We start from the raw sequence: 63,482 nt of genomic DNA, 5'->3' as shown, positions 1-63,482 counted from the left end.
CAGTGAAAGTTGTGGAAAAAAAACACCTGTTTGAAACTTTCCACAGGTAAGCAGGTTAATTAGTAACATTAAAATATAATGTTTGGATAAAGAAACAGCATCCTCAAAAAGCTCAGTTTTTCACGAGCGAGGATGGTCACTTAGTGGAAAACTGCAGGGCAAACAGTCCAACATTTTAAGGATAATGTTTCTCAAAGTACAAATGAAAAGGATTTCAGGATTTCATCTTCGACAAGCCATAATATCAACAAAAGATCCAAAGGGTCTCGAGGAATCTGCATATAAGGGCTAGGGTTGAAAACTGTATGGTCATGACCTTTGACCCCATTGTGGAGTCAGGAGTCAGGTCTCTATATGTGCTGAGTCAGGTTGTAGAGCACATGAGCTGGACTTGCCTTTTGAATTGCAAGTCAGTCTGGCTGATAGTGTGAGGGCCGTAGCTTTTCCAAAATTGAAATTTTAGACTGCATTACAGCACCACAATAAGGTTGGGGGAAATAAATCATAAATTCACATAAAAACAACTGGGTTTCAGCCCACAGGTGTAAACTTGGAATCATTTACCCAATAAAAGACATGGAGTGGGTGGAGCCGCTATGATACAAAGAGGTTGTGTCCATCCTATTGTATCCCATGTAGTTCACTCTGTATATTTTATACTGGTCAGATATCCTGACAAACAGAAAAGATTTCATTCAGTGACATGCTCATGTTGTGTGTGTGTGTGTGTGTGTGTGTGTGTGTGTGTGTGTGTGTGTGTGTGTGTGTGTGTGTGTGTGTGTTTGTTTTCAGGATGAAGCCACAGAGCTGGTAATCTTCGTCTTGCATTCTTTAAAGAACCAGAGGGAGAGCCACATGATGGGTGAAAGTTGTGATGAACAGGAGGAGGAGGACATCTCCAGGGTAAGTTGCTGACTCAGTGGTCATTTCTTGACCACTTAGTCAACATGACACCTAGAAAACACCTCTCCCCCCTGCTTGGCCCCCTCTCACCTTTTATCACGCAGCCCATTTTACAATGAAGCCTCGAAACTTACAGCTTTATGCCTCTCTTATCCACTGTATCACCAAAGCACACATGATTATCACAGTGACCTCACACCCCCACCCTGAATGGCTCACAACTCTTTACTGTACCCCATCATATATTTGTTTGTATTTGAGTGTAGTCTTTTGGCTCAAACCTTACATTGTGTGTCTCTGGCATGTGCATCAAGTAACTTTAATGGCTGACAATAACATCATGTATATCATATACATGGGGATCAGTTCTCCTGCAAAAAGAACAAAAATATGAAATAACTTAAAGTATAAAATCAGTAGAACAGTAACAGTATTTCAGGCAGTGACATGTTCGCTTATTGTCCTACTTGGTGTCCCTTCCGGCCTAATGTCCGCTGCGTGTGTATTAGGCCACGTGTGTGTGCATTGTGATTTTCCACTTACAACGCTGTTGTGGGCTAAGTCACAGCAACAAACATGGGAAAAAATTCCAGTATATTTTTTAAACCTGATAATAATAATTAAAGCCCTGCAAAGCGATGTCGGTTGCCTCGCAAATATAACTGCTGCAAAAAGAACACTGGGCAGAAAATTCTAATATAGTGCTACAATGAAAAGTCACTTTAGCAGGTGTGTGTGTGTGTGTGTGTGTGTGTGGTTGTGTGTGTGTGTGTGTGTGTGTGTGTGTGTGTGTGTGTGTGTTGTGTGTGTGTACCGTCCGTGTCCTTAGATCATATTGCGTGTGTGTTGCATTGTGATTTTCCACTTACAACGTGTTGTGGGCTAAGTCACAGCAACAAACATGGGAAAAAATTCAATATTTGCTCCTACCTGATAATCTAAACACTCCCTAAATGTGTCTTTTGTTGCTGCTTAAATATAACTGCAAAGAGGGTCTAGAAAATTGCTAAATACAATAAAGTCAGCTGGTTGGTAGTCCTTCAGGAGCCTTAGATCATCTTGTTCATTTGCAGAAAGATGAGGCCATTGTTTTTTAATAACAGTATTATTTCAATGTTGCTTACTCTCTCTCTGACTGACTGCACTCATCTCCACTATTCTGCAGCGCTCTCTGTCACAATGTCCTTCTGTCTCTAGTATCAATGAAGTAAGTCACTCTCTCTCTCTCTCTCTCTCTCTCTCTCTCTCTCTCTCCTCTCTCTCTCTCTCTCTCTCTCTCTCTCTGTGTGCGTGTGTGTGTGTGTGTGTGTGTGTGTGTGTGTGTGTGTGTGATAGAGTCAAACAATGAGTGAAAAATGGAGTAAGACCTCTATCTAGTGGACAGCTACAGAAGGCAACTCTTACGAAAAACCCCCAGCATCATTTCCTGCATTATATGGTTTGTGAACTGAGTTTTTCTATCAGCACATATTGGAAAAAATATGAGCCGAGGCTGATTTGCTCCATTTTTTTCTGTGAAAGGCTTGTGTCAGGTGATAATATGGGTGTGTTGAAAAATCAGTCGGACTCTAGCAGGAATTGCAAAAATTGGCCAAAAAATTTAAATAAAATTAAAATTGGTGGACTTTCTGTTGTGTTTAGGTCATGGCTCCAAGAGGCTTTTTTGTAAGTCTTGGGCTTTTACATAAGTTTCTTAAGTTTTGTAGCTCTAGGTTAAACGGTGCGCGGGGGCTGCTTTGCTGAAAATTAGTAGGTGGCTCTCCAGAGCACATTTTGGCACATCACAGCAAAAAAAAAAACATCAAATAACACATCATAGGATTATTGATGTGTATGCCATGTTTTGTGAGTTTTTAAGCATCTTTAGCCCCTCAAACATAACTTCCTGTTTTATGACAAAGAACACCACAGAATGGCAACAGCGTTTGATGAAATCAAAAACGGCATGCAATTTAACATCAGCAACTTTAGGAAATACTGGTGTCCAGGTTTGAAGTCAATCAGATGAAATCTGTAGGACAAGATGGTTTTCAACGGAGGCTAGAATTTAAAAAAAAAAAGAAAATTAAAATTAAAATGGCAGACTTCCTGTTGGGTTTCGGGCATGGCTCCAAGAGGCTTTTTTGTAGGTCTTGGTTTTGTACACATATTTCCCAAGTTTCATTGCTCTAGGTTTAACGGTCCGTGGGGGCTGCTTCGTTGAAATTTTTGTTGGGAGCGCTGGAGAGTCATTTTGTTACATCAATTTGAAAAAATCATATCAGATATCACATTTTAGGATTTCTGATGGATCTAAAAAAAATTGGTTCATTTTCGTGCATGCCTTGCCCCTCATAAAGTGCTTTCTATTTTATGTTGAATAGTGGGTTACCATGGCAACAGCATGTGATGTAATCACAAAAGTATTTTTTCACTGTATCATGAAAGTCTTTGTAGTAATATGCCTGAATATGAGGTCGCTGGGGTTAACCTGCTCGCGGAGGAACATCAGAAACAAGTGTAAAAAAAGTAACTTCCTATGACCACTAGGTGGCGCTATGACTGTGATTCAGAATTTCACTGCAGGTGTCTTCAGGCTTGGACTCTCATCAAATGTGTGAAATTTTGTTAAGATCTGACCATCTGGGGTCAAGTTATGACAGTTTTTGATGTCATGTCGCAACATTGAAATTCGCCGTGGTGTCATGGAAACGCCATTCAACGAAAACGCACAATATTCATGTTGCATCATCACCAATAACTTAATGATTTTGACACAATTTCGAGATCATTTCAAAAATAATTCCGTGCACACGTATCCGTTTTCAGAAAACTTTGCGTTTACACGAACCCGTGTATGTGTGCTGCCAGGACATTCCAAAACTGTAGGTGGCAGTGTAACGAGAAGCTGAAGCCCACGTTAGCCAATCAGAATCCCGAAAATAGCAACAACAGCAACGAGTCACTTCCTCTTTCTTGTTTACAGAAAAATGGCGCCGGGATCATCATTCGTGTGCAGGGAGGAGAAGTTGTTGCAAAATTGCTGTCCTCCGAACACTCATCCGTCTCTGCTCCTCCATGTAATAAATCAGCTGTAGTTTTTAATGTAAGCATGAGAAGAGGTCTTGCACCAACATAAATACGGCTGCTACTCTGAGGGGATCCATGGTTACCATAGCAACATGTAAACATAGGTCGCACTTTTGACGCGAGTGCAAGTTTTGTCGCATACTGTGACGCCTACTGCCTGCATTTTCTCCGTTTTGCTCCGTTTACACGCAACCGGCGTTTTCCAAGATCTCCACCCTGGCCGGAGTTTTTAAAAAGCATCATTTTCAGAGGCGAATTCTGTTTGTATGTAAACGAAGGGTGCAAACGCAGGAATATTTTTCTACATTTCTAAAAATAACCGTGTACGTGTAAACGGGGCATTAGTGTAAAACTTTGTCTTTCCTGCACCAGTAGGTGGCGCTCTCACTATCACTTAAAATTGTCATATAGATGTGTTCAGGGCGGGACTTTCATCAAACATGTAAAGTTTCATGCAGATTTGATCATGTACAACTGAGATAAAAACTACTTCCTGTTTGGCCACAACACATGAAAATTTCTCCGCCCCATAACTTCCACACCGTTAAACGAAATCAAAAACGGGTCACAAACTAAACTTGCCCCCACCAGAAGATAGGATTTATACATTTTGAATTCAAGCCAATGAAAACTGCAGGACTAGTTAGATCTGGAAAACATCAGAAAATTGCCGACAAATTATTTTTCAATTTAAAATGGCCGACTTCTTGTTGGGATTAGAGTATGGCTCCAACTGACTTTTTTGTTTGTCTTGTGATGCTGCATAAACCTACCAATTTTCATAACTCTAGGTCAAACACAGCCTAGGGGCTGTGCTGTTGAAATTTTATAGGTGGTGCTACTGAGTCATTTTTTCACACCCAACAAGGAAACCACTAAAATATGAAATTTGTCACCAGTCCTGATAACTTTGCAAATTTTTATGAGTTTTGGAATATGATAAAGGCTTCAAAATGCAATTCATTTGCTGTAATAATAATAAATTTAAAAAGGATAATAATAATCCTTATAATTACAATAGGGTCCTCGCACCATTCGGTGCTCGGGCCCTAATAAATCTACCTTCTAAGTTATTACCCTGTTTAAATGTATTTCTACAATGTTTTTAAACCACAGTTACCTAGGGACTAAAGGAAAACAGTAAAGCCTGCAGTGAAGGACTGACTGTAGAATACAGCCGATTGTTTGACAACTGAGCTGCGTTTCATTATCACGGATCAAACAACTGATCACCTGACCAGTTAGAGACAAACAGAGCGGAGCTTCTCCTCAAAGCACCAAAGTATCTGAATGAACCAACAGACTAATATTCAGAGGTGGAAAGTGACTTCTTTAGATTTCTACAGACTACATTGTGTTAGTTTCAGGTTCAGTCAGATGGAAGTATTTAGAGCATATGGCTCCGTGTCTCATTCAGCAGCTCACACTGAGCGCTCATTATTATTACCAGGGACAGACATAGTGATTTGGGGGCCTGGGGACACAGGCACATTTTCTTATTTTCAACCTTTCTCTTAATTTAATATGAAATATCCCTAAAATATGTCCTCAGTGTACTTGTGATAAGTCCCTGAAGGTGATCCTGCCTTAAAAAATCGGAATATGATATTTTTTCCTTATTGGCCACCCCTAATTGGACTGATGGAAACTGTGATGTAAAGGTTAACACTAGCTAAAGAGTCAGCAGCCGACATTTAAATTCACGGGGAGAGAGCTGACAACATTCGTGGTACATTAACTAGGAGGAGTTAAAACTCACTTACTGGTGTCCGTCCCCTGTGGGACATCAGGCTGCAGTGAGATCTCTCCATCAGCTCTTGTCCTTGTCCACATCCTGCATCTCTTCCCATGACAGCTGCATCTTGTCAAGTGGACACACAAGCCAGCAGGGCCATAAATAGCTTTTTGGGGCTCTATGCAAAACCCCCTGTTTCAATCACACATGAATACCCACCAAATGTACATCCACTCCACATGCATCTGAGACCAAATGCTATCTTTTACACATAAAACATTTAATTTAACTTACCTTCATTGTGTACATTAAAATCATTATTAATATGATAAATAAAGGGATGTGAAAGTAAAATGACTTGTAGTCAATCTTTAATTTATAGCTATTGTGAAAGAGAGCGAGAGCAGGGGAGAGAGGGAGAAGGAAGGAGATCATGAAGCCCAGTGTCACATTGTAATTCTCTGGTTTGTCACTCAGCTGTATAAACTCACTGAGAAAAACACAGTGTCAGTTGACTGCTGAAGATGTAACACCGGCCTGCTGCTGTGCATTCATAAGTATGAAATGTCATAAACACATCCAGGCACTGTCTCACCATCCCACGATAGACTAATGTAGAATAGCACTGCACTGTTGATTCACCCATTAAAGTGATAGTTTGGGATTTGAAGTGGGGCTGAAGGAGACACTTCTGTACAGTCAGTGTATTACATACAGCAACTGACGGTTGGTTTGTAGACACAGACAGAACTACCATTCTAAAGCAGCATTGCCATGCTCTACAGAACCATGGGCAACTAAACATATGTTAGCCACTGTAAGAAAGGCCTACCTAAAAATATTAGTATCATGCTAAGTGAACACTGTATTAACCCTCCATGGCATGACTTTTTTGGGGAAAATAATATTTCACCCTATTTTTTGGAGCTTGTGTTTGCATCAGAGGATTACATAACATCACTGTCAAATAAAGCACAGAGACACCGTAGATGACTGCTGTGCCCAAACCATCAGATCAAATTACACTAAATATGGGAAAATAAATGAAACAACTCACAACCAGTAAATTGTGAAGTGCTGCCACCTTCTGATGGAGAAAGATCCTGAGGTTGTGTTGTAACAAAGTCCATCAGCAGCAGCTCTCTGTGTTTACAGTCCACAGTAAGCTCTGCTTCCAGAATTCCAGGTTGTTGATTATGGTCTGTGGAGTGTTGGCCCAGACCTTTCTAATGGCTGCAAATCTGCAGGATAACAGTGGTCTGTGGTTGTAAGGTTAGTTGGATGTGCTGTGTAGCGGTTATTAATAACTACATCAGAATTTGGATTTTGCACTTGTTGAAGTAAAAGGGGCATCATTCTCCATTTAGGAGAAAATTAAATTTTCAATTATAACAGTTTTGAAACATGTCATCACTTTATTCAAACTCACAATCTGTACCGTTTATCCTGTATACATTGGTCTTGTTTCTCTCATGAAATAATATCCACAGACAACGACTTGGCGATAAATGAAATATTTTATTTAGGCTAATAAAATGATGAGTAAATAGAGGAAGTAGTATGACAGTAAGGACCGTGAACAAATGAAAGGGAACCTAAATGATGTGTGTTCAGGTTATGTAAATGAATAGCGGGTAGAAAATATGTGACAGTCTAAAGCGTGGATACACACTGAATGGTGAATTAGAATTTAGAAATCTGGCATTAAAGCTTCGCTATACGACATCAACTCTGATCAATAGAAGATGTTATTCTGCCTACTTTTGCCGACTTGATTAGACTTCTCCGGGGAGGTCCAGGTCATTGCTTCACTCCAGTGGAGAGCTGCTGCACGTCTTCCAGACAAGGTGACCCGCTGAAAGGTGGCGGTGGCCAGGCAGGTGGAGACCGTGTGCGGCGGTCTTTAACTGGCCTCTGTGTTTTTAAGGGCAGGCAACGGATGCTGATAGTTTGTGCAGCAGTTGTTGCTTCTAGATCTGTGACAGACTTGACGGCGAATCGCGGAGTGTCCTTCTCAATTAAAACTTGCAGAAATAATCAAAAGTAGTCCTGTTGGTCTGACAAAGTCACTTTAAATTATTATTGTAAAATTTCCGAAAAGAAAAAGGTGCGAGCGAGGATACACGAGAAGTGCCACAGTGAAAGGGAAAGTATAAAGAAGCCCTGAGCTGAGAGCTCAGAAAGTTTTAATCTATGAATTTTGGGGTGCGAATGGAAGGCGGGGTAGTAAACCTTCGTGCCGAGCGACCGCACAGCTGGTGTTTAGTTTTAGAGGACTGAACGTGATTTAGGAGACATTTATTTCTCGTAGCTACATTGTGATGAATTACTCAATTTGACCCGTTACATATAAAGTCATGTATCGTATCTCAACTATGGTCCTATTGCAGTAATTACAAGCACATGCTAGGAGACCTAAAGGCAACTATGAATGTAACACACAGCTTTGAAGATCCTTGGTTTGACCTTATTAAGTAATCACACATAACATAGCGTTATCCAATGGACTATAAAGAATTTAGTAATTACTTAGATATGGGATTACCGTTTAACAAAATACAATAAATGCAAAACACCATAAAGCTATAAAGTTGATTACTAAATTACGCATAAGTAAGGCCACTAGGTGGCAGTATGGCTCCATCACAAAAAGGGAATAAAATATAATTTTTACCTAACTCCCTCAAATTAAATCATAAAGAAATGGGAGTTGGTTCTACTTACTCGTTAAAACACAGAGATGAACTTTGACATACTAGGAGAAAGATTAGGGAACTAGGTTTACCTTAATTCACAATTTTGTCCAAGTGGTCATGTTAAATGCTGGTCCTAACAAAAGAATGTAGAATGAGTTTTCAACATGTCTTGCCTCTGTCATCTCAGCAGGGGGGAAGAGGACAACATGTGTTTGTCAGTGTATGTGTGGACTGAGACAACAAAGAGAGAGAGAGAGAGAGGATTAAATTTCAGAATGAGGATCATCATTTAATCTTGTGGGCCCTTCTCAAATTCTTGGTAGGAATGTGTCTCCATTCCTCTACACCAAACTTCAGTCCATGTGTCAAAGACAGGAGACAAACGATTGTTCTTGTAGGTCCGAATGACCTCAGTGTGTCAAAGGCTGACACTTTTTGTGACTTAAAAGCAGAACCTGTTTGCAGATGTTAACTGGGGAGTTTCAACAAAGTAAAATTTAGAACCCTCTGTTAACTCCTCTGGGTTCATAAAACAGTTTCTCTTGTCATGTCCCCCATTTGTACAGGGAAAGTTGAGGAGTTCCCCAGAGGGAAAATGTAAAGACCACACCAAGGCAGTCCACTACAACTGCCAAATTGACAGACGACAGTGGAGAGACAGCTGACGGTAGTGAAATGAGCATTCAGCTCAGAAGCAGCAACTCTGGTGGACAGTCCTGCAGTCAGCATGTTTATGACATGCTCCATGTGTGGCATGTGGTCAAACTGCACATTTAGACTGTCCTTTTATTGTTACCATCGCAGAGCACACCTGTGTAGTAATAATGCCGTTTAATCGGCCACACCTGTCAGGTGCACAGATCATCTTCTCACTAATGTGTATTTTAACAAATTTGCAACCAAAATTTGAGAGAAATAAGTCTTATGTGTGGATAAAGCAAGTCATAGATCGTTAACTTTAACCTGTGAGGGAGTAAAAATGTGCTAATATGTATGTGTTGAGAATGTCTCCTGCTGTTTGTCTGTGCAGGGTCTGCAGTTCCCTCTGTCCCACCTCCAGGCCCTGCAGCAGCTGCAGCAGGCAGAGCAGCTGGCTGTAGAGGAGCTCCAGCTGCCCTCACAGGAGGACAAACTCAGCCTGGTCCTGGCTCTGTGGAGTGAGAGCCTACTGGCTGTTCTATAGCACACCGCTGTTTCAAATGTCACTGAAGTGAGGTATTAAATCACAACAGTTCATATTTCTGAATACCATTACAGTTGTCTTTGTCTTTTTGTGTGTTGTTTTTTTTCTGGCTCCTGAATAAAGCTGCCACACCTCCCGCACAGCAGATGGAGCTCGTCCCCTTAGCAATTTTATGTTAATTAAAATACATGTTCCATAATGCTGCGCTATGGAGAGCGACACATTCAGTTGACCTGCCTCTATGATGACATCATAGCCACTAAGCATTGTGGGATTCTTCTGTTATAGGAAGGCGTACAAGCAACGCGGACAAAGATTTTCCAACTTCTGATTGTACTTTATCTCATCAATCCCTGGATTTTATTTGTGTTCATGTGCATCCATGTGAAAGTAAGTGCAGTGATTATTTTCCCTTTGTCTTTTGTTGGGTGAAGTGTGCCTTTATTTCTGTTTACAGAACCACGGGTTACCAAATGTAGTTCCTTATTGTGAATAAATGCTCTGTGCCTTGTAGTGCATTCAACATAAGGAAATAAAGTGCAGTGAAGTCCTGTCAAATGCGTTCTGACCAATGTGCAGGGGCAAATGTCCATCCTAACAATCAGCTATTACAGTCAAGTATCCTGCTGTCAGTTCAGTTCCACAGAGCTGAGATGCTGAAAGCAAGTCCAGAGTAGAAGAGGGAGAGGGGTTCAGGTTTTTCAGATTTCCATCTGCGAAGAGTCAACACTCAACAACACCTCTGCACTCAGTGTCTGAAAAGGGAGGACATATGGGACAAACAAACCAAGGGATTGTGTTTGAAGAATAGGTTTCCTCTGAAAGGGTTGCTGATTAAGGAATATTAAGTATAGGCCTCACCCTGGGGTGTCGGTCAGAACACACCAGACAGGAGACAGGATGAAGTTTGACCGTTTAGTGACTGAATGCTACACAATACAGCACAGCAGTACAGTAGACCCAGTAGGTGTACAAGATAAGGTGTGTGGTCTGAAACACAGTAAATGAGAATATACAAAGGATTAACAATACCCACAATAACAGGTTAATAATAACAGCAGTAAACAACTAGGCTTACAACTAGTGCGTACATCAATTAACCTGAATAGTAGTGACACTGAAAAATCACTACATGGTAAACACCGACACAAATAATGGTAAAACTAGAAAATTAGTCAACTTTACACAAAGGCAGCTACAGCATTATTAGGCAAGCTAAAACACATATTCATGCCACACTACATCAAACGGACCTGCTGACTGTGGCATAATTAGGCAGTAACGTGTGTGTATCATGAGAAACAACTGCAATCAACACACAATATATTATAACAGAAAGAGCTGCTTGTACATGTAATCAAATATCTTAATGTGACTTAACACCTTTTACACTGGCTTTGACCTCCTCAATAAGGACTCAGCTGTAAAGTCTATTACGCCTCCAGAGGACCAGCCAATCAGTGACCACAGCAGATGTGAGAAAATTCCTTCTGAGAGTCAATATAAACAAGTCCGCCAGCCCTGACAACATTCCTGGACGTGTACTAAAAACTTGTGCTGATCAGCTTGTTAATGTTATAACTGACATTTTTAACATGTCATTCTCACAAGAGACTGTTCCCTCCTGCCTCAAGACAACTATCATCATTCCTGAAACTAAAAAGTCTGCTGTGTCTAGTCTTAATGACTACCGCCCTGTGGCTCTTACCCCCATCCTGATGAAGTGCTTTGAGAAACTGGTTCTCCAGCACATCAAAGACAACATCCCTGCCGGCCTGGACCCTCACCAGTATGCTTTCAGAACCAACAGATCCACAGAGGCCATATCTACTGTCCTTCACTATGTCTTTGTATCACTTGGAGAATAAGAACAGCTACATCAGGATGCTGTTTGTTGACTTCAGCTCAGCATTCAACACAATCTCTCCCATGAAGCTGATTGCAGAAGCTAACACTCTGGGCTTCAGTGCAACACTCTGCAACTGGATGCTGGTATTCTTCACATGCAGACCCCAGAGAATTCAGATTGGCAGTCAAACCTCCTCTACATTAGTGCTCAACACCGGAGACCCCTAGGACTGTGTGCTCAACCCCCTCCTCTTCACACTGTACACCCATGACTGCACTCCCAGACATCAGGAGAACTCTACATCACCATCATCGGCCGCATTACAAACAACGATGAGTTGAGGTCGAGTTCATACCCGGACGAAACCACCAATCTTGCAGAGTGGTGCACAGAGAATAACCTATTGCTCAACATCATTGAAACCAAGGAGCTGACAGAAAAGGCTTTACTTTGTACAGAAACTTTGGAAGTCTAAATTCCAGAGCAAGATCCTGGTTAAATTCTCCAGAGGAGCAATAGAAAGCATATAGACTGGAAACATCACAAACTGGCATGGTTCATGCATGGCCCATGACAGGAAGGCTCTCCAGCTGGTGATTAAAACTGCCCAGAACATCACTGGTTCCCATCTACAGAGCATCAGTGACTTCAGTGAAGTGAGGTGTCTGCACAGAGCCCAAAGGATACTGAAAGACAGCAGCCACCCCAGCCACAGTCTGTTCACCCTGCTGACATCTGGAAAAAGGTATCTGCTGCAGAACTAACAGATTACAGAGAAGCTTCTTTCCCCAGGCTGTCAGACTCCTCAACTCAATTTCATTTGTTCTTAAACCACATTTAAACGGATTGCATATGTTGTGAAGCCCTCTGACTCAAATTGCAGTTTGTCACAATGGGCTTTATAAATAAAATTGAATTGAATTAAATAAATGCCTCCCTCGCATCTCTTTAGTGTTGCCGCCTTCTTTGGCTGCAGCCAGTTCTGCTACTTGATTCACTCATTTTCAAACTCCTGCAGCCTGCCTGGCTCCCTGCTGACGCTCAGTTCAGGAGAGACAATTAGCCAAATGTAACGTGGACTACTTCATTTGAACAATTACATCATTCTGTTTAGGTTAAAAAAAATACGTGCCTGATTGTCATTGGTTGTATATGGAGTCATGACTTGATTTGAAGAAGACAAAAATATACTTATTGTGATTTAAATTTTTTGGGAGGGCTCCTTGCATTTGGTCTCCCAGAATCCCCGTTGGATGTTCTTGCCCAGGACGTGGTGATTTCTAGAAGAGATCACTGAGGACCTTCTGTCATTCACTCAATAAAGGAATTTCAGAGGAGAGAAGATATCTTTAAATCCAGCAGATTAAATAAAAGCAATGCCAGCTGCACGGGTGCATACATTTATACTGGTTACTTGACATTTTCAGCATCATTTGGCAGCACTTGCACAGCATCATATTTCTCAGACTGATCAGAGGGAGGACCTCAGTTCATCTGAACCGTGTTCATGACAGCAGTTATTCATCGCCAAGTGTGCCAAGTGTGGCACTGGACTTCTGAGGAGAGTAATATGTAATATGTCGTTACTATGTATGTAATATGTCGTCCTGCTTAACCCTCTGTCTGCTGATACAAGACTTTCGAAGCAATCTGACAGGCAAGACGTGAGGCTCAGGCAGGAGCTTCAGCATTAAAGGTTGGAAAGTCATTAGTTAATAAAGTGCTGTAGGAAGGAAGTTCTTTCTAATGCTGAAAATGATGTGACTGCACACTTTACGGCTCAGATTTTTGAGTTATTGGGGTTGTTTCTAGAAGTGGGGATATTTAAATTTACACTGACTTTATAAAAGAAGAGTTTAAGCCTTTAATCATCCTGCAACGTGAAGCACATTTTATGATAACTCATTTCTGTAAATCCTGTGATTGCCTGCATTTCCCAGAATGTTTCTTGCCAGCTATATCATAAATGGCAGTGCATTGAGGCTGGTGAACCATCTGTTTTTAAATTAACATTAATGCTAGCTAACAGTCAATTCAAGTCAAGTCAGATTTATTTATTGAAAAAAAATTAGAACAACAAAGTGCTTTACAAAGAGATCAAATAAAAGTGAGGCAAGATCTTACGCCATGAGGGGATAATAATCAAGAAAAATGCACTCTGGTTCATTTGAGAGAAAATGTGAGTCAGAGAGGAGAGAAATCAGTTCAAAATTGTTCAGAACTGAGAGGCAGCACTCTGAGTATGACTGTACATGAGTAGGATCCTTGATGATACAGGCTAAGCTTGAAAGAATCATTAGATGCTGAAAATTCAGAGCGAGTAGGTTAGATGGACAGCAAATGTGAATATTAAAATTACCTAAAAATAGAAGTTCATCAAATTTAGTATTAATAAAGCCCAAAAACAGTCAGAGATGTCGTCAATAAAAGTCTTGTTAAATTTAGGGGTCTGTAATGAGTACACCAGTTACAGGAGTTGAATGTTGAGGTTCAAACGCCAGTAATTCTAAAGGAAGGACACACACGGAGGGCCAGCTTGTCAGCAGCCTGTGGACTGCAGTCCAAGCTGCTGCTGTCACTTTACACACACCAGGTTCTTCATTTGAACTTCTCCACAGAAAAAAAAAAGATTTTTATTGCTGTAATAAGTTCAGCTGACATTTCCAATAGCTCTTAGTAATTAATTTCCACGTGAGAAACATGTAAAAATCAATCACTGTGGAGGACAACACAGTGTGATCTGATTTTTTTAAGAATGTTTTTTTCACACACCAAATTCTCAGTTTGAGGAAATTTAAAAACGATTATTTTCATCACTCTTATCAGGTTACACTGTATTTTCTGCCAAGAAGCTTTTTGAGACAAATTTTTGTGTGAGAAAAATGTAAGAGTGGATCAGTGTGATGGACAAAATACTTTTTTATTTTTTGTACAAACTGTTCACACCACATTCTTATTATTCTTCTAGCTTAAACGGTGATTTTCATCACTGTTATAGCTCAATTCAAGCTATAAGCAGCAGCTGAACTCCGCAATCTGTTTGGATTTGTGTTAAATTTCTTTCCATATGGCTCAGGCTGAGCTAGTGATGGTGTGGTACCCTGTGAGCGGTTTCAGATTTTGTGACTCCCCCTGGACCCTTCTCTGGCATCAATTAAAGATGCAGTTAGCTGGATGACAGTGTGTATGACCTGACAGTCAGGGATGCACAGTGCTGGTTTTAGCATCGGTAGCACTCTAGGCAAGATCTGACAGAACAGGGAGCCTGTTGGAGTTCCAGTTGTAGCTTAATAATGGCCAATCAGATAACAGCAGCTCCACTCATCCTCTTTAACACTTGAAACACAGCACAGTTTAGCAGTGTAATAAGAGGAGAGCTCAAACTGGCTTTTTGGAGAGAACTGTTCTACAGTCGAACCTTTAGTTCACGATTACAGTTTTTGATATAGTCTTAATGCTGTCAAAAAAGTGGGTCATCATGAACAAAGAAACAATTTTTTGCATTTTTATTTAAAATGGGCTACATGTCAGCAGTGTGTGCACACCTCCTCAGTAGAAGTATGTGCTGCTCTTAACTATCACGCAACAATGGTGGAGGATTTTGGTACACAACTGAAACAAAATACTGTCATGATTGCAGCCATCGCAAAGTCAGTGGACTTTGATAAGTTCTCTGGAGAATAAGCTTGTGTCCCTCACAGCAGCAATGCTGACACCAATCGCTGGAATCTATGACTGAAATGCCAATCAGAAAACGCTGGAGGAAATGTCAGTTAACCCTCATGAAGGAAAGTTTTGCAAAAGCCAGCAGTAAAAGTGCAAATGGATGCACGAGTGACTTTGTGAAAAAAAGAGACAGACCTGCCCTCCACCAGAGGGCGCCATGAGACCAAAAAATGAGTAATTATAGTTTGAAATCTCATTTTTGCACCACCATTGAGCCAATTTGCATACAGATTGAAATGCACATGTCTGGAGCGCATGGTGGATGTGTCCAGCAAATATGGTAACATATGAAATATGTATTGATGTGTTCATTTAAAAGAAAACATGTTGCGGTGTCCCTTATGGGGCGTCAGTGGGTCCATAAGGACTTGGCGTGGGAAGCGAAAGGTTGCTAGTTGAAGCCTCTGTACTGTCCACATTTGGACTTTGGACTGGTGGCTGGAGAAGCACCAGTTCACTGGACTGGACAGCTGAGGTGCCCCTGAGCAAGACACCTAACCCCCAGCTGCTCAGGGCACCTGTGCACATGCAGCCACCTCACTCTCACGTCTCTCCATTTCATGTATATGTACAGGTCCTGTTTGTGCATGTGTGTTTTTTTGGACTTGTGTGTAAGTAACATATAGTTTTTTAGTCATTTATTTAGCTTTTATTTAACCCTTTGAAACCTGAACAAATTTGTGCTATTACTCTCAAAAATGTAGAAAGGCATAAGAGGCATAAAAAAACCCAAATAGATTACCCAAATATTTGCAATAAATAAATGAAAACACTGAAATGCTGAAAAAAGAGAAAATGGCCTCAAAAACTGCCTTAAAATTTTGATAATTTGAATAAAAAACAAAACTCTAAATATGTTATCATGAAAATTACAAATTCAGCTCTCTGGACCTTTGAATTTTGTTTTTTTTGGGACATTCATTGCCAAGTTGCTCTTTGCCTTTTTTGCATGTTTTTTTTTTTAAAGAAATAAAATCAATGCTCCCATTGTTAATATTAAATACTTGTGAAAGGCGTTTGGCTACAGCACAAGAAAAGTGATGTCAGTCCAGGTTTTAAAGGGTTAACCAGGTTTGTTTTACTGAGATCGTGATATCTTTTACAAGACAGAATATTAGCAACACAGAGTTTCAACAATTCACATTCTCATTAAAGCACACAGATTCAAGAAACAAAACACAGAAAAACACATCAAACATTTGCATACAGATACCCTGGACTCAGTAGATGTGGCCACAGTTTTAAACTCACTTAACGATCAACAGAGTGAGAATAATGAATTCCCCTCAAGGAGTTATGAAGTATGTTTTCTTCTTCATCTAATAATTGAATTTACACTGAATTTTGTTGAAACATTACAATTACAAAATTATTAGTTTAAAAAAACTGACAATGACACCATTTTTTTGCAGGTAATGGCAGCGGCTGTCACCAGAAAATGCAGCCTAAGAAAGCAGGGACATAACATATTCAGATGTGCAATGTCATTTTATTGAGTCATTATAAAACATATTTAGCATTCTAAGGTTGACATGGCTCATTTTTTTTGTGCAGTGAGACTGCTCATTCTGATAACACGGGGATAAGTACAGGAAGTTGTTAAAGCTGTCCAAGAAACAGCTCATTTGCCCTCTTCGGCTTAGCTGCCACAGTGGACAGTAAATAATTTTGTTGCTGTTGTTGTTATTGTTTGTTTTTTTTTATTCATCAAAAGCCTTAGTTTAGAAATGTCCGTGGCACTGGACATTTTACCCGCCTGCTCAGCCTTCACAAATAGCTTCAGTCCACCTGCAGAATGCCCAACACTGGTTTTATTGACAATGTTAATCTGTTTTGGAACAGCTCCTTCTTCTTTTGAGCCGATGGACTCCACCCAAATTGGCTGGGTAGCTGCACGTTAGCAGCTAACATCCAACATACAGTACAAACAACTCCACATGCATGACTGTTTACATCCCACACCCTTTCATCCATTTCTGCATCTTCCTCCACCCCCCCACAGACTCTTCAATCTACCACACTTACCCCCACTAGCTCCCCCCACCGATCTCGTCTGTCACTGTCCAGCCCTCCAGGTACCTCCCCCAGACATGCCTCAAATCACTCAGCTGATATGTATCTCCCTATAACAACCATCATGTCCTCCCAAAAAAACAGCACGTCCATTGTCACACCCCTCTACAGCCAAAAACCTCATTCACATTACCCTTCAACACCTGTTCCCCTCCGTTCCTAAGTGCACCTCAGTCAAGTCTAGACTTTTAAATATTAGATTTTTGAATAACAAATCTTTTTTATGTCACAATTTATCTCTTTTAACAATTTAGATTTTTTAATTTTAACTGAAACATGGCTAATTTAGGGAGATCACAGTCCAATCAGTCAACCCCCACTGACTTTACTCATCTGCATCAGCCCAGACTGTCAGGCAGGGGAGGGGGGTTGCCGCAATTTACAAAAAAGGTTTTAAATGCATACCCACTGTTCATCGTGCATTTTCTTCTTTTGAATATCTTGGTTTTATTGTGCACTCCAAAGCCCTGGTTTTAATTTTTGTTATCTATAGACCACATACGCCAAACAGTGTTTCTATCCAAGAATTTACTGACTTTTTAACATGTTTCATATCCGAGTACGACAAGATTATTATTTTAGGTGATTTTAACATTCATGTCTGTTGTCTGTCTATGACTTTTAGCTCTGATTTCAGATCATAAGCTGGTTTAATTTAGTGTGGTTTTATTCTTTATACCTGTTATTAACAGTACAGTAGGTTTTTTTTGTAATATTTTATTTACATTATTCAACATAGACACAGTACATATCCCCACACCACAAAATAGAATCCCCCTACCAAAAAAACAACCCCAAACAAATAAAAAAAACAAGCAGACAGACAAACAAAAACAGACCCAAACAATAAAAAAAGAGACCAACCAAACAAAACAAAACTAACAAAAGAAAACAAACTACAATACATAAACATACAAGCTCAAACCTAGCATCTTCATGTTTGATAAACTCAAACAACAACTATCCAACAAATAAGTGACAATATACTGTAATTCCATCAAATTAATACAATTTCCATCAAGTACCCCTATCCTTCATCAGTTACTAAACTGCTAACAGACCAGCCAAACAATTCATTAAGTTCTAACCACTCCATAGACACGCTATGACTGGTATTGGCTTTTATTAACCCAAAAAGAGAGAGAAGAAAAAAAAGTGCAAGACATATCTCCAACTAAAATGTAGCACCTTTTTAAATACTCAATGCTAATAATACCTCTACCCATATAATTTCAAACTAAGTTAACTTATTCTTTTCAGTAGCTATTATCTTTTCCATATTGAAACAATAACACATCTCGCCGTGTTTTTAATTCTGCAAGTTTTCTGAGCTTTTTACCACTGCTTCTTTAACTCAAATTTTAATACAGTGGAGCTGATCTCCACTTTTAATCATATCTGCACAATTACCCTAGAATCTGTTGCCCAATTCAAAGTCAAAAGACACCACAGCCCTGGCTTAATGTGACCACAGAAAAATTAAAAAGGGACTGCAGAAAAAAAGAAAGAAAATGGAAGAAATTAGGTTTACATGTATTTTATGAGATTTGGAGAGATGCTATGAAAAATTACCAAAGAGCAATTAAAAAAGCAAAGAAGCAAGCCTCTATTCTAACCTGATTTTATCTAAACACTCCAAACCTTTTATTTAAAATTTTAGACTGTCACTAAACCCCTCTCCCTGTCATTTCATTGATGCCTCACATGAGACTTGTGAGGCATTTTTAAAAACTTTTATGAATAAAATTAATGACATTAGGTAACAGATTATCCCCCCTGACCATGTTTTACAATCTCACAGATATATTGATCAATACTGTAGCAATTTTAACCCTATTTCAATGCCGATTTTATCAGATATTTTAACTCATTTGAATCCAACTATGTGCAGCCTTGACACCATGCCATCTTAATTTCTCAAAAAAGTTTAAGACACAGTTATTAACAGCTCACTTTTAACTGGTCACCTTCCTTCTGCTTTTAAACATGCTGTGGTCCAACTTCTTAAAGAAACCAAATCTTAACCCGACCATTCTTAGTAATTTTATGCCAATTTCTAAGCTCCCATTTTTACCCAAAGTTTTAGAGAAAGTTGTTTCAATCCAAATTTTAGATTTTATGAATAGAAATTAAATCTTTTTTTTTATCAGGTTTTAGAGCACTACAGTACAGAAATGGCCCTCCTCAAAGTAATAAATGACCTTCTTTTAGCTGCTGACCGAGGAAAGAGCGCAATTTTAATCCTTTTAGTCTTAAGTGTGGCATTTGATATTGTGGCATTCATGCCATTTTAATGGATTGTCTCGAGACCTGGGTTGGTGTCAAGGGCACTGCACTTAGTTGGTTTTATTCCTATCTTTTAGACAGAACCTTTGCGGTCACCATAGGCAACCATTCATCCTCCACCTCTTATATGACCTGTGGTGTACCACAAGGTTCTATTTTAGGTCCACTTTTGTTTTTTCTGTTTATATGCTTCCCCTTGGTCATACCATCCAGCGGCTTAACCTTTCCTTCCTTTTGTATGCAGACGACACACAGATATACCTTCCACTGAAACCTGGGGACCAAAAAAACCTGGTTGCTGTTTTTAACTGCCCCATATATATTAACTGTTGTTTAGTTTTTTGAATGATTCAAAATCGGAAATCATCCAGTTTAACTGTCCAAAATCACACATCGATCAGATTGAAGGCTCCCTCAGTCCACTACATTCAAACATCACAAAAACAGCAAGAAATCTAGGAGTTCCTTTCGATTCAGACCTCACATTCAGTCAAGACATGACAAACATTGTCCAGTCCTGCTTCATCAACGTTAGGTCAATTTCCAAAATCAAATCCATTCTGCCACCTACTGATCTGGAAAGTAAATCATTCTCTGATCTTTTCTCAACTTGACTATTGTAACTCCCTCCTCACAGGTATCACCCATAAATCACTCTCCCTCCTGGGGGACTCCTAATAGTTCCAAAGTTGAGGCTTAAATCTAAAGGTGACCATGCCTTTGCCATTAGGGCCCCCCAACTTTGGAACGACCTGCCTGAGGAGATAAGGCACGTAGAATCAGTGACATCTTTTAAATCACTTCTTAAAACTCACTTTTACAGACTTGCTTTTATTTGATGTCACCTTTATTTACTTACATATTATTTTATTTTATTCTATTATGTTTTATTTTAAAATCTCTTCCTCTATTCCTTTAAGTGCTCTTACTCTATTTTTTTGTACCCCATCCTTCTTATTGCCTGCTCTTACAATCTTGACATGTTTTAATTTATCTACTTGCTCATCTATCTCTTAATCATCTGTTTTTATCAACCTATCTTTATTTTAGCCCCACTGATGTGATGTTTCGTCTTGTCGTCTTGTTAGATTACTTCTTTTATTATTTTTATCATCTTTTATTACACATTATTTTCTAAGACCTTATAAAAATGTGCTTTATTCTTGTTGATCTTTGTATATGTATTTTGTTCTGGCTTTTTTGACTGTGCGACACCTTTCTCTGTTTGGCTTGTTGAGGTCTATTTTTTTATTAGTTCCTGCCTTTGCTTTCTCTGTCAAAGCACTTTGTAAACAACCATTTTTAAAGGTGCTATATAAATAAAGTTATTATTATTATTATTATTATTATTATTATTATTATTATTAATATTACATAAATCAAAAACAATAACAACAACAACAAAAAGCTCAAAGTTTGCTAAACTGGACCAGGGTGTGTGGATCTTCCTCTCGTAGCTGTCCAAAATCTGTGTTGCAAAATGCTCTTGAATTGTGCTAATGACCAGGAAACCTACATTTACATGACAAGAGCACCACTCAATGTCACAAACGAGGATAAGGATGATGGAATAGAACTGTTTTTTATTATAATGAACAATGTGGTTTTACAATTGGAAAGTGGCATCCAGTGACAGCACACACAGTGTTTGTAAATCCAGCTGTTTGACACTGTGATGCAGATGTGTGACGTGCTTCTTCTGTGGGCCATGAAGTGTGATAGGGCAGATGTGTATTGACCAAGGAACAGAGCTGGAGGAGATGTGTTGACAATGTTGATTTTGAGATGTTGAAATGTATCTGCCACGCCCCTGCACGACTCCTGCTAAGAGTCCACAGACAGACAAGAACAGTGTGACAAAGGTAATTTAGTTTGCTGTTTATTCGTGTACAATTGTCCCAATATGGTCACCATGTCCAAATTAGCAAAGAGGGGAAATTGATCCAACTGACTTGCAACTATTGGGGAAAACTCTGGTCTTGTATGAAGTAGTTGTTAAATTAGTATTGGTGCTGAGCAATGCAAACCATGAAAAACAACCTTGTTTTAAACTTTGTGATGATAAAGTTCCCAGATTATTAGACTTCTTTATAAGTGCTTTAATTTGCCAAATCTGTAGAAGAATTTTTAAACCCATTTCCTGATAACTTGAAAATGTGTTATTTTCACTGGATGTGCTCCTGCTTTGTTTTGTTTGTCAAAGCACATTGTAAACTCTGTTTTTTAAAGGTGCTATATTAATAAAGTTATAATAATAATTATTATTATTATTGTTATTATTTTAGATATAATGCCATTAAAGTAAAGAAAAGATAGTCGAAGTAGAGAGGATAGGAAATATTTTTTTTCCTGTGTTGCATGATATTCTTCTCATGACATGCATGGAAATTGGCCATTTATTTATTTTTTGCTGATGATTTTAATGAACAGAGATATATGTGGACTGAGTTGTGAACTGTATGATCTGGCTGTATGCACTGTACATTTATGTGCTCTTACAATGTTAATGTTCATTGTTTAGACCTTTCTGCACTTTATACAGCTCACCTTTGGTGTACTACAGTAAAAGCAGTATACAGGGGCTTACAGTGGGTAGCAATATCTTGTATGTCATATACTTCCTTTTTCATTAAGTTGTGGGCCCTCTTGTGTGTCTAAAATGAAGTTGATGACACTTTACAATAAGGTACACAAAAATGAGTAGTTACTGAGGAACTAATGAATAAGGTACACAAAAAATGAATAGTTACTGAGGAACATATGAGGGACGAATGAGGAACTAAGCAGTAGATAATGGTCAGTTCTTGAGTAACTCCCAATCAAACGTCATATAGTAACTAATCATTAGTTAATTCATTAACTGATAATGACTAAGGGTACTGATGAGGAGCAAATGAGGAACTGCGTATTTCAACTTAATACTTTTGCTATGGGAATGATAACTGATTATTATTATTATGTTTAGCTGGGCCTAAAGGTGTCTCTTTGATTTGAACATGACTGTAATATTCGTGATGTAACAGATTTAAAATTTAGCAACATACATACAATGTGCAGAGAGATTTATTTTAAATTTGGGGCTTTTAATTTGATAGCTTTCGGTTAGATGATAACTTCCTGCATAAAGCAGGAGTAGCTATTTTGTTTGTTGCTGAGGGCAGACAAGGTTTGCAATCCTCAGTCCTTTCCACTGCTCACTTTTTGTGGTATTGCCAGTAAGTATGTTTTATTTAGAAGCTGAGGAGTAAATTTGTCATTTTGTGCTTTGTTTGTTAAATCTATATTTGTCTACTTACCTGTGTTACTATTTGTGTTTATTTCAGTTTTACCTTGTCTTCGTGCCATGTACAAAAGACAGGCAGGTCATTGGTTGAGATCTTGGGGAAATTAGTTTAGCTTGCTGTTTCAGATGAGATCAGTACAATATTTTATTTTGAGAATGTTGCACAGCAGATCTAAAATGTAATTTAATAAATTCCTCTTGACCTCTTCATGGGAAAGGGTGTTCTTTGATGATGATGATGTGATATTGCTTTGATGGTGAGCTACCCACAACAGGGTCCCCTCCTTCCACAGTTTGTAGTAGGATGAACTGAACTTTGGACAAACTGAATGACCAGAAATTTGAAGGAACTAAACTGGTGAAGTCCTTTAAGTCCTTTAAGTCCTTTAACTCTGGACACATATTGAACTGAAAGGCCTATATTTTTGTTTTGTTTTTTTTATTTATTTTTTTAATGACTGGGCTCTGAGTCTGAACAGAATCTATTGTCTTCTGAGCCTCTTTATTCCATAACATTATGCATTTATTGTTAAATATTTGGCTAATCTAATTTATGTTGACATTGTAATGACTGGAAGAACCCACCATCTGTTAAGGCAGAAGGATAATATTAACCAGTGAATAAAAGTGTAGCCACTCTTAAGACTGACAAAAAGCATAATGAAGGTATTAGTTAAGTAATGATTCATTACTCATTAATGACTCAGTATGATGCTTCACTTTACTTCAGGGGACACAAAATGGGCAACTAATGGTCAAGTGATAATTAAGTAATGATTCAGTACTCTTTAACCACTTAGACACTGAGCAAAAAGGGGATGTTTAAGTAATAAGATATGATTGAGTTGTTACTGTGTAGTTTTGTTTTTTACTTTTGAGGTCTGTCAAACTTAAACATCAGTGCAAACATAGAGGTAAAGAGGATAAAACCATCTTTGATCCAGACCACGTGAAAGGACAAGATCATCTCTGTATCCACCTCTGCATCTGGGGAAATGCTGAAGTGGACAAAGAGGGACTAAACACTGGCTGTGATTCTGGCCACATTGATCTTCTTGGGATTCCAAATTCCTTCTCTGCCATGCTGCTCCGTACACTGGGCTGGTGCTGAGGAGCTCAGGAGTAGCTTCTACTCTCGGGCCACTATCCCGAATAGGATCACTGACCCCTCCAACCATCCATATATTGTTATTAATTTGTTCTTTATTTATAAGTGTTACTTACTGGGCTTCTTTGTTGCACAACATGCAGGATTACATTTCACTGTGATTTTATCTGGTCAATAAAGATTGATTGATTGGTTATTAGGTTGTTCCTTATTTGTTCCCTCACTCATTTTACTAATCAACAAATTTTAGGAGTTACAAAAGAACTGATCATTAACTAATAGTTAGCTCCTCATTCATCCCTTATTGGTTACATCACTCAATTCTAAATTAACTCATCATTAACTAATGATTAACCAACTTCTGGTTTTTGAATGGAAGTTACTCAAGAACTGACCATTAACTAATAGTTAGTTCCTCAATCATTTGTCATCAGTTCCCTTGGTCATTATCAGTTAATGAATTAACCAATGATTAGCTACTGTATGATATTTGATTGGGAGTTACTCAAGAATTGACCATTAACTAATGATTAGTTCCTTATTTGTCCCTCCCCTCTTGTCAGTAACTACTCATTTTTTTGTGTACCTTAACTTTGAATTAAGAATTAAACTGAATCCAATAGGGAGCACAGAGGACAATACACAGAGCAGGGAGATGACGAGGAAGAGGTGACAGCAGGGTTGATGAGGAACAGGTGAAACAAATCAGGGCAGGGCAGACAATCAAGAAAAGTAGGAAGTAGAACCAGACATGATATATGAGAAATGATCCTAAAAATTAAACAGGAAACGCATTAAATATAAATGAATAACATAAAACCAGGAAAAATACAAGTACACTCACACACACACACACACACACACACACACACACACACACACACAAACACACACAAAAAACAAGTAGAACATCATATAATATCTTATAATCCATTACAGTTAGATGAATTAGTGTCTGTTTTTGTTATCCTCACTGTCATCCTGACAAAGGGTGCTGGGCGGGACAATTCAGCACTGTGCAACGGTGTCAAAAACTGTTTGTCTGTGTCGGGATCCCAAATTAATTGCTCAGATTTTAGTTTCATTGGCTTCTTCACTTTGAAAATAAAATAATGCTAAAGTAAGTACCATATATATAACTGAAAATCAATTTATACCACTTGACACAGTGGTGGAAGAAGTATGCAGTTCTTTTACTTTAGTAAAGTACTAATACCACATTGTGAAAATACTCTATTACAAGTAAATGTTTTGAAAAGTTGTGGTTGAAAATGTTAAGTAAAAGTAAATAAGTAGGCCTGTATTAAGGAAAGTGCACTTCATGCTTGAGAAGTAAAAGAGCCCAATTTGGAAAAACTAATGGAAAAAAAAACACCAAAATGACTCAAATGTTTATCAAAGTAGAAAGCTGTACTTGTATTAACTTGTTGTTAATTGATTTTTTATAACAAAAGGAAGTATAATCAGAAAAATGTACGTAAAGTATTACAGAACACAATGCAGAGACATCCTAAAATAAAATAAAATAGCCCAAACACCCTTAGCACCCAAGTACTCACAGTTATTCAAAATTAAATACATACAAATTGACCCAAATGTTAATCTAAATTGTTGGCCATTAATTTTCGGTTAATTGACTAATTGATTAGTTGGTTAATTGTTTCAGCTTTACTTATATAAACGTTTTGGTGATGTTATTTATGTCAAAGCCTCATATTTTGTAAACTCTAATGTTTTAATGCAAAAATCTTTGTAAAGAAACTAAAGCTTTTAGATAAATGTAGTGAAGTGAAAAAGTACAATTTCTCCCTCTGAAATGTACTGAAGTAGAATTTTAAAGTGGCATGAAAAGAAGAAATGCATATTAAGTTACAATCCTTAAGTACATGTACTTAATTCCATTCCACCACTGGCCAAATATCTCTTACAGAAATCTGCCTAGTCACCCTGCCTCGTAGCACAGCTAACAAATGACCATCCGCTTCAAAAATGTCCTCCCATTGTCCTGTAAACACAGATCGCAGTTTATTAAGTACACCTTTTCTATTTATTCCTCATATTAGATTATCCATTGCCAGTGTTGATTCAACTCTTTGGTCATTTTGGAGGCTGTGGTGTGTATTCCAGTAAGGTGTTTCAAACGTTTTACCCTCTAAACTGGTTACGCATAGTAGGTCTACAAAGCAGGAATGTACAGTAATAACATCCAAAACAACAACAACACCTTCATTTTGTTGAGAACAGTCAGAGAATCTATAAGTGTACATTGAGAAGTCCACAGTGAGTCCTGGGATAAGATTTTCTTTGTACAGCCAGAGCAATGTTCATCCATCAACACTGACAGCCATGCAGAAAGTGATAGCCATACTATTACAGCCAATGCAAATAAATGGACTGATTACACTCTTATGAAAGCTGCCTTCAGGAGCGCGAGGAACATTTTTCCTCCTGTTACTATACAGCGTGTGCACTCTAAATCATAGGTGTATTAACACAACTCCAAAGTGTTGGATAAATGTCATAGTGAGTCAATGCCTGATTCAGAATATAGAAAGAAAATGTTTAATCATCACTCACAGGGAAATAAAATGTCTGGATCTGCAGTACTTTGTGACATTGTGGAGAAGGTCTGGTTACAGTATTTTATGAGAAAAGTGATCATCGTTAAAATGTATGTGCTCATATAAGCCTTTGAAAACTTTTCATATACTGCCTGTGTATATGTATGTTAGAAGGTCTTCTCAGTCATTTGGTAGAGCATATTGTTGAATTGTTGTGATTAAAATGTGCTCTACCTAAATCAGTCTCTTTGAGATACCTCTGATGCTTAGTTTTCAAACTTTTGTAACTTGACTCCTGATTGTTAAAACATTTCTGAGTATCACATCCCCAAGTTTTTGTTTAGTTTAGTTTAGTTTAGTTGCACACATTTAAAAACTGCATAATCCAGATAAAAACATAAATTAAAAAAACTAGTCAGGGGAGGTCAAGAAGTCGGACATTTATATAAACGGACCCTCCTTAACTTGAAAACAGACAACAAGAACAAAAATGAAGAAAATACAGACCAAAACCCCTAAACTAACATTTTACAATGAAATTCAACAAAAGATAAATGACAACAATGAGAAGAAAAATAAGGGGAAAGAAACAGGGCTGTAAACATGTATAACACATGTTTACAGCCCTGTTTCAAGTACACAGAGTGTCTCTACAGCTCTGACGGTTTTAGCTCCTCATATGACTGTTCTCACTGTGCTTTCAGCTTATCACTGCCATGAGTCAGAATTGAACCCTTTGAAACGTGAGTTAATTGGTTTGGTTTCTTTTAATTTCTTTCAGGCAACACAGGGAGAAGGCAATGAGCACAAGCCTGGCCCAAAAATTAAAAAGAAAGACATTTTCCAAGTTGGTGTGATTTCTTTAGAAAAGAAAATGGAGAAAAAGCAATAACTAACTTCAGGAAAAAAGGGCACATATATATTTTCTCTCTCTCTCTCTGTGTGTGTGTGTGTGTGTGTGTGTGTGTGTTTCAGAAAAAATAGAGAAATCACACCAACTTGCTCTGGTTTCAAATGGTTAAATAGCTTGTGAAAAGCATCTGAACACAGCACAAGAATACTGATGTGAATCCAAATTTCAAAGGGTTGATGTATTCAGGGTCATATTTCCTCACCTCACACTTTGATTCCTTGATTAGCTTATGGTTGTCTTCCATGTCACTTACATATAAAAGCCCATTTTGATTCATTTTGTGGCACTGCATCAGAGGGAATGTTAGCAAGCTAACGCTGGCAAAACACATCTGTCTCTACCTGATGATGTGTTTTGATAGGCTTGGTGATATTTAAATGTAACTGGCCATTGAAATTATGCCTTTTGATTTTGTGTTTTTACTTAATATTTTCGAAATCGTCAGCTTTAGATATAACTTTGTAAAAATTAATTTTAAATTTAGACCAAATGTCAGGTCCTCCACAGCCCACTAGATGGCACTCTGAGGCCCAGTGGTTGAGAATCACTGTGTTAGACCAAAAGAAATTGCTAGAGGACACTTCAGTTTTCAGAGGCTGACCTTTTTATGTGTCTTCCTTCAAGGAAGTTTATGGCAGACAATGACTGATAGTTGAACACTGTCATTAGAGTGTCATTCACTCCTAACCTGGAAGAAAGAAATTAACTTTTTTTAGTATATACAGATCAACATCATTCGCTCTTGTGTGATTTTGCTTTAATAAATAGCCTTATGTCATTAACTGATGGGACTCTGTTGAAAGAAATGTTGAGGTTTTTTTTTTAAACAGAGACAGGAAAGGTTTAGCAAAACAGCTGTATATGAATTTCTTCTTGTGACAGGTAGAGACATTGAAACTGTAGTGAAAAGAGGGATCAAGTCAGTGCTACAAAACTCACTGGCAAGCCTCTGTTCCTTTAGATGAGTTTCAGCTGAGCAACGCTGCTAACACTGCTCAAGCTACTCAAGCTACTCACAACAGAGTGGTTACTCTAACATGTTAACACTGTGGCCAAAAAAGAAAAAAACACTGGTTCTGCAGAGCACATGCACTGTTCATGTAGGCAGTGTGGCCTGGGCATCACTCTCCTTACATAACAACCAACGGCATAATCCTTACTGCTCCAACTGAATCTCAGCCTCCTGTCAAGCACCTTGGCATTAGCTTTCCTGAGGAAAATTAACAGTGTGATACCCTGATGACTGGAGATCACCATTTGTCCCTCCCTTTTTAAAAAAACAGAGCCATTGTTTCATTCTATGAGATCCCCACCTGATAGCAGGTCTTTCTTCCTGATGAATGCAGTCTGAGCCCAGCCCTGTGTCTCCCTCCGAAGTTATCTGAGGGAATGCCAGGTCTTCCTGGCCTCCTGAATTCCTCCCACAGCTACACCCCAGTATGTGATAGCCACCTGCCCACTGTTTCACAGTTCTCCAAGCCAGGAGGGTCCCTCTCTTCAGCTTCACTGATAACCTCCCAGCTAGCAATTTTTGGTTCTAAAAATATTCTGAGAATGTTACGAGTTAGTTCCCTGAACATTCCTCCTAAAGTTACATTACAATTCTCTGTAAACATCAAAAATGTTTTATGGGAGAACATTCCATGATCTGCCACCTTTCAACATCACTAAAACCTTAGAATGTTGCAATTATAACTTTATGTTTCTCTGAACGTTTGGGTTTACCAGCTCTGTCTCCCCCACCATCTGATCCAACTCACCAGCGGGTGATCGGTCGACAGCTCTGCTCCTCTCTTCACCCAATTGTCAAAGACATGTAGCTGCAGATCTGATGATGACACCATTGATCATTGACAATTGTTAAAGTAATAATATGTATTAAATAAAAGGTCCAGTGTGTGACATTTAAGAGGATTTAGTGGCTTCTAGTGGTGAGGACTGTAGATTGCATGCAGCGGAAAATTCTGCTGGTTTAAATTCCTTTAGTGTTCATCATTAAGGATGTTTTTACTGGGAGTAAAATTGTCTGCAGAGGTCTCTTCCTCTTTAAAACAAACAGATCAGGTGATTAAATCCAGTCATAATACTGAATACAGAAGTGTCACAGTGTTTCTGCTACACTGTTCAGCACGTCAGCAACAAGCTCCTGCTAATGTGTGCTCCCCTTTTTCTGATGTAGATTTTCAGGAGGATTTTACTGGGAGCTGAATTATCTACAGAGGTCTCTTCCTCTCAAAAACAAATAGAGCAGATGATTTAAACTGGTAAAAACACTGAATAAAGCTGTATCATGTTTTTGAGCAACATATTTCCATTTGAGCTTCCTTAAAGAGGTCCTTTATGCTTTTTGGGTTTTTCCCTTATTTAAATTTTTTTGTGTAGCATTTTGTGCTTGTAAAAGGTCTCCTAAGTTATAAAGGCCAAAGTCTCTCTCCCTCAGAAGTCATGGCTCCTGAGCTGACTGAAACAGCTTGTTTGAGTTTCAGTGTTTGCTTCCTTAACTTAGTGATGTCACAATGTCACAAATAGAATAGACCAATCAGAGCAGACTGTGCTTCTCATGAGGCAGGACATAAGCTCAGACAGGCTGTTTCAGACAGAGCTTGCAGCAGAGGGCAGTATGAGACGTGATGTGTTTGTTAAACATTAAAGCATGTAAACCTACTCTAATAGACCCCCAAAATACAAATATGATCCTGAAAATGAGCATAATAGGGCTTCTTTAAGAGCCCCCTAACATATATGATCAAAGAAATCAACATTTCCTTTTTAAAAAAATGTTGTAATTATTTTCAGAACACAAGGCTCACAGAATTACAAAACAAGAATTCAGCATTTTCTATGTGCCATAATGTGAAGTCAACCATTTAGTATGTCTGCTTAGATGTTGCTTTTTGACTGTGTACTATCTTATCTTATCTTATCTTATCTTATCTTATCTTATCTTATCTTATCTTATCTTATCTTATCTTATTTTATCTTATCTTATCTTATCTTAAATGCCTCTCAATCATATAAAAAAAGAATATATATGTGTTATATTTAGCTAAGTTTAGAGGAATTTACTTAATTTTGCAAAGTTGTTGCAGATGAAAAATGGCAAGTGAAACTGTCTTTTTAACAGCTTCAGTAAAGTAGTCTGACTTACCGTGATCATCATAAATAGGAATTTGATAATGATGAAGTTGTGAGAGTTCTGTTTTGTTAATACTAATAGAATTGACTAGTTTGCAACCAGCAGAATACAGATAAATAGCACAGTAAACTTGATTTATACTGAAGTTGCTAAAACTTAGAAAGACTGATTTCATTAAACTTGTCATTTTTAAGTTGCAACAACTTCACAAAATCATGTAAATATAACTGAATTTTAAGTGAACTTAGCAATTAGATATGAAATAAACATAAATTAAGATTAATACTTACTTACATTTTTCAAGGCAATTGGTTTCCTAGATGTTTTTAAAAGTAACATCAACTTGTGAGATTGTATAGTTTATAAGCCGAACAGCTGACCCACCTCAGCAAGTCAAAAGTATGAAATATAATTCAGCAATAAAACATTTGTTTATTTCGATTTGTTTGTTCGGATTCATTTTCTTATTATAGCTGGAAATAGTGCATAGTGTCCTGGCGGGCAGTTTGTGGTAGTTCTTACAAACACACACACAGACACACACACACACACGCACGCACAGAGAGACCGACGGTGCAGATGAGCTCTGAGGGGTGTTCAGATCACTTGGCGGTCTGGTGTTGCTTCCTCTCTTGGTTCCAACACGCATGCATTCAGTCTGTTCTCTTTTCGACGCGCGACACTGAGGGCGCGCAGCGGAGCAGGACCCGTGCCTCTCTGTGGGTCTGTGGATGGATGAACAGATGAATAGCTGACAACACCGTGAAGTTGACGTGGCGTTCAACACGGGGCTCCTGCAACTTTGCGTGCTGTTGGGGGTTGAACAGGTGAAGCTGGAGAGTTGGACAAAGCTGGAGAAGGATTGCACTGATGGTTCTCTGGTGATCGGAGTGTCGAAGTGATGGGATAAACCAAACACATGATCGATTCTTTGGATTCACAGATCAGAGTCCTGCTCGTTATTCAAAGCTTTTTTCACAGGAATCTAAACATCAGTGATGTTGAACGGGTGTTTTTCCTCTCTGAGTCACACAGCTGTGTTTCTGACGTGAGTCTATGGGAGAAAGCTCAGCGGACACACACGTTTATACAAGATTCTTTTGTGTAAAACTTCCAGAGATGAAGGAAAAATGCAAGAACGCAGCGAAGACGCGGAGAGAGAAAGAGAACGGAGAGTTTTATGAGCTGGCCAAACTGCTGCCGCTGCCGGCCGCCATCACCTCCCAGCTGGACAAGGCCTCCATCATCCGGCTGACCAGCAGCTACCTCAAGATGAGGGCAGTCTTCCCCGACGGTAGGAACATACACACAGCTGCACGCGCACCGACGCGCGGGCTGCGATTATTAACATGTGCTGGTAGAGAAATAATGCCCGGTTCTGAGGACAGAGGAGGACAACAGAACGAAGGCTATTTAAATGTTTAACCAATGAAATAAAATTAACCCTTTGAATCCCGGATCGACATCACATTTTCTGTGCTGCATTTAGACGCCTTTCAGAAATATTAAAACCGTCGGACCCTGAAACAATAAATGAATGGGCCTAGATCTTACTTTTTTTAAATAAAAGCCAGGGGAAAGTGTCCACAGAGCTATGTTTTTCAATTATTATTTATTTTTAAATTTGTTTTTTAGTTTTTCAGAACTGTCATATTTTAAGCTGTTTTTTTTTTTTTTTTTTTTTTTTTTTTTTTTAGGTAATTTCCTTGTTTTATTATTTTTCATTTATTCCTTTTTTACTTCCCGTTTTGTTTCGTTTTGTTTTGTTTTGTTTTGTTTTGTTTTGTTTTGTTTTGTTTTGTTTTGTTTTGTTTTGTTTTGTTTGGTTTGGTTTGGTTTTGTGAGTGTGTGTGCTAATTTTCAGGTAGGCCTGTAGGCTAATTATTTTTTTTATAGGTTACTTTTTATTAATTCCTTGTTAATTTGGGGGTTATTTCTTCCTAAATTGCTCATTGCTTTTTGACATAAATCAGAGTTGTCCAGATTTTAAAAGGTTTAAAACACAAAAATCACACACTCCACATGTTTTATATAAGAGTATATGCAAACATCTCCTCGTCTTTTTCAGATATCAGATTGTTATGAAAAATATATAGAAAATATACAGACTCCTAGAGTTGAACAATAAGCATTTGCCAAAAAAAGGGAGTTTATTCAGTTTATTGCATTTTAATTTGATATATTCCAAAACACAGCTTCTATAACAAAATATCGTTTCAATCAATCCACAGACATTGTTGTTCCGCTGAGGTATCCTCTTGTGAGAAGGGGAAAAATGAATTCCGTAAGAGCCGCGCGGGCTCTCTCCTCAGAGGAGTTTCATTTGTGTCTCTATAAAACTGTCTGTGGTGAAAGGGAGAAAGTCAAAGTGCACCAGGGGCAGAAATAAATTCATACACTTCCTCTCTGGTTCCACTTTTTAAAAAAGAAAAGCATCAGCGGCAAAGCGTTTACAGCCTATAATAGCCTACCTATTTGATTTAATAACTGTTAATACGTAATTTACTCAGCTGCGTTTTATTGCTCATCAAAAAGTGAGACGTCCATGTTATAATAATTTACCAACACGATAACTACATGAAAGGGTGAAAAGCAGCCGAGGGGATTTTTACAACCTGGTAACCCAAATGTTGCTGTTGGCCAAAGAATTTAAAATAAAAGAATATATGAACTTTCTTTAAGTCCATAAATTACACCCTATAAATCCTGCGCAACTGCTTCCTTATTTTAACGATGCTGACAAAGTCATTTAAAAAAGTTTGAAAACGTTGCAGTAAAAAATGAAACGTCACTTGAGTGATAGAATAAGACTTTGCGGGTCGTTTTTCGAGATTACTGCAACATTTAGAGTGACTGTACTACATTTAGAAATTGAACTGAAAACATAAACAAACTAATATTAATGTTTCTTTTCCCTTGTGTCATGTATTCTGGCCTTTCCGTGAGTCGAATTAAGGCTTCTCTTTGCAGAAGTGAAAGCGAATGTTTGCTCCTTCACTAAATCATAATCTCTGGGCTGTTAAAGTAATTTTGTTAATGAGGGTGTCATCGGAGTGTTGAGCTTGTTTTCCCGCTCTGATTAAAAGCTGATGTCTGCTTTAAACGCCTCACTCATTCATCACGGTAATTATTTCATTAGGACGCAGAGAGGTAGACTGGGGCAGGTTAGAGGGCAGCCAAACAGAGTCTTTCCTCTCTGTCATCACTCATAAAGTCAGAGTGAACACACGGGCCTCTGTGGCCGGGCCACCCGGGGTGTCCCGCTGCGCTTTGTCCGGGGTGCAGTGAAGCCTCGGCGGCTGCAGGCCTGCGCATCCACCCCCTCCAACAGCCGGGACACTGGCTGTGCATTAAAACCAGCGTGAGTGTTTTTGGGAATCCACAATGTTACGGATCCAATTTGTGGTGGATTATTTTGTAGCCCTGTAATCCCAGATATGATCCATAATGCAGGGCCGCGGGACATGGGACAGGCTGCTGAGCGCGTGGAAGCACTTCACCACCCCGCTCTATGACTTTACCATGTGCTCAACATGTTATTATGTCACTGCAAATACAGACAATAACCAGACAGGAGCAGACACGTTTATCTGCATTTAACAGCATTAACGATGAAGTGAAGCGTTTTCTACTGTTCCACGTGTTCATCCCGCGCGCTCTCTTTTAATGAACTCTCCCTGGCCGGCCAGGGGACAGCGGTGTTTACAGCTGAGGGCCTCTGCTGCTTTTAAAGTAGGCGATAACCTTAAAATGTACCTTTTATTATTTTTGGATACATTTTTGCAGCAGAAAGCGGATCCATGTCTGTAGATTTACCCGGCTGCTTAAAAATAACATTTCTATTTGATTTACATGGTATCACAAATTGGCTAATAACCAAACAAAAAACATTAAACTGAGCTAATAAAACAACAATATTATTTTTTTTTTTTTATAGAAATATGCACTGAAATGAGCAGCTTTAATTTGACTGTAAACGGCCTACAGTTTAAACCTATAGGATCTGTTTTGTTTTTTGCTTATCATTTCGTATTTCATTATATTTAGTCTTACGAGTTAGTTAGTTTTCTTTTTTCTTATCTTTTTAAATATATATATATATATAATTAAAAACTGCTAGTTTGATTTATTGTACAAAAGAAGAACGTCAGAAATCCGGCTGGGTCCCTAAAATGTTGGGGTAATTTTAACTACCATCATCAAAGTGATCGGTTATTTCAGATAGATCAATCTCGATTTATAATCTGTTACTAAGATACGATTCTTTCCATTAAGATAACAATATTGTGTTTTTCCGAATCCACAAAGTAATCATACATTTTTTTAAGATAGCTTTTTTTTCTTTCTTTTAATTATAACCTTATTAAGGTTGAAAAGCCGTAATTTAATACTATAGGCAAACAGTCCGCAGAGTTTGTGTCTTTTCTTGCCCGTTGATCTGTGGGACAAAGTCCCCCAACAAGCCAAACAATGAGCACAGCAAGAAACACACGAGTTATTTCTATATAAAAGAAATGTGTCTATGGCTGGCAGCTGTTATTTCTACATGTTTTTCTCATGCGCTTTATTAAAATGAAGGCAGCAGAGTCTGCAACTCTGCAAATGCCCATAATTAATGTTATCATTTTTCATATGCAGAATACCCATACTAATAACTGACAGATATGAAAAGTGAAATATATAATATTAGTATAATTTAGAGACCCTTGGGGCTTTAGTTCAGTATTTCCATCGGAAGAACTTCCTTAAAAAATTGTATGTTACCGCTGTTGAAATGATCCATCAGCCTAATTAATCAGTCAGACCTGACCCTGCTACTTTGCAAAAAAAACACAAAACATATTATTATTATTTTATTATTATTATTATTATAAAACAGAATAATAACGAGTAGAATATTTGTGTATATTTTACTGCTAATACCTCTGTAGTTTTTCTTCTATACAATTTTTATTTATTCATGTATCAATAATCTGTAACTGCTCCTCCAGTCCAAGGCGGGGGTAAAGGGCTGAAACAGACAGACAATTCACGCTCACAGTCACTACTAGTACAATTTTAAGTCTAAAATGTGTGAGGAAGTCGGAGAAACCCACACTGACGGGGAGAAACCAGAAAGGCCCCGGCATGCCAGCCGGCCGGCGTTTTCCTGTGAGGCGACAATGCGCACCACTGCACAAGACTAGTTTTAAGACAAAAAAAATAGTGCATGATGAACGTCCTTTTTGTTTGCAACCCATAAAACGGAGCTACTATTTGGTGACTTTTCATTTTGTGTTTCCCGTAAAGCCTCAGTGCCAATATTCCAGCCGCTCTGGTATGATGTGAAAAGCAGAATCGATTCTACAAACTGACCTGCTTAGTGGAAACACTGTTCAATTCCGCCAGGCTCTCAGCAAAACTGTGTGCAGGAAATGATTCCGTAGAAATGAAAGTTTATATCCACGTAAGCTCCCCAAAGTATAGATTCTACCTTATTACACTCAGACCTTATGTGGGGCTTTTTTTTTTATCACAGATGTGTGCACATTTGTCTTTTTTTAGCTTAGTGTTGATAAAACAGTAAAAGTTCACGTTCTCTGTAGAATAATTTGATAATATAGGAGTGTGTGACATGTTACCAACTGAACAATATTCAGCCATACATTGATTTTGGAGCACATTGACTGTCATTTGTGTGTGAGAGAGACATACAGCCTGCAGGGCAGCTGTTTGGAATCAGTGAGGATAAGCCTTAAATCTGATGAAAACATGCTTCTGACACTGAAGTCAAGCAGTACACCTTGTACAGATTTTAAAAACACAGTTGACAGTTGCTTTCTAAAAAGAATCAGTGAGAAGTGGCTGGACCATGATACGTCACATTGTTGACCCTACTAGCTTGATGACAGCGGGGCATTTGATTTGTGCCAGCATGGATTATGGAGAAAAGAGCTGAAATGAACAGTGTCAGGCTCAAACATTTCGGTCCTTCCTGATCGGGTGTTGACAGAACTCTCTGTGTCCTCCAGTGTTTCTGTGTTTATAGCAGCTCCCACACACAGCTGTATGTGAATATTTATTTTAACCTAAAGCACAGTGCCCAAAACAGAGATGCCACTCATTCTACTGACATGTTTCACAAAGCATGTCTCAGTTCTTTGTCCCAAAGCAACACACACTGATGTTAGTCTCTAAGCAGGCCTCTGCATCTGTCTGCATGTAAAGATAAGCACAGTCATGGATATGCGCAGTGGGCAGTTATGGGTTTTATTGCTTGCACAAAGATGTGGATACACATACAAAGCAGATCAGTTACCTTTCAACAATTAGATGATACAATATCATTTTTCAAAATGAATTTTGCAAATGCAACACAAGTGCTCTAGACCTCTTGCCCTGTCCAATCTAGTACAAGGATGACTTTTGGGAAACATAAAAATTTTGGAACATTTGTTAGAAATTCAGTTAAAAAATACTCCTCGGAGAGTAAGGGACCACAGCCAAACCAGTCATCAGAATCAATGTTGCCATTGTACATCTCTCCTAACCATAAATATGTAACATTGGGTTAATATTAACATTGTACGTTATTATGTATAATAACATTATGATGTTGAAACTTTATATTTCTATAGTGCTACACTGTCATTGTAAAATTGCCATAAAACACAGCCAAATTCTAACAGTAATGTACTTTCTTTTTTTAAAAAAAAGAAAATAGTGAAACATTGTAAAACGTGGTATTTTTGAGGCAATATCACACTGTAAACCTCATATTCTGCTGTAAAATGCTGTTACAAATGTAACAGCAATATAATATTGAAGTAAATCATGGTACCGACACTTTAAAATAATAATATGATGCAGGCAACTACAAATGCACATGTAATTCAACAGAAGTCTACACTGTAAGAAATTACTGTAAAAATATGGCCAAATTCTGAAAGTAATGCACATGTTTTTCAAAATACAATAAAACACTTTAACACTTGATGCCCTTTGAAGCCAGTATTACACTATAAGCCTCATATTTTCTCCCTATGTATCATTTTGTCATATGGATTACTGTTATTTTTTTATGTTGATCTATTCAGTACACGACATCTATTGCACGTCTGTCTGTCCTGGAAGAGGGATCTCTCCAGGACAGACAGACGTGCAATAGATATCGTGTACAGAATAGGTTTTTTTTCTCTTTGGTCACTGTAAGGGCTGGAGGACAGATGGATGCTGTAAAGCCCTCAGAGACAAATTTTGATTTGTTATAACGGGCTTTATAAATAGAATTGACTTGAAACTGATGACAAAGTCATCTCATATACATGTAATCAGAACTATATCATTTTACATTGATTTATATGATGCAGAATGTGTGAAACATACAAATGTAATGTATGTGTGGTTCTCAGAAACATAAAATGCCAACATTTTTTTTCTGGCGACCCCACTATAGCCTGGTATGACTGGAAAATGTGTGCATATTGGATAAATTCCTCAAATCCCATTTCAAACTTTACACCCAGTGACAGACATCAGTGTGGGTCATGAGAAAGGTAACAGCCTCTCACTTTTGCAAGTACTTTTTCAACTTTATTATTATCCTGAAGAGAATTTGATTTACAGCAGGCATCAAGACATAAAAAATAAATAAAGGACAACATTGGAAACTAACACAGAAATATAGAAAGTCTCACACTCAAGTGGAAACAAAGATTCTCCTACCTCACTGAAGCAGAAACCCAAACAGTTCCAAAACAGCACAGTAAATAAAGAAATGCATCGTCAGGTCAAGTAAAGTATGCATAGAGGCAATAGACAAAATACACTAATAAATAATCAAGGTAAGAGAAATAAAGAAATACATAAAGAAATATTTAAGGTGTACAATCTAAAAACTATCTAATCCAGATATATAAGACGGCAAATCACCGGTAAGCAAATTCAGTTTGTCAGTGGCAAAAAGAAGCTGTGGCATGCCTTGTTCTAGTTCGAAGCATTCGGAAACTGTGGCCGCGTAAAGAGGCTGGTCAGAATAGTTAAGGATTTGTTGAGCCTTACTGCTAACACGCTTCCTGCAGCTGGGCTGGCTGCATCCCGATCATCTTATTTTTGCCTCCTTGACCAGCTTTGCAAGCCTCACTTTACATTGTGAGATTAACCAAACCAAGCCACAGAGTAATTTGTGAGGGCAGATTATATGAAACACTGATGAAATAAAGCAATTAAAGCATTGCACACCTTAAACAGGTTCATCTTTTCACTGCTTGAGTTTTTTACAAATAGCATAAGTGTTGGGTTCAAAACTGAATTCATCATCAATTCCAAAATATTTATAATAAGAAACAATCTCAACATCCATATCCTGACTGACGGTGTGAGTAACACTGGGCTGTGACCTGCCAAAATCAATAATCATATACACATTTATCAAAAGGTAAAAATCTTTGCACCAAGTGCTGAAATCATCCACATGTTGGCCAAAATCTCGACAACAGAGGCAGTAAAAACTTAGCATTAACCAAGGAAGTCACACCGGCCACATAAATACAGCACGCTGAAACATACTTCAATGTTCTTGTCTGAGTGAGTTTCTGCTTTCCATTTCTCTGCAGGCAGACTGCTCTGCTTGCTGACCTGCTGTCATATCATTGATTCAGACAGCTGCATGTTTAGCAGTTGATTTGCTCACACTGCAGTGGGAGAATCAGAGAAATAACTAGATTAGCCTTTTTACGCTCTAAACATCCTGTATATGATCAACACACATATGTCATTAGAATACTGAGCTATGTGCACAGGTGCACCCTCAAACACCGTCATTTGGTGAATCAGTCAAGGAGAAGAAAAAAGATCTGCTGTTAGTTGAAAACTTCAGTATTTTACTCATGAGGTGTCATGTAGCTCACCTGGCAGAGCAGCTGTCCCATGTACAAAGACTATGTCTTCACTGCAGCGACTGTTGGTTCGATTTCAATTTAATTTTCTGTGCTGCATGTCATCACCTCTCTCCCCCTTTCATGCTGTAGCTATAGAATAAAGACCAAAAAATAATCTTTACAAAGTTTGTTCACATCCCGTCCAGGCCGTCTCCACCAACCGATTGAAATATCGTCTGTGATTATCATACAAATGACTGTAGATCATTATACAAAATATTACCACAGAGAAAGTGTATTTTCTTTGCTCTTTACCGTCAATGTGAGGGTCTAAGGACAGAGGGACGTTGTAAAGCCCTCTGAGGCAAATTTTGATTTGTGGTAATGGGCTTTATAAATAAAACTGATTTGACTTGACTATCTGTAACATACACATTGTTTTTTAAAATTTAACCCTTTAAGAGGTTAATTGGCGTTAGTTTTCTTGTGCTGCATTCAGACTCCTTTCCCTAGCATTTAAATCTCTGACACCTGAAGGAATTGGTTTGATTTCCCTAAAAAACACAGAGATAGTAAAAGGTGACAAGGAAATAACCTGAAAATTAGCTGGGGGTAATTATTTAAAAAAAAAATTGAAAAATTCTGAGAAAACAATAGAAATAATTCTCTTGATATTACATTTCAAATTATGTTACAGAAAAAGGAAAAAAATACTGATAAAATAAAATAATTAAAAAAAAACCTAAGCTTATGTTGTTGTTTATGTCTTTTTTTAATTTAACTTTTCTTTTTTTTGTTTATTTTCAGGTAACTTTTCATTAATTTCTTGCTAATTTTTTGGGTGATGTCTTATAAGGTTCCTCTTTGTCCTTTTCCCATGTTTTTAAAAGAAAGAAACCCAATTTGCTGATATTTCAAAGGGTTAAACACAGCTGTAAATAGCATTCAAATAAAAAATATTGGATCATTAAATATGGGGAGGATGTTGTGACAGGTACTAATAATACCTGTAAATCAGTACAGAAATGACAGATCTGTGTCCTCTGTGGACATGTCAAAGACACTTTATAGATGAAGACACTTGGAAAAGGAATAATATAAATAATGTCTTATGTTCCTTAAGACACATTAAAGGAACCGTGGTGCTAATTTAAACATCATCACTAAGTAACAAAGTGTTGTTAATGACACAGATCAGAAGCTGAATAAAGCTGAATTGAACTTTAACACCATGTGCACATATTTGTGGCAGTCCCCAAGGACTTAAATAACACAGCTATAACCAATCCACAGTCTGTCCCTCTCTAAAGTGCTCGCTTTGTGACGGATTCTCCTCAAATGGAAAGAGACTGCAGCACCACCTCACTGACGTTTATACAAGCAAGACTGCAACAACTAACACAGACCACTCTCAGTACACACACTACACAGTGTTTTTCAAACCAAAATCTTGGAGCCTTGTCTTATATTTTCAAAACATAAAACTTTCTTGTTTTTATCTTTCGATTGTGTGTGTGTGTGTGTGTGTGTGTGTGTGTGTGTGTGTGTGTGTGTGGCCTGTTGGCGGTTTGATGTTTATTTGCTGATTTTTTTTTTTATCATGAATATGTAATAAAATCATGTCAATAGCCTGTATATAGAGATGATTCAAATATAATATTCCCATCCCAGCATCACATCCTCTTTGATATCTTCTGACATTCTGATTTAGATTTTTAGTGGGTTTTTTTCCCTGTGTCCTCTTAGTATTAGAGTTCCATATCTTTGTCAAAGATGCACAAAAATGTCATAGCAATGTCAGAATGTTATTGGGGTTGTGTTGTGCTCACACAGCCACTCTTTCCAATGGAAATAAAGAGCTTGATCTGCACAGGGTCAAATTAGCACAATGGTGTGAAGGCCAGTGACTGTGTATTGTCAGTCTCTGTCTCCCTGACTGTCTCACCATGTCTGTCTATCTCTGTAGGTCTGGGTGATGGATGGGGTCAGTCAACAAGGTTCAGTCCTCTGGACAGCATGGCCAAAGAACTGGGTTCCCACCTTTTACAGGTAAGTACAGGAAAGCACTAACTGTAGTGTAGCGCTGCAGCATGCTCTGCCACACGACTGTGGCTGTGACAGTTTTCTGTGGGATGATTATGAATATGATGTGCTATATGAAACTGCCGCTCTGAACCAAATTATTTCACAAGGAATGTCCCCATCAGATAGAAAGTATCAGTATCAGCCCGATCAACACATTTTTTTTATTAATCGGTCATTGAGCCTCACCCAACCCTTTGTTTACATCTGCTGTCATAAAGGTGTGGTAAACACAGAGCACAATTTACAGAAGATATTCAGGTTTTATTGTTATGCTGCTACTCCAATAAGTAGAAACTGATTTTTTCATTTTACACTGAAGCTGCTTTAAGTGGAGCTGAAATTCCTGTTGTTCATTTTTAGTTAACCAGTTTTACTATAATGCTGTAATAAGCAAAATTGTGTCCGATTTTTATTTGTTTGTGACTGGGAATGTTGAAGTTCAGCTCGAACACAACTTTGATTATATCACTTATATATAGTGTTCTGCACTTTAATTACAAAGCTGCACTAAAAGGATTTGAGAGCAGTTTCTCAAGACACATTTTACTTTGTTCACTTTGCTTTTTTGTTGAGAAAACAAATGCTGCACCAAATGGAATTGTGATAAGAGCCATATAACAATATTTTTAGATTGTTTACTTTTTTATTTTGTAAAGAATTGTATCTGAACTTGGTATCGGCAGAAACTCAATATCAAATGAGACGGATCGGGATTGAGAGCAAAAAAACTTACAGTGTTATTTCAGGTTTTGCTCTGCTATGCTACACTGGAGCGGGGTTCGGCAAACAGCAGCAAGTATCCTGTGGCCTAAATATGGTCAAATTATGATGCATGCAGTTACGTTTGAAGTGTGCCTTTCACAACACATTAGTGACTGTAGGTGTCTGTGTTTCATCAGGAGGTGCTGGCTTTGATTGTAAACTCATAACTTCGTCATACTCCTCTCTGACACTGCACACACCAACATGGGGTCTCCACAACCTTAACTTATAAGAACTTTTGGGGTTTGGTTTCAAGTTCTTCATGACATTTTCCTTTTTTTTTTCATTAAAAGCAGGAATGGGACCAACCATGATAAAAAGTGATATTTATATTATTAGTAATTTACCTTTAAATGTATTCAGGGCATTGTTCGTTTAATCAATTGCACAACCAACGATGATGGACACACATTATGTAACATGAGGTTTCTGCAGTGAGAAAGAGAGACACTATCATAAACAGTATGTTTCAGTCAGGTGTCCTGCATGGTTCTGCTGCACGGGTAACTGCGCAGGTTAGGGCGTCCACTCCACTATGGGCTCTTTTGTGGTGTTAGTGCACAGTGAGGAACTGGGCTGCTCGCAGGTTAATTTTCTGAGTTGTGCTGATTTGGTGCTGGTTTCTTTGTGACCAATCATGCTCCTCAGTTAGAGTAGTGACACAGCAGACCGCATGACAGTGCCCATTCAGCATTATACTGCAAAGTGGGTGCCGAGAATGAGGGACTGTTTACCTGGTAATGAGACACCCAAATTAACTTCTTTGAAATCATTAAATATGTGTCGTTCCTTTTTCCAGTAAACCTTTCAAACAGATGACCAATGTCTTATTCCATTTATGACATTAAGTGCCAGTGAGACAGAATGACAAATAAAGCAATTGAAACCACTTTTTTAACCCTGAAATGGGCAGGCACATTTAAATATTTTGAAAAATGAGTTGCTATTTTCTAATGGATCTAGGCTAAAATAACAGATTTAAATTTTTTTTTTTTCAAAATATGACCTCTAGTTTCCAAATTACAGTTTCCAAATTTAACACTTTCCCCTTTACTGAACAGTCAGTGTGCCAACATTTTAAACTTTTTAATGACAATTAATTGGCTACCTTCTATTATGTTTTGCATGCAGTTTTTTCAAGTGGAAAAAAAAAAACTATTGTTATTTACATACAGTATGTTTGATCACCCTAAAACAAATCTAATCTTTGAATAAACAATGACCTATTAACATCTATAAACAAAACATTTAATTCCTGTTTTTATACTCTTATTTTCACTGTGGTGAAAGTACACTATCAATATTAGTGGAGTGGAGAATCGGTGTCACAGCCTCTAAATCTGATAAAGCATCAGGATAAAAAAAATAAATAGCACTCAGTGTTTCACACCTTTATGTCATTGATTATCTGCAGAGAAAAGTAAAAAAAAAAACACAAGTATATCTGTCAGTGATTATCTGGTTTTATACACTTACCTAGGCAATCTATCCTCCATGACACAGACACTGAATGCCTAATTATCAAAGTTATAATAATGCAAATCATTTATTTTGGATTTTGATACGTATGATGAGTATATTTTTAAATGTTGACATAAAGTCACATGACCTGAGTAGTTGATCCATCTCCCCCCTCAGTGTTACTCATGATTAAAAGAGCATGCACCTAATGCCCCTCCCCCCTCAGCCTGGATACAGAAACCATTGAAGTTTTCATTTCACTTACATTTATTTATGGCTCTGCGGTGGTACTCCACTGCAGATGGTTATTGTATGAATCATTGAGATTCTCAGTAAAACTGCACATTATGATAACCGTCGATGTTCAGCATGTCCAGAGACGTGAAATGAGAGCTGCCTCTAGCGAAATACTCAAGGAGCAAGCTGTATTCATTTTGAAGCCCTTTAGTCTAGGACAAAGCATCCTCTGAGGAAAACTCTTGATAGGATTCCCAAACAGTTGCTGCATCATGGCAGGGAGAGATCTGTGTTTAGAGGGGATGGAAGTAGTGAATGTGATTGGCCATGATTGTCACAGCCTCTGAAACACCTACCTATAATAATGTTTACTTTCTGAGCCCACCCTAAGTGCACCACAGTTGTGCTAGACTCTCTTTTATTCTATATTCATACCACTTGACTCACTGCTGCTGCTAAAATAGCCTCACTGCTGTTTCAACTGAAACTGCTTCACTGTGACTGAAAACACCACCATGTACTGTTATCACCAACATAGCCTGTAACCTACTTTACACAGTCATGCAAATACGCCAGCCAGAACACTGTGCTGCTAATAAAAAGATGATGATGATGATGATGATGATGATTACTATTATTATTATTATTATTATTACATGTAATGCATGTACATTTAAGCTTAAGGAGACTATGTGCACTGCCTCTGTCAGCACGCCTTTGCTCTGACTTTTTCCCCTTTCCAGCAATTTCACACACCTTTTTTAATTTGCCATTTCCCTGGCTCTCTCTCAAATAACTGAACTGATCACTTCACAGTATCAGTCATAGTTATTTAACACTTATTGGAAAAAGACAATTGTAACAATTATGACAACCACAACTATGTAGGCTTACAAAGAAAACAGATATTCAAATGCTTAAACTGGGCCAGTACTCACCGGTATGACGTGACAAATGGTTATAAAACTCTGTACTGTCTCATTTAAATAAATGGTAATCATCAGGGTTTAGATACAACAGGCCTGCTGAAAATGTGCAGCTGCTCTGCAGTAAAGTATGTGGTCGAGTTTAGACAGAAAGTGGCTGGATAAGAATTTCTAGATCAATTTGGCCTACAAATGCCTCTGTATGTAAAAGGTCTGTATAGTTCAGGCATGTTTTAGTTCAATTTTTTTTTTACAAATGAATTTTTGTACCCCCCACAAAATGAATTTTTGCACACAATGTCTGCCCTTAAATGCTGCATGTGTTAGTCTATGGTTTAGACTAATGACAGGTTTCTTTATTCCAGTCAACGCAACAAATTATACTCTTATTTCTGTAGTCACAAAGGATGCAAAACATCAGCAAAACATCTTTTGGGATATATCAGACATATTCGAATTATGAAAATATATGTAAAATTTATATATGTATTATTCAGAACAAAATTTTCATGCTGCAGAAGTTAACCCCTGAAACCTCAACATGGTACGTAAAAAAATTACTCAACGATGCAGTGGTTTGAAAATGTTCTTAGAAAACAGAGTTGGATAAAAAATGTAAAACTCAAATGTTTAGAGGCTGTAATCAAAATATAATTGAATGATAATAAGTAACACACAGTGAAAATACAAATTAATGAAACTAATGGTTTCATTTTATCAAGTGGGAGAAAATACAAATGAGCTGATGATTATTAATTACAGTGTTCACACTGGGAATTATACATTTTACTGGTAATTTATTTTTATAATTTATTTACAGCCCATTTGTAAAGACAAAAATAGTAATAAACATACACTTGCACATAAACTCCCAGATGTCTTTCTTAATGAAAAATAAAGAGGGTTAATAAAAGTGAGTCAAGGGTAAAAAAAACCCCAGAAACGACTAAATTGCTGAATGGCTCATGCAGAATGGCTGCGTGAGAACAACAGGAGGCAGAGAGCAGGGCCGAAAACCTTCAGAATAATGACACCATACATTCTTAGATCATACTGGCGCACAAATCATTCACATTAGTAACTTGTGCTTAAAAGTAACGTCTTCATGCTTCCTTTAGACTCTGGATGGCTTCGTGTTTGTTGTCGCCTCTGATGGCAAAATCATGTACATCTCTGAAACAGCATCAGTCCACCTCGGCCTGTCCCAGGTAAGACCCTCCTTCTGCATCTCAGTTATACCATAAACAAAGTATAATAGCCGCATGTGACATATAACATGTAAAGTGGACACACGTTTGGGACATAGCAGAGATAAAATAGAACAGTGGCCATAGCGATTTCAGAAAAATACTTGCAAATGAGGAGAAATCTTCACATGCAGAAAACATTCACCAACTTGATGAGGCATGGAAACATTAATTTGACGACACATGCACCGCATTTAGATAAGATCTTCACCAACTGAAGTTGTCGAGATGTCAATGTGATATTTTATTTTGACGTCAATGTGATGTGTTTTATTGTGTCATTTGTTTGATGTTTTACCACTTTTACTTACGTTATAGTGTTGTCAAATTGATGTTTATAGTCTATCGTCAAAAGTGAGGTATGTCAATTTGATGTTTTATTGTGTTGTCAACTTGATGTTTCAGATTTTCAAATGTTTAAGTTTGCTGTCAAGTTAATGTTTTTAGTCTGTTGTTAATTTGATGTGTGAGTCTGTCGTTAGTTAGAAGTTATAGTGTGTTGTCAATATGATGTTTTATTGTGTAGTTTATTTGACATTTTAGTCAGTCATCAATTGGATGTTTTCATTTGTCGTAACTTTGATGTTTCATTGTGTTATTTGACTTTTTAGTCACTAATCAGTTTGATGTTTTAGTGCGTTGTCAAGCTGATGCTTTAGTGTGTCATCAATTCCATATTTTAGTCCGTTGTGATTTAATGCTTTAGTGTGATGTCAAGTTGTTTTATTGTGTTTTGTGTTTTTTTATTGTCTGTTTATTAAGTTTGCATTTTAGTCTGCAGTAAATTTGATGTTTTTTTGTGTCATCAAGTTGATGTTTTAGTGTGTTGTCAAGCTGATTTGATGTTTTATATATATTGAAGTTGGTGAAGATGTCTGAATGGTTCAAAGTGTCGTCAAATATATGTTTTTATGTTTCATTAAATTGATGTTGTCGTGTTGTCAAGGTGTTTTCTAAATGCTGTGAATGTATTGTCAAGTTGGTGTAGTTGTTTCTTCATTTGCATGTGCAGTCCTAATTTGCAGTACGCTGAGCTCTCAGGGCCACTGTAGAATAGTCCTTGATTTATGAATCAATTCAATAGCTTACATTTCTATGTCTAATCTTTACTTTTGGCTGGTTAGTTATGATGTTGTTTATCATTACATGAGCATGTTCGTGAGCAATGTGTGTGCTGCAGGTGGAGCTAACAGGAAACAGTATATTTGAGTACATCCATCCATCAGACCATGATGAGATGACAGCAGTGCTGGGTCTCTGCCAGCCCCCACACCATCACTTCTCTCCAGGTACTACCCCATATTCTCAATTACCAGGCTCTCTCTTACATGTTGTGGTATATCACATTCTGTCAACATACTGAAAACATACTGTATGTTCTCAAATTTATCTTGATGTAATAGAGAACCACTAGTTAAAACAGGCTTCCAGACCTTTTTCTAACTTCTCTTGTCCACGGTTAGTGCAAAGTAAACTATTATATGTGTATTTGGTGTCTTTATAAATTGTCGTAATTTCATCAGTATTACAACAAATCCTGTTAAACATTTTATGACCCCCTGCTGGTGAAAGCAGAGGCCGCAAGCATTATGTTTCCAGGTTGTCTGTCTGTCTCTACTTACATCTGTATGTCCATCTGTTCATCCCATTTTTGTGAATGCAATATCGCAAGAATCCCTCAAGGGAATTTTTTCTAATTCTGCACAAACATCCACTTGGACTAAATGATGAACTAATTTGATTTTTGTGATCAAAGGGCAAAGTTAAAGGTCATTGTGACCTCTCTGTCTCTTTCTAGTTAAGGTTAATATCTCATGGTCAGCTCAAAAGAATTAAAAAAAAATGGCATTCTCTTGAATGTGATATCTCAATAACAACTTTTTTTATTTAACCTTTATTTAACCAGGTAAAGCTTATTGAGATATTAAATCTCTTTTTCAAAAGTGACCTGGCCAAGAGGCAGCAGAATTTTACAGTACATAACATGAGAATTTAAAACATTCATACAATAAATAAAAATAAAGAAAAAAATATATCACTGAGATAAAAAAAAAAAAAAAAAAGGTTTTCCATCTGATTTAAAGACAGTTACAATAGCCAATGCTTTCAAGCTCTTTGGTGCTAAGAAGTTCAACGAAGCTGTCAAGTGGGATCAGGTCTGACAATTTTAATTCAGCTTGCAGGGAGTTCCATGCAGAGGGAGCAGCATAACAAAATGCCTTTTTACCAAGCTCTGTGAGGACATGAGGGACAGTCAGAGTAAGACAGTGGATCTTCTGACAGACAGGGATGACCATTCAGCTTTTTTTGTATAAAGTGCAATGATGCGTCCGATACTTGCATCCAGTGACAAACCTCAAAGCACAATGATACACAGTATCCAGTGAATGTAAACATGTGACTGGTGCTTGCATGTACAGTACAGTACACCATAATCAAGCAAAGGAAGAAAAGTTGCTGATATAAGGCATTTCCTGGCTTCATGAGACTAGCTCAATGGATGTACCCTGGCAAGTTAAAACGGGGAGATTATTTGGCAGCAAAGTAGCCCTGGAAGCAGCATGACCTTAGTCTTGTCCGTATTTAAAACTTAGCTTGAGCCTTTGCAGACGGGCCTGAACAACATCAAAGGCCGAAGAGAGTGAAAGCTGGTACAACAGACGTTGCAAAATAATAAATTATGGTGTCATCTACATAAAAATGATAAAAGGCATCTGACAAATTGCTGCAAAGATCATTTATAGAGATAGAAAACAAAATGGGCTCTAATGCCGACCCTTGTGGTACCCCCTTTGAAACCCTCAGAAATGTTGATGAAGACCCTACCATTTGGACACACTGTATTCTACCCAAAACTTGTGGGAAGTTCAATAATTTGATGGTCAGAGGTCAAGGCTACTGTGACGTTGTGTCTGTCTCATTCTCGTGAAGGCAATATCTCTTAGAATTTGATTGTCAAATTAAAAGGTCAATGTCACTGTGACCTCAAGTTTTTGTAATATTCAAGAATTCACACACTAATTATGACATTTCTCACAATGATGAATAATGATGACATTATGATGAAGTGATGACATTTTATACTCAAAAGGTCAAAGGTCAATTTTACCATGACATCATAATGTTCTACAAAAACACTTTTCTGGCCATTACTGAATGTCATATCTCACAAAATGGCAGACATTTGATCAGATACTGAATTGGTGACACTAATCTGTAAACTGTGCTGACTGTTGCTTGTGCTGCTGGGGAAGATATGTATAAAGCATCCATGTTTTCAGAGACATGGATATAAACTGTGAATACAACTTGACTGATGCACAGAGGCATACAAACACAAGGCGGTAATTCTAGTTTTTCTTACAGTGAGTCACCAAAGCTATCTCTAATCAAAGCATGTTACCCAGCAGTTTCTCTGGAGAGATATTAAGTTTGTTATAGTATACTGCTCGATTTCACCATTCTTTTTAAGTGTTGTAATTCTTAAGAATCACTGGCATTCCCCATTATTTAACTGCAAAAACAATATTCTAGGATCAGTAGAAAGATATTTTAACTGTATTGTAAAAGGACTGTACAGACACAGAGGTGTCTTCCAAATTAACTGTAAATGTAAATGTGGGTCATAGGGTGTTTACAAACATGTAATACAGCTTTTGGAAAGCTGTATGACGTCAGAGAATCTAATCCAATGCACAATTTGTCAAATCAGCGAATATCTCCTAGCTAGCTGTCCATTCTGAAAATACAATTTGGCTCTGTAAATGGGGTAAAAACAAAGTGGCTTAGACTGAGCCAAACAACACTATTCTAGCCATCAGCAACAGGGGGCGTTTGTGCATGTGCACAGGACAGGGAAAAGGCCATGGATGTAAAACGAGAAAGACAGTGGGCGCATGAGGACGGTAAATCTATTTGTTTGTATTTGTTTGGGTTCTGAGTTCAAATATATTAACAATATGCTGACTCCACCTTTAAGGCTGTATTCCAAATGACTCACTGTGCTGAGGGCACACTACAGTAGAGGGTTTTAACTTTTGTCACAGGATAGCAAGATAGTAGATAGTAGATAGTGATAGTAAGGGTAAGAAATGTTATTGTGTTAATGTGAGTAATGTGTCTGTAATGTGTGTTTGTGTGACAGATTATGAAATTGAGCGCTCCTTCTTCTTGAGGATGAAGTGTGTTCTTGCTAAGCGAAATGCAGGACTCACATGTGGAGGATATAAGGTGGGTGCAGCCGCTGGATTGTCATTTACTCCAACACACACGGTAACTAAGAGGGACATCAAGACACAACCGGTCAGTGGACCTCAATGACCTCAAGGAGGCATTAGTTTGTAGATGGACTGAGATGTACAGTGGAGCTAACCCCATTCAAAGATTTATGCTAAAATGTACAGAAAGCCAGTGGAGGAAGGCCATAATCAGGGAAATGTCACTTACGTGTGCCTGGTGAAAGACGAGTGGCAGCGTTTTGAACCATCCGTAAGAGTGAGAGAGAGGCCTGACTGAAGCCAACGTGAAGTGCATTACAGTAGTCCAAATGGGTTGTAATAAAAGCATGAATGAGGTGCTCAAAATCATTAAAAGATGTCTGTCTTGACCTTGGATAAAAGTTTTTATCAGCTGAGGCTTTTATCTCGATTTTAAACTCGACAGGTTGACAAATAACATAATTTGTCAACTTGTCAAGTTTAAAATCAATGTCCATTTTGACGCCAAGATTGGTAACCATGGGCTGAACATACTGTATGGCTGCAAGGAGGCTAGGTCTGTAGAGGAAGTATCACAGGCACCACTGGGTCTAAACACCATGATTTCGGTTTTACTTTGATTGAAATTTAGAACGTTTAAGGCCTGATGTTCTTCATACACTCCAGCAATAGTTTCAGGGAGTTTGCATCATAAGTTAAGACTGTTAGGGATAACTTACAGTCCCAGCTGGCAACGACATACCTGGCTCACCTTCCCATCAGGGGCTCCTGCTGCCCATCACAAAAAAACAGTGGCATTTCAGTTATGCTAGCCTGAGCATGGTCCCACTATCTTATAAACCCTCTAAAAAATGCTGATGTAGCAGGTGAGCACACAAACACGACACAGGAATTTGTAAGCGTCTTCCTGCTTTATCATGTTATGACAGAGGAAAAAAAAACAACTTTGGGCCTTAGCAAAAGTGGCAAAATGGGGGCAAGTGGTAGGAAGCAAAAGTTATAAATTTTCCGACAACGCCACCTAGGGGAAGTTCACGCCCAGGAAATTTAGACACTCTGGTAATCAACAACTCTAAATAAACAGCAGTAACTCTACAATAAACATGAAAGGTCACACAGGTTCGAAAAATCACAGAGCATGTGGTTCCAAAAATACACAATAATTTATTAATAACTTTTTCTAAAAACAAAGATCAGACAGTAAATAGTAAAATACCTATATGCTGAAATATGAATAGGGGGTGTTATGGCACAGTCAGTTTGTAACTTCAACCACCGGGAGCAGGGCTGTTGGCTTACCAATGAGGAGGACTAGCTGAGGGGGAGGGGGAGGGGTCCTGATGCTACACACCACATGTGAAAAACCACACACCACCTGGATAACACCTTAGTGCACTATTGCAAATGGGAGTGAAGGGACCACCACAGAAGGTAATAGCCAGCCACTCGCTCAGGCCCAACAGCTCCTGTCCAATGAGAAAAGAGACGTGGAGTTAGTGATAAGCTAGTAGTGTGGGGGGGCACAAAATGAAGACAGATACTCATTACATAAACAAAACGTCACTTCAACACCAGCTTGCAGCTTGAGCCCAAAATGTCTTCTTACACACAGGCACACACACAACAGTTTGCTAAATTACACTAAAAAAACACACACAATTTATCAATTGCACAGATAGCAGGTAATCAGTTCAATCCTGCAGTCTAACAATCACCCACTGAGATTAACCAAATTAACCAACCTTCCTGATATGTCCCTTTAATGACTGGGATGCTTAATTCATATCATCATCTGTGCTGGGTAAACGTGGTCCAGCCATGACGTGGGTGATTCACCAGCCAAGCACCTTACAGAGCATGTGTGCACATGGAGGAAAATGTCATATGGTGAAAAACAGCGGAGACAGAACAGCAGTAGACCAGAGATCAGAGGCTCGGTTTGACAATGAGCCTCCCGTCCCGATGTGTAGCCTGGCCAGAAATGGAGGCGCAGGTTCCCAGTCAACAATGCACCCGCTGGTCGTGCCACTCTTTCCGGCGACCAGCAGCAGCCAACAACCACTCATGGGCCCCCTCAAACAACACTTTTTCACAAGCCTGGTCTGATGCTCGGCCACCCAGTCCTGAACTTTCCCTGGCACAGGGTCCTGGACTCGACCCGAGAGAAAGTCAGCCGGAAGTCTGGGCTCTTAACCGAACATGAGAAAGAAAGGAGACTGCCCTGTGACCTGATGAGGTGTGGTGTTGTAACAGAAGAACACTTGGGGAAGACAGGAGGCCCAGTCCTGTTTCCATGATGTTGGCAGAGTACGCAGGAGGTTGTGGAGGGTTCGATTAAACCACTCACACTGTCCATTGCCTGCAGGATGGTATGGTGTGGTACGAGACTTCTCTCCCTCATACAAGCAACAGACCTGTTGGATCAAGAAGCTCTCAAAACTCCGACCTTGGTCAGAGTGAATGTGACTTGGCACACCAAACCTGAAAAACTATTAATTCAGCAGGACCTGAGCCACAGTAGAAGCACGCTGATCCCGAGTCGATATAGCTAGTGTACTTGTGGAACACGTCCATCAACACTAGGACGTTCTCCAACCCATTCTGGGAGGGCTCCAGCATTGGAAATCGATGGCCACGATTTCATTCAGCCTGGATGCGAGGAAATGGCCCATGAAACTATGTGGCACTGGACCAGAATCCTTTGCAACCTGGCAATGTTCACATTGACGAACCCACTGCATTATATCCAAGCACATCCCTGGCCAATAACAGCACTGTCGCACCAGATCTGTTGTTCAGTTAATGCCCTGGTGGCCGTGTGCCTGATGGAGTTGCATCAGTGTTTCCTATTTTAGAACAGCAGGCAGGATGAGTTGGAGATTTTCCTCTCCCCCATCCTCTCTACCAGGCTGTCCCCACTGGTGCAAAAGCACCAAGGCTGGTCTGGAGACCTGCCGCCTTTCTTCTGGTGATGGCCGAACTTGCCTTCGTGAAAAGACAAAAACCTACTTTCGGAGTGAATCAGCCTCCTGCAAGGTGCGCATGTTGGAGAGTGGGACAGCACAGCAGACACAATGGACTGGGTCACTGACACCACTGAGTCCGGGCGACAACCTCGCTGTATGGTAACTGGGACCAACGTGCCAGGTAGAGCCTGTTCGGCCAAGCTGTGGCCCGACATGTACTGGCAGGAAAGTTCATCTGCATTCCTACTGCTGCGACCTGACAGTTATTTAATGTCGAAGTCAAAGGCAGCAAGTTAGGCTGCCTAACGGTGCTCAGTTGCTCCCAGTTTGGCTGATTGAAGATGGCTTAATGGATTCTTCTCAGTGAAGACCACAAATTTATGCTCTAACAGATACTCTCGGAATTTCTCTGTCATTGCCCACTTGAGGGCTAGAAATTCCAATTTCATGGAACTGTAATTGGCCATGTTGCGTTCATTTGGTCAGAGACCTCGGCTGGCATAAGTTACAGGCCTAATCACACCCTCGGCCTCCTGAGACAGGACCATTCCGAGACCACCATGGCTCGCATCAACCTCCAAGATGAAGGGGCGTGAAAAGTCTGCATAGGCCAGCACCAGGGCGGAGACCAGTTTTGCCTTTAAGACCTCAAAGCTGTCTTGCATTGTGGTGTCCATACAGAATCCAGATCTTGTGTCAGCCCTCATTTTGACGTACAGCCCGCAAGCTCTGCCACCAACTTATGCAGAGGGCCTGCCAGCTTGGCAAACCCTTCCACAAAGCGCCTGTAGTAGCTGGCAAACCCCAAAAAAGAATGCAACTCTGACACGTGGCAAGCACGCTGCCACTGGGCAACTGCCTCGATCTTTGCAAGGTTGGTGAACACACCCTCCCCAGAGGTGAAGTGCCCTAGGTAGCTGACCTCTTTCTGAAAGAAAACACACTTTTCCAGTTTTACTTTCAAACCTTCCTTTTGCAGCTGACCAAGGACCCCTTCCAGTCGCTGCAAGTGCTGGGGGATGGAAGAAGAAAAGACAATGATGTCATCCAAGTATAGAAGCAGGGACTGACACTGCTGGTCCCCAAACATCCTCTACATCAACTGCTGACAGGTGCTTGGGGCGTTACAAAGCCCAAATAGCATCTGGAAGGCTGTTTTAGGCTTGTCCTGCTCAGTCACTGGAACCTAGTTATACCCACTGGCTAAGTCCAGGGTGGAAAACCAACAGGCGCCAGAAAAGGGCATCATGACAGTGCAAGGAAAGGGAAACAAGTCCTTCCTAGTCTTGCTGTTCAGGAGACAGTAGTCCACACAAGCATAGACTATCATCCTTTTTCCTGACCAATACAATCGGGGAGGTGTAGGGGCTACTGCTCTCTCTGATCACTTGAGCCTCCACAAGCTGGTTGATGTGGGCCTTGGCTTCCTCATATTCCAATGGAGGAATACGCCTGTATCTCTGTCGAACTGGCACGTTGTCAAGCAGAGGGATGTCATGTGAGATGAGGTTTGTGCAACCCTTGTGACAGAAATTACCTTTTTTGTTTAGGGCCAAGTTAAGTCTGCTGTGAAGCAGAACTACAGTTCAAATACCTGAGTTTGTTATTAATAATAATGATACTACTACTACTACTACTACTACAACACAAATAAAGGCCTGCTACACACAAAGTTACTACACACTTGGTGAGATTCTACACAATTCAATCATTCAGTTCATTTTACTGAAACCGTGAACACCAAAATACAACAACATTATCAGCATAGTAACTGAGAAAGATGCAAAAAATAGAGATTAGCAGATGGAGAGGACTATTTTATAAAAAAAAAAAAAAAAAAGCTAGGGGAAAATATCCAGTGAACTGTATTCAGAATTATACATTTAAAATTGTTTTAAAGAATATTAGAATTTTAAGATGTTTTTTTTTTCCAGGTCATTTCTTGCTTTGCTTTGCTTTGCTTTTTTGTTTTACTTTCTTGTGGGTTTTTTTGTTTTGTTTTTGTTTGTTTGTTTTTTGGCAAATTTTCAGGTTATTTTCTTGTACTTTTTTACAGATTTCTTGCTAACCTCTGGGTCATTTCTTCTTTTCTCAAACTTCTTCCCATGTTTTGAATAAAATAAAGCCAATTTGCCCAGGTTTCAAAAGATTAAATAAATAATTAGATTTTATTTCCATCTTTGCTGAGCAACAGTTTTGGATAGAAAGTTATTAAAAGACTATCCTATATAGACACCTCTTTCAATATAAGCCTGTTGAATTCAGTGATTTAAGCAAATAAAAGCCTGGTCTCATACTTGAAGTTTTACGGTAATGATAATTGTAGTAGTGGTAGCTACACAGTGTAGGGAGCACTGAGTGACCTGCAAATAGGGTGCTGTTTGTTCAGGAAAATATCAGGCTCAACTATTTGAATTCCTATGAAAATGTATATGTCATGTGACACTGGTGCTGTGGATTCGCAGGTCATCCACTGCAGCGGCTACCTGAAAGTGCGTCAGTACATGATGGACATGGCGCTGTATGAATCCAGTTATCAGACTGTGGGCTTGATAGCAGTCGGTCACTCCTTGCCTCCCAGTGGTATCACCGAGATCAAACTACACAGCAACATGTTCATGTTCCGAGCCAGCCTGGACCTGAAACTCATTTTCCTGGACACAAGGTAGGAGAGACACTTGACTGAGCGGGTGGACAGAGAGGTGAAAGCCATAATCCCTGTGTAGAATATAAAATCATTTAAAAAATCACAAATCATTGACAGAAAAAAAAAATTGTTATAACAAATACAGTTTTACCACTATACATGCAACAGAAATCATGTTAGAAGGATATAAAAATGTGTACACAGTCTGTACAGAATTGTTGGTTGATTTAAAATGTGAGTGCTGCTGGATTGTTAACTGACCTGTGATGCACACTGATGTCACAATCAGCCTCTGACAGTTGCCTTGTGTCCTCTCTCCTGTGTGCTGGAGTCAGGGTGGCAGAGCTGACTGGATATGAGCCTCAGGACCTGATAGAGAAGACTCTGTACCACCATGTCCACGCCTGTGATGTTTTCCATCTACGTTACGCTCATCATTTATGTGAGTCCTTGAAGTCCGTAGTCAGACATGGGAGGGTATATCCAAAAAAAATCTGTTGTTGCAGGTGTTAGGTACACTGGTTCAAAGTTACAGCCTGGTTCAAAGTTACAGTCCATTGAGAAAGGTTTCTTCTGTTTCTGTGAATGACTGGTTCACAGTGCTGATTATAAAAAGAGGCGTCTGCGGTGTGATTCTGAGAGGCTGAAGTCAGATTTGACAAATTGGGCCTCATGCAAGAAAATTTTCTCTTATTTTTTTCTCATATCCAGGATTTGCTCTTATTTTGTAAGTACCCACTGATTTTTGGGATTCTCTAATATTTTCTTATTTTTGCTCTTCTTTTACATTAGAGAAAATTTTACGAGTGGTCCAGAAATAAGAGACCACATTTTGTTGGAGGAAATATAAGTGAGGAACATGTAAAAAACATGAATACCATTTAATCAAATTTAGAAAATGTTTTAGAGTAATTACAGTCACTGGATTATTAAATTTCAGGGCTAAAGACATACTGCTATTGATCCCAGTTACTGTAATTTTAGTTACTGTGTGTCCCTCTGCTGACCAGAGCTGAAAAATGATGAACAGTACATTTAGTCAAGTACTGTACTTAAGTACAAATCTGATGAACTTTTACATTACTTGAGTATTTAAATCTCAATCCTTTCTACTCCACTACTTCTACTATTATTAGATAACTACTTTACAAATTAAGAATTTGTACAAGTGCAGCCGAAACAATTAGTTAGTTATTTAGACAATAAATTGGCAAATATTTTTATAATCGTGTCAGTCTTTTTTTATTAAAAAACATTTCATGTTTACAGGTGCTTATATAAACCGTGCGTATGAGGACTCCATGCTTTTCCTTTTAATTATTTTAATTATTTGATTCATTAAATTTATTTTAAACCTCTTTACATGCATACATTTCTTTAATACATTAATACATTTCCCTGAAATCACCTTTACTCTGTTTAAGTCTATTTAACAGTAGGCCTACATCAATTTCACTACTGCAGAAGTTATTCTTCTGGTTTCAGCCTTTTTCTGTCTCCAGTGCCAGAGTCTCTGCACACAACACTAAACCTGCCCTTATACAGTACAGTGTTTAGGGGGCATTACCTGTGCTAACAGGTGACTTATGATCAGTAGGATTCAGCATAACTGGTCAGAGTAGATGTGGATGGTGGTGATGGATGAATGTTTGGTGCATCTGGAGATGACTTCTCTTATATTTTCTCTTACCAGAAAGAGAAAATATGAGAGAAGTTTAAGAAGATGTTGTTTCATGAGACCCAATGTTTCTTTGGTCCTGGTCTTTGTTTTGTCTGTAGTACTGGTGAAGGGGCAGGTAACCACCTGGGATTATCGCATGCTATCAAAACATGGAGGCTGGGTGTGGGTGCAGAGCTACGCCACCATCGTCCACAACAGCCGCTCCTCCAGACCTCACTGCATTGTCAGTGTCAACTACGTCCTCACGTGAGTAGGCGCCTCTCCCATCTTGTTCTCCCTGTAAAACCTCCAGTGGAGCTACTACAAAGACACACAGTGTCTTCCTGTTTGTACACAGTGACATCGAACGTAAGGAGCTGCAGTTATCTGAAGACCAGAGTCGAGCATCTAAACCCGGTCTCAGTCCTACTTCCTCTCAAGACCAGCGCAAACAACTCAGGGCCAAAGCAGTCAAGATGAAGAGCAAACTGAGAGCAGCCCCGTACCCTGAGGTGGGACCTGCATTGGGCTCTCTGACTAAACAAAAGGTGAATGCTTTCCTACAGTTATGATTAAAAAATTATTTAATTCCTCCATCTGAAAGAAATAACAAATAATAAATAACATCTTAACCCTCAGGGCCCACTTTAATATTAAACATACTTGTATCACTGCACACAAAATGCACTTTTTAAAAATCAAGCTTTAAAAAATCTTAGACATTATTAATTTTTTATATTTTCATTTATTTTAGATTTATGTTTTATTGATTGATTTTATTAGCTGTACAGCACTTTGACTGAAAGCGCTTTATAAATAAAGTTATTATTATTATTATTATTATTATTATTATTATTATTATTATTTGATATTTTAGCAGCAGCAGTCCTAATCATAAATTTAAAATGTATTAATTTTCAGAATTTTAACCCTTTAAGTGCCACATTTTTGTCATGATGCCACTATGTTTTTAGAGGGAAAAATACACACAAATTATACATTATTTTTAATGTATTACATACTAAGTAGATTTTTTTTATTACCACAGCCTGGAATATGTCAATGACTAGCAGCAACATTTACTTTATAAATTATCATTTTTTGCGCAGTGTCAAATACTGACACTCATACCGCTCTGCACACAAAATGCACTTTTCAAATTCAGGCTATAAAAAATATACACCATTAATATGACTTTCTATTTTCATTGGGATTATTTTTTCATCAAACATCAGTCCTAATCATAACTATCAAGAATTCATTAATTTAAAAAACGTGTAAATGCCAGGTTTTCGTCATGATATCGCTATGTTTTAAGATTTAAAAAAAATAAATAAATACAGTAAGTTTTTTTTTTATCACAGCCTGGGATATGTCAGTGATTTGCAGCAACATTGATTGTGACAGTGCATCCACCCAGTGGAAATAGCATGTATTTTCTCCATATTCCAAATATGGTAAAACTGAAGTCATCAGGTGGAAAAATAAAATAAAATTGACAAATTCCAAGGCAAAAGTCCAAAATGACACCTAGCAGTAATACAGTGCATCCTTTTATGATTTGATTGCTGTAGGATCAAAAATGTCAGTTTGAATGGGTTTCTATGGAGCATTTTTTGCACTTAACAGTATTTAAACTTATTGTAGGAGCTGAGCTGAAAATTCACAGATTAAACAAAAATATACAATCTTGACAACATTTTTGCCATATGAACACAGCCAAAATTATCAAAGACTGAAGAATGAAAAGTGCTTAAAATGCACTAAACAGTCCCTAAGGTTAAACATGTTATCAGATCTCAGATCGGATTCAGTTAAGATCTGCTGCAAACACAGTGTTTGTGTGTTGTTAGTAACCTCTCTGTGCTGGTGTGTGTGTTCTCATGGATAGCAGCAGACTGCAAGCCTCCTCCAGCCAGGCTGCTCGAGCTGCTCCCCACAGAGGGGGCCATGGAAGGACAGATCCCCATACCCCCTGACCCCCTGCAGGGAAAAGAGTTCCAGCGTGAGCCCTGAAGCAGGCCAGGTGACCTGCGGACCCACATACAACCTGACCCTCCACTATCCCTACAATCGCCGGCACCTGGTGCTCAGAGCCCGCTGCCCGGCTCCAGTCCATCCTCTCAGCTGGCTCAGCACATCATTGGCTCTCTGCACAGCCGGGGGTCTGTTGAGTGGAACATCAGCAGGCCCCCAGCACCCAACAAATACACAGGTACACTCCTTATCGCTGGGCATTTTTGTGGAATTTTGTCATAACTAGCAAGTTGATTTATGGCCAAAAACTTGTTTTGTGAGCTCACGGTGACCTTGACCATAAACTAAAGAGCATCCAGAGTTCATTGTTGAGTCAAAGGGAACATTTGTGCCATAGTTCAGGAAATTCCTTCAAAGACTTTCTTTACATATGGCAGTCATGAGAATGAGATGGATGCAAGGTCACAGTGACCTTGACCTTTAACCATGAAAATCTAAAGTGGACGTTTGTAAAGTGTGAAGATATTTCCTCAGTGCTTTCTGGAGGTATAAGATGGACGTATGGTCACAGTGACCTTTAACTTTGACCACCAATTTTTATTGAGTTAATCTTGAGACTTGGTCTGCAACAGTGTTTGGGAGGATGAATCGTGTCAGGTGGGATCCACATGAATGCCAGGACCCAAGGTTCCCCAGCAGAATATTGCACTGTGACAAAATGGTCAAAGTTATCCACTTCACCTGCCACCTAAATACTCTGGCTGCCCACCTGTGTAGGGATAACCCAGCTAGCAAGAAACATTCTGCAAGTCACAGTAACATTTACTAAAACATTGTATTGAACCATTGTCCGAAAGTTTTTAGAAACGAACCATTGCTAGCTGGGAAGGTATTGTTTATTGCAGCTATTTATTTTGAGAATCTGTATTGAGTTGTGTAGGTTTGATATGTTCCATGTCATGATTCCTCCTGAGTCTCTGTCTTGAATGATACTAGATCATTTCTGGGATGGGGCAATAACCTCTAGACCATGTTTATGATAGCATCATGCTATCATTACTATTTATACTATCAAGAAAATCAGAAGTTCTGCTCTTCAGTCCAAAGACTGAAGAGTAAAGACCTTATTCAGCTCTGACATGTGATCTGGTACAGGCCGAGGGTCTGGTCTGAGCAGTAGTCTTCATCATCTGCTGTGGAAGGAGAGGGTCTCTGGGTGTGGGCTGTAGGAGGCTGTGGATGGGAGCAGTGAGGTGGCGCTCTCTGGGGTCTGTGCTGATGGGGTGTGGGTTTCTTCTGGGGGGGACATCCTTGAGAGTCTTGGCAAACACTCCATCTCTGTCAGTGTGCAGCCCGTCATACAAGTGCCCCACAGCCGATGGGGGGTGGATGTTGAAACGTTGGGTAGAGCAGTTTTGTGGTTTTCCGCCTCAACCCTTCGAAACACATTTAGACGCCTTTCACAAGCTCTTTGACCCTTTGATATCTGAGCAAATGGCTTTGATTTTCTTTCAAGAACACGGGGAAAAAAGCAGTGAACAACTTGGCAAGAAATGTCCCACAAACTGCAAGAAAATAGTAAAAGGTGTCAAGAAAATTACCCAAATATTAGTTTTAAAAAAGAGGGGAGGATTATTAGAAAATTGTCAAAAAAAGGGAAAACTACATTTCATTTATAATAATTATATATTTAAAATTATGTCACAGACACTAAATAAAATAAATATATATATTGAGAGAGAGAGGAGACTGGAGCGCTGCTGGTGTCCCTCAAACCACCGGTGCTCATGGAAGGGAAAAATGTCCAAAATAAGAGGAAAACTTTTGGCCAAAAAAAAGAAGTAGGTAGGTTTGAAAAATTTTTCAAACCTACTTGAGTGCCTGGACTTGGATTTTTTTTTTTGTGCCATTTTCTTTTTTTTGGCCAAAAGTTTTCCTCTTATTTTAAATATATATATTATTTGATTTTTGGCACTTTTTTAGGTCATAGGTTATCTTGTTTGTTTTTGTTTTTTTCATTTTTTTAATTTATTTATTTATTTTAGCTTATTGTCAGTTTTTTTTTCTTGTAACTTTTCACTAGTGTCTTGCTCATTTTGGGGCCATTTCTTGTTAAGTTGCCGAATGCCTTCTTCCCATGTTTTTTTAAAAAGACATCAGGCCATTTTGCTCAGGTTTCAAAGGGTTAATGAAGAGCATGGCACAGCTTTTTCTCTTTTTGTCTCATCCAGATGGTCACAAATGGTCTGAATTAAGGAATGCACAACAGACTGTAGGCACTAGAAAATTATCATGCCTTTATTGTTATTAAAATTATAAGTTTGTTCTCAAAATATTAGAACTCTATTCTTAACACAGATATGAGGGATACGTTTTAAATATGCAGTTTTGCACATGGACAGAAATCTTACTGAAAAACGTGAGCTAGTCCAGGGGTTTGTGAATGAATTAAAATAAATTAATTTATCATTGATATGAATAGGTGCCACATGCACATTTAAAGAGCTTAGATTCTCAAATATAAAACATAAGTGGAACTGCATGAGAAAAAAATATTTGAGAGCAATACAAAATGCCTAGGAGCCTTACTGCATTTTATTCCATTATAGCCTATTCTTATACTTTGAATCCTCATTTTGAATAAACTGTTTTTCTTTACTTTAATAAAGACATCCCAGAATGCAGGAAATGAAGTGTTCATTGCTCTACATTTTAAAGGAAATGGACATTAACATCAAACCACAACTTAAAGGATGTATTTCTTCAGATATCTTTAGAGCAGTTTCATGAACACAATAACTGACATGTTATCAAATATATGTGTGTGGACACTGTCCTTCTGATGCTGCGCTCTCTCTTTCAGCAGACGTTGTGTTGTAGTTTGACTTTGTGCACATTGTTTCTGTCATCAGGCCCAGTGCCGGCAGCGGGCCACAGGTACCCTGATGAGCTCTACTACGACTGTTCCAGCAGCACAGACCCAGCTCCTGCCAGCAGGCTAAAGGAAGAACCCTATGAACATTACACACTTGTCCCTAGTGATGTGTCGGAGGTTTGTCCACATCCTCGTCTTCATGCCACCAAGGACAGTAAGCCTTTAATCCAGGACATCCAACAGAATACAAGAGGTGCTGAGGGCCCGCGAGGTGAGCAGGCCCTTGCCTGCTCTCTGCTCAGTGGCCTGGTGCTGGGTAAAACTGAGCAGGGTGGCTCGCTGCACGGTGCAGCCCAGCCTCTCCCTGTGCACGTGGCTCTGGAGCAGAGGAGGAGGCTGTGTATGATGGAGGCTCCCTACAGCCACCCAGCTACAGGATATCCACAATCAGCTGAGGGCCCTCAGCAGCACGGGGCCACTGCAGAGCTGCAGCCCAGGTCTGCTGAGGAGGAGCGCAGGATGCTGATAGGTATGGGGGTTGGGTTGGGACTTCCAGCCCAATCTCCGTATATGTCTTTGAACTTTCATAAAGTGTGGGGCAAGCACACTTCAATCAGAGCCCCCTCTTTAACCCCCCTGAGCCACCTCACAGACAGCCACAGTTACAACGGGAAAGAAACAGCCGCTTACATCTGTAACAGCCAGAGCCCCAGTTCCGGCTCCTCGCCTGAGAGCCACAGAGACATCCCACATTACATCGGCACCTCTGTTATTATCACCAACGAGAGGTGACCCCCAACAGGAGCTCAGAGGAGCCACAACTCTGAGAGCCTCACAGGCTGCGAGCAGGGTCACAGCACTCTCCTGCTGCAGAGGAGTTTGTTAAGCAGTAGAACATCATGTAGCTGGAAACCTTTTTCAACCATATTGTCCTTCATATAAAAGATAAAAAAAAAATTGTTAGGAGTCAAGAGAGGCTCAAGAGTTTCTGAAGCAGAGGAAGGAAACTCTTGAGCCTCTCTTGACTCTACAGCTTCCGCTGT

The 63,482-nt window shown here is 38.8% G+C and overlaps 2 protein-coding genes across 4 annotated transcripts in view; both read left to right on the top strand.

Moving 5' to 3' along the window:
- riox2 (ribosomal oxygenase 2) overlaps positions 1 to 10,135 on the top strand; it is a 23,700-nt gene extending 13,565 nt beyond the window's left edge. The window contains exons 9-11 of one of the 3 annotated variants that reach the window (XM_042499806.1): positions 793 to 903; positions 9,434 to 9,618; positions 9,875 to 10,135. In XM_042499806.1, the coding sequence (XP_042355740.1) occupies positions 793 to 903; positions 9,434 to 9,586 (264 nt within the window). In that variant the 3' untranslated portion in view covers positions 9,587 to 9,618; positions 9,875 to 10,135. Of the gene's footprint in view, positions 1 to 792; positions 904 to 2,238; positions 2,331 to 9,433; positions 9,655 to 9,874 lie in introns of those variants that run through there. The other 2 variants (XM_042499805.1, XM_042499807.1) reach the window with 2 other exon arrangements.
- Positions 10,136 to 31,631: 21,496 nt separating this feature from the next.
- On the top strand, positions 31,632 to 63,231 carry sim2 (SIM bHLH transcription factor 2). The gene is given in 12 exon segments (XM_042500017.1): positions 31,632 to 31,815; positions 41,346 to 41,428; positions 45,969 to 46,058; positions 47,278 to 47,386; positions 50,242 to 50,327; positions 55,746 to 55,945; positions 56,263 to 56,369; positions 57,707 to 57,854; positions 57,946 to 58,099; positions 59,479 to 59,671; positions 59,674 to 59,802; positions 62,477 to 63,231. Coding segments are annotated over 12 exon segments (2,229 nt in total). The 5' UTR covers positions 31,632 to 31,640.
- The last annotated feature ends 251 nt before the right edge of the window (positions 63,232 to 63,482 follow it).

This window comes from Plectropomus leopardus, chromosome 13 (genome assembly GCF_008729295.1).
Source record: "Plectropomus leopardus isolate mb chromosome 13, YSFRI_Pleo_2.0, whole genome shotgun sequence".
Lineage (NCBI taxonomy): Eukaryota > Metazoa > Chordata > Actinopteri > Perciformes > Serranidae > Plectropomus > Plectropomus leopardus.
This window is presented reverse-complemented; position numbering and strand designations above follow the sequence as displayed.